This window comes from Nicotiana tabacum, chromosome 19 (assembly GCF_000715075.1).
Source record: "Nicotiana tabacum cultivar K326 chromosome 19, ASM71507v2, whole genome shotgun sequence".
Classification (NCBI taxonomy): Eukaryota; Viridiplantae; Streptophyta; class Magnoliopsida; order Solanales; family Solanaceae; genus Nicotiana; species Nicotiana tabacum.
In genome coordinates this window covers 136,262,317-136,334,405 of record NC_134098.1, presented here as the reverse complement: position 1 = coordinate 136,334,405, position 72,089 = coordinate 136,262,317, and the positions used below count along the sequence as shown (strand labels likewise).

The following is a 72,089-nucleotide window of genomic DNA, read 5'->3' as shown; positions in this document are numbered from 1 at the left end:
TGATCAAGAGGGAGAACAGTCAATTGTCCCTGGTGAAGTCATTGGCATGGCAAATGGAAAAACTGACATGATGAGTCAGGTCAAGTATTCAAATGACAATGGCACAGCTGAATCTCCAGCTGATATAGAGGAACCCGGTTCCTCAATCACAACAACTGAAGCTAAAAAAAGAGTTGCTGATGCAGATCAAGGGCCCCCACTTGTAGAGAGAGAATCACATTCAAAAATACATGGACCATCCCATAACAAGGAATTCAAACCAGATCAAAGGCAAGAAACGCGCTTGCCTTCTCAGCTTTTCTCTCTCAAAATGAGCCCAAGAATATCAAGGAAGCATTAAAAGATGTTGATTAGATTACAGCTATGCAAGAAGAACTCAATCAATTTGAGAGAAACAATGTATGGCACCTTCACGACATACTGACAGAACTGTTATAGGAACCAGGGGATATTCAGAAACAAACTTGATGAGTTTGGAAACACAACCAGAAACAAGGTAACGCTGGTAGTTCAAGGTTACAATCAGGAAGAAGGGATTGACTATGATGAAACATTTGCTCCAGTTGCTCGAAAGGAGGCAATCAGAATCCTCATTGTCTTTACGTCTCATATGGAATTTAAATTATTCCAAATGGATGCCAAAAGTGCATTTCTGAATGGCTTTCTAAAATAAGAAGTCTTTGTCAAGCAACCTCCTGGATTTGAGAATCATGAATATCCTGGGCATGTTTTTAAAGTTGACAAGGCACTATATGGGCTAAAGCAGGCTCCTTGTACTTGGTATGAAAGGTTGTCCAAATTTCTTCTAGAAAATGAATTTACAAGAGAAAAAATTAACAACACCTTATTTCTGAAGAAACGATGGAGGAACCTGCTCATTGTACAAGTCTATGTTGATGACATCATCTTCGGAGCAATAAACGATTCATTGTGTGGGGAATTTGCAAAACTCATGGGAAGTGAGTTTGAGATGAGCATGAAGGGGGAATTGAATTTCTTCTTGGGTTTACAAGTCAATCAAACTCCTAGGGGCACAATGATAAGTCTGCAAAAGTACATCAAAGAGCCTCTGAAGAGATTTGAAATGGAGAGTTCAAAGATTATTGATACACCTATTGCCACTGTCACTCACCTGAATATGGATGAACCTGGTTCTCCTGTAAACGTGACTATATATAGAGGCACTATTGGGTCACTTCTGTATCTCATAGCAAGTAGACCAGACATTGTTTTCAGTGTAGAACTCTGTGCCAAGTTTCAATCCAATCCAAAGGAGACTCATCTGAAGGCTGCAAAGAGAATTATGAGGTATCTCAAAGGAACGCAGGACCTGGTTCTCTACTATCCCTCGGGAGATAACTTTGACTTGATAGGGTATGATGATGCTGACTATGCTGGTTATCTGGTGGATAGGAAAAACACTTCTGGTATGGCACATTTTCTGGGTTCGTGTTTATTCTCATGGGGCACAAGAAAACAAAATCCAGTGGCCCTTTCAACTGTTGAAGCTGAGTATGTGGCAGTTGCCTCTTGCTGTGCTCAATTGCTGTGGATCAAGCAACAACTAGAAGATTTCGAGACAATGTTGAGAAATGGCTCATATGCGTGAAGTTTTGTAGCACAGAAGATCAAATTGCAGATATCTTCACCAAAGCACTGAGCAGAGAGCACTTTGAAAAGAATTGCATGGCACTAGAATTGATAAAATCAAGCTGAGGACCCGGTCTCTCGATGATTGGCTACGAAAGAAATGTACAGGTAAAATAGCTAAAAAGTATTTTATGGCGCAGTCTAACTCACCTTTATACCGTTACAGGTAGACACGCATGACGATTACAGAGCGGACAAGTAGCTAATACATTGCACGCTGGTCAAATGATAAGGCTTACATTTTCAAACTCTATCAGGGAACATGGTTCCTTTGACACAAGTTAGTAGTTCCTCTGTACTCTCATGCACAAATTTTTAAACAGCTGAAACGGTGCCACGTCATTAAATTGTCAGTTTGCTATTTTTTTTGCTTCTTGAATCAAAGAGTCTCGCCCTTTTATAAAGCGACCCGACTACCCAAAATTGATACGCAACCGGTCTCTCACTCCTCTTAAATAAATCCATTTACAATCACTTTCAGAACTGTTCACAACAATAATCTAAAATTCCCCTTTTCCTTCTTCAAACTTTTTTTTTCAACTAACTACACTCCACCATGTGTGACAATCACGAAACACAAAATGTTCCAAGCATCGTCTCCACTGTGTCCTCATCCGTTGAGACACCAGTGATAGAGCCCACACTCCCTATTCCGACTAGTCCAAACCCTAAGCTAGAGTCACGACCACCATGTGCTTCCTCTCCAACCCAGTCGAGTTCTGGTTCTCATCGGAGTCGCAAAACATCGACTCCCAAGAAATTTGTGACTGTGACCTCTACTTAAGGCTGGCAAGTGGGCCGGTCCAGGCCCGGGATCGGCCCGGGACCGCAGTCCAAACGGGCTAAACGGACCAGGACTGTTAGATTCGGTTTTAGTGGGCTTGGGCCGGTCTCGTGGGCCGATCCCATGCTTTAGGCCCGTGACTATTTGGCCCGTCAGGGACTGGGACCGGACCGGTCCCTTAGCGGGCCAAACGGTCCCAACGGCTATATTTAAAAAAATATTTTTTTCCAAAATATAGCCGTTGGGATGTCAAATTGGCTATTTATAAAATAGCTATTTAACCCCCCCTCCCAACTTTCTTTTAACCCCAAACCTTTTATAATTACATTTTCCCCTATTTTCAACTATAAATACCCCTTCATTCTTTCATTTTTCTTACAAAACCATCAATCTATTATAATCTCTCTCTAATTTTCTTCTATAATTGCTAATTATAGCTTACTTTATTGTTACTAAGTGTATAATATATAAGCTATATTCGATATATATATATATATATATATATATATATATATATATATATATACACACACTATACTATATATACATCTTATATAGAATTGAGCTAAAACTTGATCTTCTATCATTCCATATTTATACTAACTAAAAAGTATCATACTTTGGTCATTTCATATTACTAAAATTTGATCTTCTATCATTCCATATATATATATATATATATATACTATACTATACTATACTATACTATACTATATATATATATATATATATATATATATATATATATATATATATATATATATATATATATAAGCTATATTCAATATTAAATATTGAATATTAAAATTTAGGATGTTAAATAAAATTTAGGTCACAATTCTATAATAAAATTCACAAAGCATTGCTTTAGATATTTTTTTAACATCCTTTTGTCTCTAATATCTATTTAATTTTTTTTTTTTAAATCTGTTGGGCCCATTTAGCCCACGGGCCGGGACCATTTAACCCGGGACCAAACGGTCCCGGTCCCGATCCTGGGCCGGTCCCTACAAAAAGACCGTTTGGCCCGTTTAATTTAGGACCGACCCACTTGGCCCGTTTAGGTCCGGGACCGACCCACTTGTCACCCTTACCTCTACTTCTGCCTCGCCGAAAAATATGGCTGACGAAGATACAATGGATGAAGAAGAAAATCAAGAAATTTCTAGTCTGCCAGTAGAAGAAAGTTATGAGATACAATACGGCGTGAGTCTTAATAATGATGAATCAGTAAAAACCACCTCAGGGGTTAATTTGAATGTTGCCGATTCTACAGGTAATGCTCTTCCTATGTCTTCTGAGTTCACTTTGGGTTTGCAAGAACAAGAGGCCATAGAGAATATGTTGTCAATCTGTCACGACCCAAAACCTAACACGTCGTGATGGCGCCTATCGTGGTACTAGGCAAGCCGACCTTTCCAAAACACTTTCAAAATTTAACAGAAGTGAATTAAGACATTTAAAATAATCAGAGTTTCTCATAAATACGGGGTAAAACCCAAATAAAATATAAGTGTGGAAAAATAAGTCGACATCGGGGTGTCACTAAGTCATGAGCATCTAAGTATTTAAAATTATTACAGTCAATGTCTACATATCAGTACAAAACAGAAAGAAATGTGGAAGGAGTAACAAGGTCATGCAGACGCTGACAGCTACCTTGCAGTCTCTGGAACTCAGCAGGCTTGGACTCAACAATCTCCGCGCTCAAACACGCCTGGATCTGCACATGTAGTGCATGGTGTAGTATGAGTACAACAAACTCATCAAGTAACAGAAATAATTAAGGAATCGAGAAGTAGTGACGAGCTATACAGAACAATTCAGTTGATAATTTTCACAATTAAGAGTAAACATGAGTAAAAGATCAGTTGCATAATTACCAATTCTGGCCAGACAATTATCAGCTAAATGCAGCAACAAGTGAAATAGATGAAACCTCACAGATATTGTCACTCAAAACCCTCAATAACTCGACACTCAACTCTCAGCCCTCAATGCACACGCTCAATAGGTACTTGCGCTCACTGGGGGTGTTCAGACTCATGAGGGGCTCCTACAGCCCAAGCACTATAATCCGCACGGACAACTCCCGTGCTATAATATCATATCTGGATCCGCACGGACAACTCACGTGCTGCACGGACAACTCATGTGCCATAGTATAAACATAAGGATCCGCACAGACAACTCACGTGCCATATAGCAATACCTCACAACCAGGCCCTCAGCCTTACTCATTCATGAATCTCTCTAGTCTCGTAGCTCTCAATAAATAAAGGAAAAATAGCCCAAATCAAAGTGTTACAGTATATGATCAGGGAAAATAGCATAGATTAAGGTAAACATATACATGAATCACTATGACCAGGAGCAGGAATATAGCATAAGCATGATTTCTAACATGAAAGGCAGTCAAGTTCTAGTAGACAGGAAAGCATATAGACACAAATAAAGGCTATTAGACTTCACAGTCTCCCGGGACGGACCAAGTCTCAATCCCTCACGGCGTACATCCACACGCCCATCACCTAGCATGGGTGCCACCTACAAACAGTCACATTATACCAAACTCTGTGTTTCATACCCTCAAGACCAGATTTAAAACTGTTATTTACCTCAACAGTGTAGACCTCCTACTCCGAAATGCTCTTTCCTCTCGAACCGGCCTCCAAATGACTTTAATTTAGCCACAGGCAATAAATAAGATCAATATGAGCTAAAGAATGAATCCCACAAGGAAAATACCAAATTATGGTCCAAATCCCGAAATTCACTCAAAATCGCCCCCCGGGCCCACGTCTCTAAATCCGACAAAAGTCACAAAATCCGAAAGCCCATTCACTCCCGAGTCTACCCATACTAAATTTATCAAAATCTAACCTCATTTGGTCCCTTAATCCCCCAAATTACTCCCTAAAATCCCAAGCCCTAACCCTCTATTTTCACCCATAAATTCAACTAATTAGATGATAATACAATGGGAAAACATCATAGATAGGAGTATTAGAGCCCAAGCAACTTACCTCACTGAAAACCCTCGAATCTCCCTTCAAAATCACTCCAAAAGCTCCAAAACCCGACTTGAAAATCGTGGAAATGAACCAAAATTCGCGAAGTGTTCTATTTATAATTTCTGCCAAGGTCTTTCGCACCTACGGCTAAATATGCGCACCTGCACAAGAACCTCTGCATCTACGGAAAATTATTAAAAACCCCAACTTCGCATATGCGCTCCATATCCGCATCTGTGACCACGCATGTGCGGTAAAGACCTCGCACCTGCGACCACTGCCTGACCTCCTCACTTCCGCTCCTGCGGATACCTATACGCATCTGCGGACATATGCGACCTCTCCTACGCACCTGTGGACCCAGCCTATCTCAACACTGTCCGCACCTACGAATTCCACGCGCGCCTGCGACCTCGCACCTACAGCTCCCCCTCCGCAGGTGCGGAAATACCAGTAGCAGCAGTTTCAACTACATTGTTTCCAACTTCAAGCAATCCGTTAACCACCCGGACTCACCCCGAGCCCCTCAGAACCTCAACCAAACACACCAACGAGTTATATATCAATATACAAACTTAGACAAATCATCGAATCACTCAAAAACAACATCAAAACACCAAAATACCCTCGGATTCAAGCCTTAGAACTTCTAACTTTCCAAATTCTGCAAATGACGTCGAAACCTACCAAACCACGTCTGAATGACCTCAAATTTCACAAACACATCACAAATTACACCACGAACCTACTCCAACTTTCGTAAATCCATTCCGACTTTGATATCAAATTTTCCACTGCCACCCCAAATCGTCAAATTTCCAACTTTTGCCAATTCAAGCCTAATTCCACTACGGACCTCCAAATCACATTTCGGGCACACTTCTAAGTCCAAAATCAACTAACGAAGCTAACAGAACCATAAAAATTCAAAACCGATATCATTTACACATAAGTTAACATCAAGTTGACTTTTCCAACTTAAACTTTTACTTTAGAGACTAAGTGTCTCAATCCACTCTGAAACCCCTCTGGACCCGAACCAACTAACCCGGTATATCATAATATAGCTAAAAAGCACAAAAGAAAGTAGAAAATGGAGGAAACGGGGATATAACTCTCGAAACAATTGGCCGGGTCGTTACACAATCGCTATTGAGGGTTGTGTAGATAGTGGTTATGAAGGTGTGCCTAAAATGAATGGGTCTCAGGGGGAAGGTAACTGTCTACTGAAAAAGGAAGGGAATTGGGGAACCTACTGAAAGACCTGATCCCTTCACACAAGAAGAGCCATATGCTCCTACTTGGGATGAAACTCCATATTCTTCTAAAGAACCCCAGGTCAGTACTGATCCCGCTCCCTCTCCTCACTTATATGCAGAGCCATTGACCATTGTTGCTCCCGAGATGAGATCTCTGTCTGAGGAGGAGAATGACGGTAGTGAAGAAGACTATGATAATGTGGCTATTGCAAGCTTTATTAGTGCTAAGAGTAGCAGGACAACTCCCAAAATACCCACTCCTAAAAGACCTACTACTAGGCTGCAACAGAAGGAGGCTCTTGAGTCAGCTCTGAAGAAAAGTAAGAAAGAGAAGAAGAGGAGAATGTTGGTGAAGGGTGGAAAGTTTGTACATGAAGAGGTGGTGCCTACAACTCTTGTTTTGGACATTGATGATGAGGTGAATGAGGAACCCAGTCCCTTAATCCGTAAATCCTCCAAGAAACATGCGGTTCAAAATTCTGGAATAGAGTTATCTGTGAAAGTGATGAAAGTTCGTAATGTTGAAGTGAATGAGTCTGGAGAAAAAGTAGCTGAGGGGTCTGGTAAGAACGTGTCTGAGAAACATGCTGAGAAAAGAAACAATGTAAAGAAATTTGTGAAGAGGAAGGCTAGTGCAAGTGAGGGACCTGGTTTCTTGAAAAAGGCCAAGGTCAGTGTGACCAAGGATGTTGGAAGGGAAAATCTGAGGAAACAGAAGGTGCTTTGGGGTAGAACCTTTGCCTCTGATATTCTTGACATAACGGGAATGCGACAAATAGTTGAAATTTGTGAATTTCAACAGTGGACCCATGTGTTCACACATGAGAGCCCTAAAGTGTATGAGACCGAGGTACGTAGTTTCTATGTAGATTTGTTCACTATTGAGAATGATAACATCTGCTTGAAGGTAATTGGGGTTGACTTTGTGATTGATGAGGCTATGTTGGGAACCATATTGGGAGTGCCTACTGATGGTATATCTTTCATTGAAGGGACTTGCTCTTCAAACTTCAGAAATGTCATTCTGAAGGATGATGTAGTTCAACAGGGGGAACGAGTACATAAGAAAGCCCTCCTTCCAGTGTACCAACTGCTATTCAAAATGGTGAACAAGGTGTTGCTCCCTCGTGCAGAAAGGCGCTTTATTACATCACGAGCAGACTTGTTCCTCGTGGAAGCTCTAGATGCATACTCCACTATAAATCTATCGGGAATCATGATTGAGCACATGAAAAAGGTACGGAATTTCAAGGGTGGTAATCATGGACTGCCATATGGGTTTCTTCTCACCAAAGTATTTGAGTTCTTCAAAGTTCCCCTGGGAAAGGCCACCATGGTTACTCGCAAGCAGAGTTTCTCCAAAACCACCTTGGAAGAGTGTGAGTGCATCGATAAGAAATGAGGGGTTGGCAGCAATTTCACTATCTCTCAATTGATTGAAGCTCGGAATATCGCTAATGAAGAGATAAGGAAGTTGAAGGCAAGGAATGTTATCCTTGAGGTTCAGCTTAGTCAGATCTAGGAGGCACCTGGTTCTAGTAGCTCACAAAGTGCAGAGGTTGTTCGCCTGACCAAAGAAAATATTGATCTCAAAAAACAGGTCGAGTACCTGAAGGAGAGGCTGCTCAATGAGCAAGGGTCTGCAAATGCTCGAATGGATATCATCCTTATAAGTCTTGCCTCTTCCTCTCTGCCTCCCCCTTCCAGTGCTCCTTAAAGTCATTCCCTTCCAGTGTCAAGTTCAAGTTCAAGTTGTTTTGTTTCATGTGTTTGGATATGTTTGATGACAGGTACCTTTTTGTTATTTTTATTTTGTGGTAATTGTATAACAATGGTACTGCTCCTTGTTTATTTCCAAAATTAATGCATTTCTCATCCTTTTGTTGTGTATGCCTTGCTCTTATGTTATGTTTTTAATCATGTTTATGTGCACATTTATGGCATGAGTTAACCTAGCTAGACTTATTTTTGCCTATTGCTTGTTGCTGCTCTTTTTATGATGCCAAAAGGGGGAAAGAATATTTGAGGGGGAATAGATTCAGGGGGAATACAGGAAACTAGTCTACTATTCTGGCTCTTAGGGGAAACTTCAATTATAAGTTTGTCATCATCAAAAAGGGGAAAATTGATAGGTTATATATGTATCCCTGTTATATTTTGATGATCTAACAAACTTAATGATAAGAACCAGATAAGGAACCTGTTACACATCCTCAAGTACTTAAAGAACAACAAGTCTCAGTTCAGGGACGTGGTTCAACTCTTCAGAGTCAAAGGAACAACAGAGGAAACAGATGGCCACTAGTTCCTATGGTGACTGTACAAGTCAACTCCCCACAACAGTAAAGTTGCTGCCTGCATACGCAACAATGCAAAAACAGTACAACAATCATCTTTATGGGGAATGCCCTTTACCTAACTTGCTTGCATCATTCAAGTGATGTCACAAATGAGTTATTAACATCAAGCAAAGGTAAAACAAAATGCTTGCACATTAAAGAATCGATCAAGCATTCTCTCAAGTTTGTGTCAACTCTTGCAAGTGATTCTCAGGGGCATCAAGAACAAAGAACAACTTAACGAAATACCAGCTTCCTGTATTGAGTCATTACATGTCCTTAGTTGTGTTGCACCTTTGTTAAAGTTCTTTACTTGTAATTCCTACTTAGCTTAGTTAGAAGTATTGTGTAGGAAACCTTTGTAAATCATAAACCCTTATGTTTGTGTCTTGGCTAGAGTTAGTCGAGTTGTAAGTCTTTGTAATAGAGCTATTACAGAGTGGCTTGTAATATAGTTGTTACAAGTTAGTGAGGGGTTATGAGGTTAATTCCTAAGTTACAATGGGTTGTAATCTAAAGTTCGCTCGGTAATGAAGTTGAAATCCTACAAGGGTAGGTCGTGATTTTTAATCCCGTGAGCTGAGAGTTTTTCACGTAAAACTTCTTTGTGTCATTTACTTACTGCAGTGTGCGTGTGTTCTGTGGGAACTTATAGAGAACCTGATTCTCTATACAGTTTGGTGGACCGTTAGTTTCTATCAATAAGCTTCCAAAGTCAGCTCTGCGTATCATAAATTTCGCACACTGCTGCCAAAAACCAGCAGCTAAAAATGACCTAAAAATCATCTGAAACCACTATGAAACTCACTCGATCCCCTCGGGACCCCGTCCGAACACACCAAAAAGTCTCAAAACATATCATGGGCCTACTCAAGGTCTCTAATCACACATAACAATGACGAAACTACAAATCGCACGTCGATTCAGACTTATGAGTTTATGAAATTTTCAATTCTATAACTCGCGCCGAAACATGCCAAATCAATTCAGAATGAACTCAAATTGTGTATACAAGTTATAAATGACATAATAGAGTTGTTCCAATTTCCAGAATCGAATTCCAATCTAGTGCGGATGTTCCTTCTATGGACTCAGTACCAATTGTTCGTGAATTTCCATAAGTATTTCCTGCAGATTTGCCGGGGATGCCACCCCGATAGAGATATTGAATTCTGTATTAATTTGGCTCTGGGCACTCAGCCCATTTCTATTCCACCATACTGTATGGCCCTGTCTGAGTTGAAAGAATTGAAGGAGCAGTTACGAGACTTGCTTGATCAGGGATTTATTAGACCTAGTGTCTCGCCTTGGGGTGCACCAGTGTTGTTTGTGAAGAAGAAATATGGTTAAATACGGATGTGTATAGATTATCAACAGTTGAACAAGTCTATTATCAAGAACAAGTATCTGTTTCCAATAATTGATGATTTATTCGATCAGCTTTAGGGTGCCAAGGTATTTTCGAAGATTGATTTGAGGTCTTGTTATCATCAGTTGAAGATTAGGGTATCTGATGTCCCTAAGATAGCTTTTCGGACTCGGTATGAGCATTGTGAATTTCTAGTGATGTCATTTGGGCTAACAAATGCCCCAACAATATTTATGGATTTGATGAACCGGGTGTTCAAGCCCTATCTGGATTCCTTTGTGGTTGTATTCATTGATGATATCTTGATTTACTCCAGCAGTCGAGAGGAGTATGAGCAACATATTCAGATTGTGCTTCAGACTTTGAGGGATAATCAATTATATGCCATTTTTTCAAATGCGAGTTTTGGTTAGACTCAGTTGCCTTTTGGGGGCATGTTGTATCGCTAGAAGGCATAAAAGTGGACCCTAAGAAGATCGAGGAAGTTCAGAACTGGCCTAGACCTACTTCAGCTACTGAGATTTGGAGTTTTTTTGGGTCTAACAGGTTATTATCGCCGGTTCGTGGAAGGGTTTTCATCTATAGCAAAATCATTGACCAGACTGACCCAGAAGGGTGCTCCATTTAGATGGTTAGACGAGTGTGAGTTGAGCTTTCAGAAGCTCAAGACTTCTTTTGACTATGGCGCATGTGTTGGTATTGCCCACAAGTTCAGGATCGTACACGGTGTATTGTGATGCATCTCGTATTGGACTCAGTGCAATATTGATGCAAGTTGGCAGGGTGATTGCATATGCGTCGACACTTGAAAGTTCACGAGAAGAATTATCGTGTTCATGACTTAGAATTGGCAGCCATTGTTCATGCGCTGAAGATTTGGAGGCACTACCTTTACGGCGTGTCATGTGAAGTATTCATAGATCATTATAGTCTATAGTATATATTCAAACAAAAATATCTCAATTTGAGGCAGAGAATATGGTTGGAGCTATTGAAGGACTGTGATATCACCATTTTGTATCACCCGAAAAAGGCCAATGTGGTGGCCGATGCTTTGAGTAGAAAGGTTGTGAGTATGGGCAACCCTGTGTATATTCCAGTTGGTGAGAGGCCGCTAGCTGCAGATGTTCAGACTTTGGCCAATCAGCTTGTGAGGTTAGATATTTCGGAGCCCAGTCGGGTTCTAGCTTGCACAATCGCTCGGTTTTCTTTATATGAGTGCATCAGAGAGTGACAATATGATGATCCTTATTTGCCTATCCTTAAAGACACGGTGCGACACGGTGGTGCCAAGCAGGTTGCTGTGGGAGATGATGGAGTTCTGCGGATGCATGGTCATATTTGTGTTCCTAATGTTGATGTGCTTCGTGAATTAATTATTGAAGAGACCCACAGTACCCGGTATTCTATTTATCCAGGTGCCGCCAAAATGTATCAAGATTTGCGGCAACATTATTGGTGGAGAATAATAAAAAAGGATATAGTTGCATATGTAGCTTGGTGTTTGAATTGTGAGCAAGTTAAGTACGAGCATCAGATACCCGATGGTTTGCTTCAGAAATTAGAATTTCTTGAGTGGAAGCGGAAGCGTATCACTATGGATTTTGTTATTGGACTCCCACGGACTCAGAAGAAGTTCGACGCAGTATGGGTCATTGTGGACAGGTTGACCAAGTCAACAAATTTCATTCCAGTGGCAATTACCTATTCTTCAAAGCGGCTAGCTGAAATTTACATTCGTGAGATTGTCCGCCTTCACGGTGTGCTCGTGTCTATTATTCAGATTGAGGTACGCAGTTCACCTCGCACTTCTTGAGGGTTGTACAACATGAGTTAGGCACGCGGATTGAGTTGAGTACAATATTTCATCCACAAACAGACGGACAATCAGAGCACACTATTCAGATATTGGAAGATATGCTTCGCGCTTTTATTATAGATTTTGGAGGTTCTTGGGATCAGTTCTTGCCACTTGCAGAGTTTGCCTATAATAACAGCTACCAGTTGAGCATTCAGATGGCTCCGTATGAAGCATTATACATGATTCTCCTGAATTTCCCTATTTCATTTAACTCCCTCAAATTTCTAATATTTATTATTTACAAACAAACTATAACAGGAAAATCATGCGGATACAGAGATCAAACAAAACAAACAATTATGCAAATTAACCTAACAAACAATTTAACAAATAATTTGTTTCAACATCTAAATTCAAAATTAATTATCCTAACACATCATGCAATTAAACTAACTACAGTGTAATTAAATATTAACCAAAGCATGCAAAACCATAAGATCAATTAATCTTGAATCCTAACTGGTCTAAATCATTTTTAACATTTGAGAAGAGTGGTACATTTGAGAAAAGCTATAAAAAGGAAAAATTACTCAATCAGAAAGAAAGAATTTACCCTCTCATCTTTAAACAAGGAGTTTCGACTGAAACTTGACCAGTCACAGTGGCCTCGACCAAAATGTGACCTCCGAGATATGGCGTGAAACTTACATCAACGGATAGCTCTCATCAAAAACTTTCGAATGATGTAAATTTTGACCATACACGGGGTGGAATCCATCAAGCAATAAAAAAGGAGGAAGGCGACGAACAAGGTTTAGTTTCGAGATCTAAAAACCGACAAAGACAAAGAGGCTTTAAAAGGGAAAGTTGAGGTATTTGGAGAGAGGAGAGGGTGGAGATTATTTGGTGAACGTTTGAGGGTGTTTGGGGGTGGCGCCGCCAGAGATGATTTTGTGTGTGGGCAGCTAGGGTTGAACGAGAGATGGAGGAGGTGATGAAACAGGGGCGGCTCAAGGGCATTTGAGGCCTAATGCTAAAGTCAAATGTGAGGCCTAAGTATTTAAATTTTAAAAAAATACTTAAATGATATATATGGAGTCAAATTAATGAAATACCAAATGCCAAATAAAAATAATACTAGAAAGATATTACCTGATTACTGATTCATGAAGTTTGAAGAATAAAGACTTTGAGTCCAAAATATCTAGTTGTTGCTTGTCTACTTCAAAATTCTTGCTGTAAATCTTGAAAACTATACTATATTTTTTATAAAGTAATAGAAGTATAAAACTATTGGAATCTTAAAAATATGATTGAACACTTTAACTAATAAATTTTTAGAGAAAGAAGGTGAAAAATAAAATTTTGGAGAAAGAAAAAAAATTTGGAGAAAGAATTCAAGAAGGTGAGAAAGAATAAATAGAAAGGAAGAAGATATGTAGGTTTTGAAATATGAAGAGTAAGATTGAAACATTGGAAAAGAAGGAGTAAAACATGGAATTATTAAATCAACTCAAATTGAAAATTATTCATCTATCATTTTTAAGTAAGTCAAAATTTTACTTTATTTACTCTAAAATCTATATGAAAAACACAAAATACTACTACATATAATTTTTTTAAATACCTATAAAATATATATTATTTCTGAAAAATGGGGCCCCTCGAAATTGGGGCCCTAAGGCACATGCCTTACCCACTATACTGTTATAGCCGGCCTTGTGTTGAAACGAGAGCTTCTTTAGGGTTTTGGGGGAGAGGGGGTATTCAGACAGTTAAAAGGGGATGGGGTAGGGAGTTCCTAGTCGTTGGATGAAAAGTGATGAAGGGACATGATTAAAACGCCTGGAATGACGTTAGTTTGGTACTTATGGGAGCTGGATTGAGTAATGGGGCGAAGGTGAGCGGATTTTCGCAAGAAATTGAGCTTCTTTGCTAGCCCAAATTCGATTTGAACCCAATAGCTCCTCTCTTTTCTCCTTTTTCTTTTATTATATTTTCCAAAGCCAACCACTTCACTCGATATTCCAAATTAAACCTATTTTTGCAAAATTAGCCTATTAACTCTCATCTAACCAATTATTTATCTAAAAATGCATGTAAAATGACTAATGTATTTTTTGTTATAATTTTCATGTATTAACTATACAATTAATATGTAGTTAATTCCTAAAAATGCAATTAAAACCTAAAATGGTATGAAATGAAGATTTAAATATTTTTATAATTTTTCTATGATTTTACGATATTAAATATGCACCCAAAAGCAAATAAATGCAGATAAAGATAAATTCTTAGAAATTCTATAACAACCAAAAAACAATCAGAAAACTGTTTTAGTGTATTTTGTAGTAGTATTTTTGTAGGGCAAAAATTACGTGCTCACATAAAGTATCGAATAAGACATGATGGATCCTCTTTGTTTGGTATTATTTGACTAAATTGGTGATTGTGGGTCACTGATATTGGTATTTGAGGAATTCATTGTAAGTATGAGATCATTTGAAGAAGATTTAGTGTGTTTTGATCAAAATTAGAATTGCAAATTTGAAGAATACGTTATTAAACAACATAGATAAATTATATCAATCGGGTAGATTTTGATGAATAATTTAACATGTAAGTTGAATGCCTGTAACACAAAATCATCCCAATCGGGTAGTCTTTGGTGAACAATTGAACAAGTACAGAGTCATACTAATCTTGTAGAGTTTACGAACAATCTAACAAATACGTCGAATGCAGATAAAACAAAGTTATACCAATAGGGTAGAGTTTGGTGACCAATTAAACAATTATGAAGCGATGCCAGTCGAATAGAGTTTGTGGGAAACTAACAATATAGATAGAAAAAATATATCATAAAATCTATTAATCCGATAGAAAAATATCCAACAAGCAATAAATGTGCGTGACTCCAAAGGTTATTTTTTAAATACATTAAAAAACGGGGCTATTATTTAAGGACCAACACCTTATAGGCCATTCCTGTAACTCACCCATCCAATTGGACGACGGTCCAATAACACTTTCTTCTATTATCCAACCTACCAGTTAACTGGGCTTATAAACTCAAGGCCCAGTATCGACCAAACCCGTACAAAGACATAAAACTAAACGCGCGGCCAGATTATACTTTGTGAAAGGAAAACAAGAAGTAGGGTTTTAGCTTTCAACACACAAACCGAAGAAACAATGCCGAAGTCGAAGCGTAATAGAGCCGGTATAGTACAACCCTTGAAATTTCAGTATCTGATTGCTGACTTGTTACTACTTAAGCATTTCAATTGATAAGGTGTTATAGTATTTTTTTTTAAAGTAAATTTCTGAATTATGAAGCTGATGTGTTGTGGTTTCTAATTGTAGTGACCTTGTCGAAGACGAAGAAGAAGGGGAAGGAGCACAAAGAAAATATAGTAAATACAATAAGGGAATGTGCGGAAAAGTATAGTTCAGCTTACGTCTTTAGTTTCGAGAACATGAGAAATCTCAAGTTCAAGGAGTTTAGAGATCAGCTCAAATCCTCTAGCAGGCAAGTTTTTTATTTATTTTTCGTCTGACAAATTTCCTTGAAAAATTATTAATCTTTATCTTAGTTGCTTAAAAAGATTGTAATATCCTGATATGAAGGATTTTGATATCAAAAGCATACATGTTGGGACATTTTCGAGTTAAGGCATCAATTTTGCTTTGATTTTAGGAAGGTTAGTTATGACTAATAATGTAGGATCCTATTAGCTTATATTTTCTTTATAGAGTTCAGAAAATAGCAAATTTTAATTAGGATTGTATGGAGGTACTCTCTACTTTCGCATGCCCATGTTTAGAATTTACATGTTGCGGATACCTTGTGCCTAAAATTTTAAATCCGACACATCTAGCTGCTCTGGCTTGCAAGAGGATAATATATGCACTATATTTTACTGAACCTAGAATTGGCTCGTTTGGCTATTACAGCCAGTTTCAAGAGTACGTTGTGTACATACAGTGAATGTGTTATCATTAAACAATTACATTTTCTCATACAAATCATTTTGGGAGGATTATTGATTGGAAGTTAGTATTGAGTTGGGAAGTCTCGAGGGGGATTTTTGTTGGTCTTTCGTATTAATTAGCAGCATGGATCGTGTATTAAGCATTATTTCTTTTTATTTCAGATTTTTCCTTGGATCGAACAAAGTCATGCAGGTAGCACTTGGGCGGTCAGTCTCCGATGAGATTAGACCTGGTCTCCATAAGATTTCTAAGGTAGGGCATGCCGACGTACACTATATTATCTGTCAAATGTCCAGTTGATTTTTTATTAGATTCTCTTCAATTATTGTAATTGATATCATGTCTGTACAGCTCGTACGTGGAGATTCAGGCATTTGCTTTACTAATTTATTAAAGGAAGAGGTCCAAAGGTAAATTCACAGATTTAATGATGCATTTGAGATACTGAAACTCTACACCTTATAACTCTGCTTTTGTTGTGAAAGGAAAGCATTACTTCTATTAGTGAGATTGCGTTAATAGTTTGTTGTCACTTGTCATCCTTGTCCATTGTGCTATATCCAAATTATTTATGCTGATTGTGGTGACAGCTTAACATTTTGTTGTTGCAAAAAATATCTAGCCAATAATTCCAAGTCAAATGCTCGTGGTTTTTCTTCTTCCGCTTCTCTTTTACGTTGCAATTTCATTCCTTGCCTGAAAGTTACGCCTGTATCCTGTAGCACTAGCTGTTTGTGTCTGCTAGAGTATAACCTCTGGTGTTTGCTTCTTGCTCCCTCCATTTCTTCCATTTTTCTTTTGGCTCATCATTTTAAATGTTGTCAGGTTGTTTAACGAGTTTGAAGAATACGACTTTGCAAGGACTGGCAGTGCTGCAACAGAAAAGGTATTGCAAAACTTTTTTTGTTAATACAAGTTGTTTATTTACTTTTATGGCGGTGTGCGCGGGCCAGATTACTAGCACCCCGGTTAAATCACCCAGTATGTGCTATTTCCCGGTTCCCACTAGCATAGGTACCGGTTAATTTTGTCCATCAAAACTTAGACAGAACTTCTATTCCTTCTTTATCCAACCTTGTATTTAAATTTAAGAATCAGCTCACTTCCGCACATTCCATGATAAAGCCGTTCTCCTTAATTGCGGTGTAAGGTCCAGAAAAGAATAATCTTTTCTGCTTGTATACAACAAAAATACTCAAGCTTGAACTTAAGTGATGTTATTTGTTTCTGTGGAGATTTAGTGTTTCTGTTTTAGGTTTTACTGCTGCAAAAAAAGAAGCTTTTGCCACTATGTTTTGGATGGTGAATTTATTTCTGATAATTTTGAAGCAACTGCATGCTAGCTTCGTTTATATTTACCTGTTTCCAATTCTAAGTATGTTCTGACTCTTGTTGCCATATTAGCTATATGTCAACTTATTTTTTATAAATCTAATTGCCATTTTGACTACTATAATAAGGACGATTTTACTCGAGAGCTCCTTCAGAAGATGCTTTCTCTTGGCTCAGTTGATGCCTCCTGCTACCCCTGTGCTGTTTGGTCTATAATAATTAAACCATATCGATTATCATATCCATTAAAGATTTGTTCTATTAGATAATTTGGGGATATTTTTATTTGATCTGAGCATGTATCTAAGGTATCTTCAACAAGTACCTTGCCTCAAATTTATATTCCAGTTACTTACCGGGTTCTTATTTTTGGTCCTTATTTGATCTGAGCATTTACATAAGGTATCTTCACCAAGTACCTTGCCTCAATTTATATTTCAGTTACATACAGGGCTCTTAGTTTTGGTTCAATCTCTCAGGTGGAGCTACAAGAAGGCCCTCTTGATCAGTTCACTCATGAGATGGAGCCATTCCTACGAAAGCAGGGGATGCCAGTTCGATTGAACAAAGGTATTAATCTTCTGCTCCTCTGCTGTTTTTGTTGTTTGCTGATTGATGATTGTAACATAATTTTAGTGTCTAATCTGTCAATAGTTATCTGTAAAAATCTCTGATTCATCTACCTATGTCGCACGGTGAGCAGGTATTGTGGAGCTTGTATCTGACTTTGTTGTATGTGAAGAAGGGAAGCCATTGTCACCGGAGGCAGCTCGCATACTGGTTTGTATATATTTCCATCTATCAAATTTCTGAGGATAGTTCCATTCTGTCTATTTCGTGTGTCATACTGGAGGTGCCTTATAAAAGTGCAAAAAGATCAAAACAGCATATGTTGAAATTCTTGAGAAATGAAAGCAATTGCCTTGTTACTGTGCAGCGTCTGCTTGGTATCAAGATGGCTACTTTCCGGCTCAATTTAATATGCAGGTGGACTCCTGATGAATTTGAAATCTACAGAGAAGGATTGGAAGAGTCAGATATTGAATCCTCATAGACAATTCTCTCACCTCTGGGATGACACATGTTTTACAAGATTAAAGTTGCACGGTATGGGTTGATCCTTTGATACTCCTAGAACCTCTTGCCAGCTGAAGTCACAGAGGGGGTGTTTTTTACTTGGTCTCAAGATATTAATTGACCAGTCATCAATTTTGGCAATATTATAGCTTCGGTATTCAGACTTCAGTATGTGTGTGCGTGGAAGGTGTTTGAACTATTTTGACTCTTCAATGTAACGGATTTATACTTATTCAAAAGGAAAAAAAATGTAACAGATTTTATGTGAAATTTCCTACTAAAATGTTCGACTTCGAATTTGGTTCTCAACATTCGTTGATGGTTGGCCTGATGTCTGGGCTTTCTGCGAGCTCATCTGATTGGTTTAAGATCTCTCTTGGTATATCCTTTCTTTGAAGAGATGGAAAAAACATCTAAATAAGAGATTTCTTCAATCGAATAATGTCACCTTTAGACCGACTTGATGTACTAGGAATAGTTTTGACACCTTAGTGTGTATATACAAAGTACTGAAATTTTGTTACTACCAATAATCAAATGGGCGATGATGCATTTTCATCCTCTCTCGTAGTAAAAGTGAACTTTTATCTCAAGTGCATCTAAATAGAAAAATGCATCATTCTTTTTTGCCAAACCAAAAAAAAAGAGTATCAGATAAAATGGGACAGAAATTTTGAATAATGAGTTGTCTATCTTCTCGGTTTTTATTGACGACACTGATATATTGCCTCTTTTTGTTTTCTTGAGCCGAGAGTTTTTCGGAAACAACTTCCCTACCTCTCGGGGTAGGAGTAAGTTCTGCTTACATACTACCTTCCCCAGACCCCACTAATGAGATTTCACTGGGTCGTTGTTGTAAGTTTTAATCTTCTTGCAAATAGCAATGATCAGCATGAATCCAGGAAATTGGAAATCAATTTAGCCAAAGGCATTAGTTTGTGAAGTTCATTCGCAAAATAAGTTAGGACGTTGATGAAACACTCAATCTAGAGGTTTAATATGTAAAGATGATTGAAGCGCTTCAGAGTTTTGACGTCTTTGGAAATCAAGGACCAATCAGAACAAGCAGCAGCTATGTCCTCTAAAATTGGAGCACTACCTGAAAATTAACACAAATTAGGGGTGTGTTTGGTACGAACGAAAATGTTTTCCATGAAAGATGTTTTCCTAGAAAATGTTTTCATGAAAAATGAGTGGTTTTATACCTTATTTTTCATTGTTTGGTTGGTGAGTGAAAAAATTTTCCGGAAAATATTTTCTAGTATTTAGTTAGAGAGTATAAAATATTTTTTTATGCTACTCTCCTCACTCACCCCTTTCCCCCAAGTCCCCATGTTTCATGTGTTCTCCTCCCCTCCTCTCCCCTCCTCTCCTTTCAAATACCCAACGTTTTCAGAACTCTATTTTTTTCAAGAATTTAGTTATTCTTTAAAAATTCACACAAACCTAAAAGAACTAATGAGATGCATTACTTTTTTATGCAAAAATAACGTTGAAATTTGTGTTCCATAACAAAAAAGAATACTCTTTTTTTGGTTAAAAAAGAAAGTACTTTTTCTACAACATGAAAATAAAGTACTTATTTTGTTGAAATGAAAGAAAATATTTTTTCTACATCTGAAAAGAAAATACTCATTTTGTTGAAATGAAAAAATATATTTTTTCTACATAATGAAAAGAAAATACTTTTTACTACATCATTTTGTTGAAATGAAAGAAAATATATTTTTTACATTATGAAAAGAAAGTACTTTTTTTGTTAAAATGAAAAAAAATTACTTTTTTTATATAATGAAAAGAAAAATACTCATTTGTTGAAATGAAAAAAAAAAATTACTCTATCCATAACATAAAAAAAAAGTACCGTTAATAATATTTCTATTTATGATGGGGTTTGGGGGCGAGGGTAGGGTAGGGGGTTGGGGCGAGGGTGGGGTGAGTTGGTGGGTGGTGGGGATGAGAAATAGAATGGGAAGGTTAAAAAAGAATTTTGAAAAATGTTTTCCGTTCTCGAAAACATTTTCCTCCAATTAGAGGAAAATGAGTTCATGAGGAAAATGTTTTACAAAACATTCAAGCCAACCAAACATGGGAAAATTGAAAAACATTTTACTTCGTACCAAACACGCCCTAGATCCTGTGTTGTTTTGCCCTAACTAGTGCACAAATTACAAGATAAACACACATTTCCCTTAACATCTTGGGCGTTGAGTATATTGATGCAGTGGTAAAATTCCACCAGGCTACCGTAACTTAAACTACGAGTTTCTTCAGCCTAAAATTAAATTCATGATGTCATGCTTCCAGTTCAGCCTTTTTATCCTCCAAAACCTTTAACTCTTTTCGCCAGCTTTCCAACTTAGCCACTTTTTCCAGCTGTTCTGACTTCATATCCTTCTCCTCAGTCTTCTGCTGTTGAGCTTCTGTCAGCCGAATCTGCACCAAATAAAGCAGCGTTTAATTTAGTGAGCTCAACAAAAATTTAAAGCTCCAATGGAGACCTTTAAGTGCATCTTGCCGCCCTCCCCCTGAGAACGTAGTACAGATAAATCACCAGCGATTAAAAGATTGTTTTTTTTCTCAGATTGATAGTACAAATAAACTACCAATAAAAACCCAACGCTTTCCAAAACTACCCAATGACCAGATTCTAATATATGTAGTATTTGAAAGATGAACCATTAGTAGAAATCAAAGGAAGTCCTCATGTCACAGTTCGACAGTTCCAAGAGGTCATTCTCAAAAAAGAAGTTCCAAAGGTGATATTCCCATCTATGTGACATTTGACCAAAGTGTTGAGATGGGAGCACCTTGGACTGAAAATACAACATAGAGGTGAACCAGCACATGTATGCAGTTGTTATGGATTCAAAAAGAATGCACAAACATGTCATTACCTTGAAACAAAACCGAATCATCCATTTTGATGTACAAAATGGAAACAACAATTTTTTCCACCATCTAATTGTGAAGTAGAATAATAAATTCCACCAAGGCATGGAAAACAAAGATGATAGCCGAGCATCTCTAAAATGCAGTAAGAAGCATCTGAGTTATGTTAAAGAACTTGAATGATGGCATGCCTTTGGAGAACTGGAAGCACTGGAGGACATACCTTTTTCTTCAGAGCTCGGATCTTTTTGTCAATGTCCTGCACACTATCTCCCACGGCAGAAGACTCGATTGAATTTGAAGGGGGGACAACAGGATTTGCAGATATCGCAAGACTGTTTATCTGGGACATAACTGACTCAACCTGCTCTGGAACGCCAACTGAATTTTCAGCAGATGAGACTTCACCACTCTCTGGATTCTTACCCTTCTCAACTGCAGCCTGCCACAAGTTGTGTTAATTATAGCAGCATTTGGTTCACAACATTTGTGACAGAAAAGCAATGCAGTTTTTAAGTCATCAAAGCTCAATATATTTATTTATTTATTTGTGATTAATCAAAAAGCCTCTCACTAATATCGCAACATGATCGTCCCAGAAACTACATCCTGTATACAGTGTTGATCTTCATAACTGAAGGCCTAAGTTTGAGGATGTAAGATTGGATGAAAGTGAAGGTCATTTGGGAAGAGGTGAGATTAGAATTTCTTCATTAATTTACTTGTATTTTGGTATTAAGAGGACATACCCTTTGTATAGATAGTTTGAAAGATCTTTCGGGAGATTAACATTTGTATATGAGTTGTAATTTCTGATCTCACCTATGCAAATGGTAGCTGGATTTGGATTAGACATAAGGTTGACTTATCAACTAGAAAAGGTAACAGTACAGGGAAATTCACTCTAGAACATGTTATTACAATATGCTTAATCTTGCAAGGACACTAAGCCTAAGTCATCGCCTTGGAAATTGCCAGTCAAAGCAGAGCCCCAATAAAAGTTTCCCATTTTGGTTGGATAGCAGTACATGAAGCTGCCTAACTCAGTATAACCTGAGGAAAATGCGCTCATTTCGTGCAATAGGTACTTCGTGTAAAAGGTACATCGAGGAACCTAATAATCTTTTCCCATTATGTGGGTTGGCAAGGTAGAAGTGAGATATTTTCCAAATCTATTGGTGATTCAAAGGGTAATGCCTAGATACCCCATGGCAAATACCTCAGCTCAGTTGATAGAAAGCCACAGAAATATATTCAAAAGATAGTACGTCATCCAGCTTGCATTTTGTGGGCTTTCGTGGAGGGAGAGGGACAAGAGATGCTAAAACCTAGTCATACTCTGAAGTCCAGGTGATTGCCATTTGTGGTAATTTTAAATATATAAATTTACTGCACCTTCATGGTGCTATTTCATTGATAAGATATCTGCTCGTTATAAAAACATACATCCGATAACAAGGTGTCTAACTTTAGTTGTTCGTTTGCTGTCGCATATTACACTGTGACTGAACTACAATAGCCTGGGAATGCATCCTTGCTCTTGCTCGCCAGCTTTGGTGAAGGAATTTTCTGCTAATCCAGGTTTTTATCGAGCAAGTTAGAATTAGAAGAATTTGGGGAACTGATAACTATTAGCTTTTCTGGTGCATCCACAATTAGAGAGACCTACGAGCCATTGGGGGTACTACAACTGAAACCACGTTATAAGAAACCAGCTTAGGTCAAATATGGTTGTATGGCCAACTTTGAAGCCCGATGAAATGCCATTTAATTCGATAATCTTTCATCATGAACTGCAGCTACTGCCCACTTGCATAAGCTAGCAATATAATTGCATTACATTAAGAATAATGCACATGAAATGCAGTTCATTATTATATTACCTTATATCTTACAGCAGTATCATATACATCACTCATGCCATCAAGATTTTCAGTGCATTTATATTATTATGCCATAAGATATCTGTCTATGTCGTTTCATAGTTGAAGAAAATGAATAATTTGGTCGAAAATAATATTGATTAAAGATCTGCAACACTGCAACTAATGCAATACCAACTATGACAGTTGACCAAACAAATTGGGGAAAAAACTTAACTGGACTAGGTGACGAATTGAGCGAATAATACATAGTATTAATTAACCATGGTTATACTAAACCTTATGTAAAAGCATATGTCATGGCCTTCAAAGACGGATCCAGGATTTGAATTTTATGGGTTCAACTTCGGGATTCTACCACAGTCCATTTGATTTACTGAGTACGGAATCTATTAATTATACTTACTTAGTGAATTTTAAACACATATACATAGTTTGAGTGAAGCTATTGGGTTCGGATGAACCCATAACAATAACACTACATCCGCCCCTGATGCCCTTTTACCTTTGGTGGATGCACGGGTACACAGATAAGTATCTTCCCGACAAACTGTTCAGGCCATGTAAACTAATCCTCTGGTAACTAGAACAAAGCTGACTAAAGAATAGGGTAATAAACAAGAAATAATGAGAGGAGTAACAAATTTGAACCTGTTGACGCTTTTCCTTCTTCCTTTCATTCCGCTTGGCAGCTTTAGACTTAGGTTTAGCCTCCATCACCGGATCATACCCCGGCGGAACATCCTGCAATGACTCCATTTCCTTCTTCCACTGCCATTTCCCAAAGCACCAATTAATCAACACAAGTACACACAGAATAAACCAAAAACAACATGTACCACAAATGTATACTTACAAGAGCGCCTTTAGATTGGTAAACGGCAACTTCATCTTGAGGCACATAACCAGCCCTAATACGAATGGGTTTACGGAGGGTTCCGTCGGGGCGTCGGGTTGGCGCGAGAAGTCTTTCTCCTTCTTTTAGGGTTTTGCTTAGCTCAGCTGCCATTTGTTTCGCTTCGTCCTCTCCTCCTCTGGTCGCCATAGCTAGCTATCTCTCTGCTGATTCTGACGTTTTTACTGAGGGGACGTTAGAAATCGCTTTCATCAACTCATCACTGGTTATTTTACATTAATTTGTTGGCTTCTAATCATCACAATTAGTAGCAATTAGCTGTCTTATGTTCAGTGTCAGATCATTTAATCGAGTCCCTTGAAGTGGTGAATCACGGGCCGGGTTTATATTTGTTAGGGGGTGGTTTGGCGGTGGTTATTAGAAAAAATAATGTAAGCATTAGCTCTATCCATTATTAATATCTTATTTGGTATATTTTTTTTAACTTGTGTATAACTAAAATCATATTTGGTATTATATTATGTATAAGTAATGCATAGAAAATTATGGCATTAGTAATACCAAGGCTATTAATGCATGTATTAGTATGGTTAAAGACAAAATTGTCTTTAAAGTCTCTTAAAGCTTTAGAATATGGAGGGCATTTTTATAAACAACTATTTTTCTTAAAAATTATGCAATTTATTATAATTTTAATACATCACACCAAACAATAGATAAGGAGTAATATATGCATAACTAATGCTTACATTACTAATACACCTTATTCCGCACTATTCTTATATTCCCTGCCAAACGACCTCTTAGTGTGTTGGGCTCTCTGTTTTAAAAGGCATAATTGGGACTGGCCTGGGGCTCGCCCAAGGGCGGAGCACTCGTAAAACGCCCTTGGGCTTATGTGTGAATCTTAGTTCTGTGAGACTTACGTCCCGGACACGCCCAACGCCCAGCGTACTGGGCTCGCCTAATAGAACTTTATGCAATTGTGTATAACTAATCTTGTAAATCCTCAAATTTTCTTAATAAATCGTTGACTTTAAAATTATTTTTTTCTTAATCATAAATCATTAAGTTGAGAGTATTTTATGTCATAATTAAAATAAAAATTATTGCACGTTATCCACTAAGACTGCTATAATATTAAATTTTAAATAAATCTTTCATTTAAAAGGTATTTATTTATTAACTTTTGTTATGTCTTTATTATATAATAGTCCAGAATTTTTTTTATAATTATTTTCCTAATTTTTTTTTTTGCGTTTATGAGATACAATACTTTTTAAATTTAATAGCTCAGTATTAACTATTAACTATTTACAAATAATTAGTTATCATGGTATTGTATGATGAATTATGTGTCACTTTATTGACTTGTTGAAACTTAAATATAAATTATGCTAGAGAATTATATTTAAATTATGAATTATGTTTTTATATAAACTCTCTTTCAAATAGAAAGCATATTAAATAAAGGGAGTATTTTAAGAGAAATATCAAATTATAATATCGAAATTCTTTCAAGATTTATGACTCCTTAAGAGATATATATAAGATTTCGTATCGAATACATTACTTTTGATGTTTGAGTTGTAACGACGTTGCAGCTAATTTGCATATTATGATATATGTCATACTTTTCGTATTATTCATAGTTGAATTATAATTTATAAATATTTTAAATAAATTATTTGTTATGATTTTGTGATTTTAATGTAATTTTTATAATTATTTTTTATTTTATACTATCTTAAAATTCTTTAAATTAGTAAAATTTAAAGATCCATGAGACTTACGACTCATGTCTCAGGGCTTATGCCTCGCCTCGTCAAAGGTAAAACACCTCGCCTCATGCCCCTCCTTTTAAGCCTCATGCCCCTCCTTTTAAAACATAGGTTGGGCCTTGTATGTAATTTTGCAAATTTTAGAAAATTTGCAAATATAACCAATTTTTATTTTAAGCGGCTGATGCCCGCTTGCTTTCTTCTATTTGCTTCCCTCTTTGTTGGCTATGGCTGCCGAGGCCGTATGGAGGAGAGATGTGTGGATGAAGATGGGAAGTCAGCTGTAGAACAAAAGTGTCTGGGAATTTATGAAAAATATCTAACTTAATCGTAAAAATTAGAAAGATGTATGCTGATTGGATTTAATGTAGGTATGTCTAATTCAACTTTCAATTTTATTTCAATCACTTTTGAATAAATATATGAGTACTAATTAAAATGCAAACACAATAATCTATCATGATTAATGAATTAATTTAATAGGGAAAAGGCTCATGTGGCAATATAAAAGTGGGTCAAATTACCACTTTTAATGAAATATTTATAGTGTAATCATAAAATGGCTAAAGGTGCATTCATTTTTAATTTATAGCTATGTTTTAAAAAGTAGCTTTAATAATGGTATTTTTTTTGTTCCTATACAATATTTGAAATTTATTTTCCAAAATTGTTCTAATTTTGTATATTAATTCCCTAAACAATGATTACTTACAAATTATATGCATTTCACCTTAAAAGGCTCATAATCCATTATTAGTGCCTTTAATCAAGGGATTTAGTTACATCATTTTCCTTTTTTATCTCCTCTCTCCCCTCTTCTCTCCAAATCGAACTTATATTTAGGGATTTCTGTCCGTCAAAGCCATGAGATACTGCTTAAGTTACCTTTTTTTTTTTTTGGGTCAAATAGCAGAATCTTCAAATGTAAATAACACAAGTAATAAGTCTCAATTTTGAACATCAACGCCTATGTATCTAATGATCTCGACATCCAAGTAGTCAACATACCCTTGGACAACCACACGAGGCTTTCCAACTTGAACGCAAACAACATATATCTAGGAATACCCGGTGAGGATTGTCGATGAAATGAGTTGAGCCACAAATTCTAGCAGATTTGTAGAGGGCCCTTCCATCACCTCTTTATTTCGTATATATCATAGTAGCTTAGAGTACCTGATAAGCAGTCAGATTTACCAATAGCTCGAAGATCCATCCAAGCATCGATCCACCATGAACTTTTGACCTGACTCCCTTTCTTTTCGCTTCACTCCACCCAAATCGTTAAGTTTCCATGAATATTCAAGTTTTACCGTTCAAACAAATATGAATCAGTGTACATGTGTCGATTCAGAATTCATTCTCTACTTTTCTTTTCTTAATAAATCAACCGAGAAAAGAACAGTATACGGTACATCAACATACAAATTAAAAACAAATTTCGTACAAATTTAATGCAAATTTGAATATCTACAACAACATATATAGTAAAAACAAATACTATACAACTAATTATACATTATATATAGTATACAACTTATCTACAACTTTCATACATGATTTCTACACAGTTAAATACAACTACAATATTATACAACTTAAATATAATTTTTATACAATATGTCTTTTGTATATTTTTTGTATATGATTTGTATATATTTTGTAAGTGGTATGTTCTTCTTCTAATTATATATTATACAACTTATTTACAACTTTCATATATTATTTCTACCCAGTTAACTACAACTTCAATAACATACAACTTAAATATATTTTTTATACAATATGTCTTTTGTATATTTTTGTATCTGATTTGTATATATTTTGTATGTGGTGTGTGTTTCTTCCTCTCTAAAATTCCTATAAAAACTTACTCTCTTAATACAATTTTGATACATATCAACAACTTTACGTAAAAAGGTAGTATTGATAACTTCAATACAAATTTTATACAACGATTCATACACTATATAACTATTTTTCAACTTTCATACAACATTCAAATAAAAAAAAAAATATAGCTACAACAGAGTATAATTTACATATAATTATAATACAACCTTACTATAATTTCGTAAGTATATTGTATGCCATATTTTTTTTCCGAGTTTCAATCTGAAATTCGGCCAAAATCAAGTCTAATCTTCACCAAAACACTCTCAAAATTGAGATATAAATTTCAAACAATATTCCCAATTGTTTGCAACAACACCCAATCCAAATAAATAATGATTTTTGAAAATCCAAATTCAATTTCAAAGCTTCAAAACTTTTTAATGACTGTCAATGGTGGAAAGTCAAACACTTTCAAAATTTATTGATTGATAATTTAAATTTGAACACCAATTGTGCAACATGAAAGGAAATTGTTAAGTCAAAACGATTGAAATTCATTGATACAATACGAAAACATAAAAAAATAGAGAACACAAATGAAGAAAAAATGAAAAAAACAAAAGAGAGGAGGAGAGTAGGGAGAGAGAGTGGTCAGGTATAAAAGTATAAAAAAATAAGTGATATTAAATGTCTATTATCACTATCCCTTAATAATGACCATTCTGCAAATGGCCCAAAAAACAAGCAAATGGACCCAAATTCGATCTGCTATCTTCTTTTACTTTATTTATTTTTAAATTCGAACTGATTTCAGCTTTGGAATTTTGCTAGTCGCTCCTCTCTGTCGCCTTCTGCAACGATCTCATCACGTTTTATTTATCTGACGCAATTAAATTGTACGTTTCTCTTTTTACCTCGCATGATTCTCCCTCTAAATATGTTTTCATTTCTTTCTATAATCAGACAAAAAAATCCTTTATTTTTGCGCTGATATCAATGGTAAAACACTAATGATAGTGTATTGATTATAATGCCGTGTTTGCAATGATTATTTAGTTGTAAAACACGGAATTTAGGAATTTCTCCTTGTAATCCTTGTAACTTTACATGTTAAATGCACGTTTATATATGCCTTTTTAGCTGGAAGTAGTATTGCAATGGGTTATTTATTCGCGTTTTAAGCAGTAAGCATAGTTTTTTCTGAAAATCTAATTGATTATTTGGTCTCTTGGGTGTTCGGAGAGATGCATAAAATTGGAACAAAATAATTAACTAATTAAAAATCATTTTCTTGAGATATCCAGTGGTTCTGGGAGCACAGTTGAGTGCAATGAATATATCAGATGTATCCTTATTGCAGATTCAGAAATCAGAAGCTAGTCATATTAAAGTTGTTTAAGCTGGTAAGTCTTTGTCTGAAGTACTAGACTTCCAGCAATAGGAAGAAATATAAAATGAGTACTAAGACCAATTAGATTTTGTCGAGATAGAAATTTCAGTTCTATTTGAAAACTCAGTAGTGCAGGAAATCACGAAGAGCGGACTGCATCCAATCAAGAGTACTAATTTTATCAGGCAATTTACACATATGCGTCTTAGGTACTGACGCAGAACGTAAGAAAATTTGAAAGTGTTGCAAAATAGAATGAAGTAGCTTAGGAGACATCATTATTGGAATGACTTAGAAAATGTACCACCAGTAAGGTTCAATTATGTTCTTAAGATTTATCTCTCCTCGTTCCATCATCAGTCAGGTCAGAGGAGTAATAGTTCTAAAACGTTCTTTCATTATGCCCATTCCTTGTCTGGTTATCTGAAAAATGCAGTTTCTTACCATGTTTCCCATCTTAGGTCCTCTAAAACAAAATTTCTGTGGTTCAAGCCTTTGAGCATGTCTTTGTTCTTCCACCATATGTTAATTCAGATTGTTATCCATAGTGACTGTAACTGTGTCGACTTCCGTTCCTTTGATGGGCAGCTTATCTGGAATCTCATTCAGATCAACTGATGATATGGGTACATCTATTAGAGAGGAGCTCCAGACTTGCAGATTGTCATCTGCTGTCCCAGAATGACCAGATCGTCTATCCTTGTCGGGACATCTGCCTGGAAAATTCACGAGAGGCAAGTGACAATTTTTGTGTGAGAACTCTCTCTGTGGGTGGTTACTCACTTCTGAACTCATGTGAATTAGTGGACAAAGATATACAGAGATAAAAAAACATGTTATATGTAAATATCAATGCACATACAATCTATTTTTTGATAAGGTATGCACATACAATCTATTTCAAGTAATGTGTTCCCCCCCGCTCTCCCTTACCGCAGGTTGATTAGATTCCTTTGTGTTTGTAGAGCTGATGGACACATTCTCTTCCCTCTTTCACTCTATATGCTACTCACGCCATATGTTATGAACGTGGCTGCAAAGAATCTGTTGTTTCAGGAATCTTCTTTGTAAATGTCAAAGATCACGCTTGAACAATTATCATGACTTTGCTACAATGTTGAGAAACATCTCTAAATCTCTTTCAACTTTTGTAACCGACCCCTTGCTCCCTATAGATTGTATTGTTCCCTTTCGGTGTGTTGCAAAATGTATTCCGCTTTCTAAATTGAAAATATTATTCCTTAATTTAAAATTATTCCAATTGTATTTAAAAAATGCTTTCCATTTAACTTAAAATCAAAATCTTGCTTATTTCCCTATTTATCAACTTTTGAAAATTACACTATTTTAAAAGTTGTATCCACATAAGTCTAGCACCTCTGTAGAGCCTTTGTCAGAGTGTCAATACAACTCTCCTTGATTAAAAAGAGAGTTATATGGAGATCATTTTATTATTATACCATCTCAACTTATGAGAAAAATTACTTCCAACTCCATACTTGGCTTCAGTTTCTCTATAACACTACATGATTTCACCTTTTCTCCCTGCATAGCAGAAGTCAGTAGAATTTGGACAATTGGAGTATGATTCAAAGCCCTTTAGGAGGGGGAAAGTAAGCTGCGCACTCTATACCATCGTAAGTTATTTCAAATTTCCAATTGGCTAACAAAAAAATTTATCGGGATGATAGAGGTTCAGGCTCATTATCCGCTGAGTTTCGAACCATACGGCTCTGGCCCTTGGGGATTTCACTTATCAATAAATGAATTTTTTTTATTAGGATGTGGCTGTGCCTGCATAAGTTTGTTGATGCTGGTAGATATACCAGAACTTGTCTTTCAAATATGTGATGTTTGTTTGGTTTCAATTTCGTATAGCTTTACAGAGGGAAATTTATTAACCAAAACAAACTAAAGAAGATATGTACCTTGGGTTGTGGAGAGCCGTGGTCGTCCTCTAGGCCTCTTAACTGAGTGTCCCATTTTTTCTCCACAACAAGCACTTTGAGAATATAATTTCTGGATGGAGACCTTAAACAAGCAATGAATGTCAAGCAGTAATCAAATAAGGAACTTCCGTAGTTATGATATATGAGGAAGTATCAAAATCCAAATCACAAAAGAGGTTTAATATATGTTACTGTATTACATAACTGTAACGACCCGGCCAGTCGTTCCGAGAGTTATAGCCCTGTTTTCCCCATTCCTGCTTCTTTATGTGTTGGTCGGCGGTGGAAAATTAGGTATCGGGGTCGGAATGGAATTCCGGAAGTTGGAGTAGGTTCATAGTGTCATTTGTGACGTGTGTGCAAAATTTGAGGTCATTTGGACGTGGTTTGATAGGTTTCGGCGTCGTTGGCGAATTTTGGAAGTTTAGAAGTTCTTAGGCTTGAATTCGAGGTTGATTTGGTGTTGTTTTGGGTATTCCGGAGGTTCAACTAAGTTCAGGTAGTGATATATGACTTGTTGAAATTATTGTTTGAGGTCCCGAGGGCCTCGGTTGAGTTTCGGATAGGGTTGGGTTGTGTTGCGCTCGTTTTTCTTATGTTTCGACGCCGTTTCTTCAAGCATAAATGATATCATATTGAACAAATGAGCTCCGATTTCTTTTTTGATTGAAGCATTAGATCCGTATCGTAATTACGGACCTGTAGCAAAAAGAATCGTCGAATTTGGACATCGTATGAGGATTTTATGGTCATTTTACTAAGGATTAGGTTGCCAGATGTTTCAGATTAATTACGAAATTGCCACTGACGGTGTATTTAAAAATCTGCACGATTTGCAAATATTAAAACCTACATATCTCCTTCATTATAAGGTCAAATTGAGTGATTCAAAAGCCTAACTTGACTAAAATTTCACAAGGAATCCATTGGAGTCATAAAAAGCAAGTTTCGGGATCGTTTGGCACGAGAAACGAGGCAGAATAGCTGGCAGAAAATATATAAAACGAGGGTTTGTTCATTCGGTCATATTTTGAGTTGGGGAGCTCGGATTTGGACGATTTTGGGGGCGATTTTCACCATAAGGATTGGGACAAGTGTTCTCTACTCAGTTTTGGTTATATTTCATGAATCCGTCTTCGTTTTTGGGATTTGATTGATGATTTCAAAGTGAAATTGAGGGAGTTAGGGCTTGAGTTTTGGAGAGTTTTAGGTAGGGATTTGAGGGACCAAACGGAGTCTTATTTTGATAAATTTTATATGGTTAAACTCGGGAGAGGATGGCGATTTCGATTCTGCCATTGTTGATTGGTTTGGAGACGTGGACCCGGGGGCCAGGTTTTGGCCGGTTTCGGCTTTTTGGCATATTTTGTAGTTTTTATTGTGAAATTCGATTCGTTAGCCTATGTTGATGGTATTAATCTGATTATGGTTAGATTTGGAGCTTTTGGAGACCGAGTCCAGAGACGAGTGCATCCCGGAGTAGGATTTTATGCTGTTAAGGTAAGCAACAGTTTTAACTCTGGGTTTGAGGGTATAAACCCGGAGAATTTGATATCGTGTGATTGTTTGGAGGTGATACCCATGCTAGGTGACAGGCGCATGGGTGTATACCTCGAGGCATTGAGACTTGTTCCGTCCCGTGAGGCCTCATAGCCATCATCTGTGTTTACGTAGTTACTTGTTGTTGAACTTGTCTGCCTTCATGTTAGAGATCATGCTTAGGCTTTATTTATGCTCACATTATTTGTACTCAGTCATAGAAATTATTGTACATGTTTACTTCAGTCTCTATTATTTGTTAATATGCTGTGATACTTGATGTGGGCTGTGTTCCCTTATTTGTTGATGATGGTGAGGCAAGTGAGGTACATGATTGAGTGAGGCCGAGGGCCTGGTTGTGAGGATATTAATACCATAGCGCGTGAGTTGTCCGCGTAGCACGTGAGTTGACCGTGCGGGTTCAGGTATTGATACCATAGCGCGTGAGTTGTCCGCGTAGCACGTGAGTTGACCGTGCGGATCCAGGTATTGATATGGTGGCACGTGAGTTGTCTGTGCTTAGCGCTTGGGCTTTGGGAGCCCCTCCGGAGTCTCTGTACACACCCCCAGTGAGCGCAGAGTGTTGAGTGTTGAGTGTTTTGAGTGCTGAGTGCGAGTGCTGAGTGATGGAGTGACACTGCTGTGAGGTTGTATTTATTTGTGTTGTTGTTGCATTTATCTGTTAAACTTCTTTGTGGCATTTACTGAGTTATGAAATTTACCTGTTTATTTCTGTTTATTTTTAAATTGTGAAAATAAATAATTGGACTGTTTTACTTAGCTCGTCACTATTGCTCAGTTCCTTAGTTATTTCTGTTACTACTGAGTCGGTTGCACTCATACTACACCCTGCACTTTATGTGCAGATCCGGGTGAGTTAGAGCGCGGCGATGGTTGAGTTCAAGACGGCTATTTGTGGAGATTGCAAGGTAGCTGCTAGCGTCCGCAGGACCTTGTTACTACTTTTATCATTTCTTCTTTTGGACAGTTAGGCAGTTTATATATCTTAGTTTATAGTTTTAGACGCTCGTGACTTAGTGACACCCCGATGTTTGGGGCTCGTTTCCGTATTTTCTATATTATGTTTAGAGTTGATTTAGTTTATGAGAAATTCAAATGTTGGTATTGTTTTATAAAATTCTTATAATCGATTTAGTAGTAATATTTTGGGAAATATGCTTGCCTTGTAACACGATAGGCGCCATCACGACCATGGTTAGATTTTGGGTCGTGACAATAACCTATCTGTGTACTGTAATCCATACATTAGCAAGTATGTTTAGTATTAATGCTGAAGGTTATATTGAAGAATTAGCTGATATTTTGGGATGTGGGGTGGACAATTCGCTACAGTATAACTGGGATTGCCACTAGAGGTGAAGAAGAAAGAGAAAAGTATTTGGCAAGGAGTAATTGATAGATGTACAAATAAGTTAACCCCATGAAAGAAACATCTACCGTTTGGGGGTAGACTTATTCTAATTAGTACTGTGCTGGACGGAATGCCAACATATACCATATGTCTGTTTTATATGCTTGTAGCAGTTGAGAAAAAGCTGAACTCCATATGAATTGACTTCTTATGGAAAGGTAATGCAAATAAAAGGAAGATTCACTTAGTTAAATGGCAAATGGTTACAAATGATAAGAAAGAGGGAGGTTTGGGAGTGAAGAATTTGAGATTGCACAATAAAAGCTTATTGTTTAAATGGTTGTGGAGATACAACAAGGGTGGTGATGAAATCTAGAAAAAGGCTCATTGGTACTATCTATCACAAGATGGTTGATTGGAGTAGGGCGGCTCAATGATATTTGTGGCCTAAAGCAAAACTTCAATGAGGGGCCCTAAGATTTTTGTTGTAGAAGAAAACTCATAATATTATTTGAAATTTATTTTGTTAGCTTTTTGAGATGCGAAATTATTAATAATTTGTTTATTAAAACTCGGATTCATATTTTCTAGTTGACATATTAAAACGCTAATAAATAACTAAAAAGACAATATATACTTACAAAGAAAATATATCAAAAAAAATTAAAAAATAGATGCAAATAATAAGATATAGAACAATCAAACCTGATTCAACAAATACATAACTTGATAAACTTTTGCTACTTTACTATTCTTGATGTAACGCCAAAAAACTTGAGAATAAATAAAAAAGATGGTACTTGTGTTTCTGCTCTTTTATTTTGTGATAGTGACTCAATGAGATTGGAATGTTGAGAAGGCCAAAGGAACAATAGAAGAGTAAAAGTTAATACACTTTTGGCAGAGAAAGATAAAAAAAGATAAAAAAAAATGTGGGCCCATTTATAATAATGATGGTGCATAAATGAGGCAAGATTGTGGGATGTTCACACGTAAATAAGGAGTGGATCCCAAAAATATATTCGTTTTCAAGTTGTTCTCCAACGGCCCCCTTTCCTTAAAACTTGCATTTTTTTTAAAATACTTAATATTCTTTAAAAAAAGACCCTGGATTGGAGACAAAGTCCCATACAGCTGAGGGTTGCAGGGGGAGCCTGGAAGGGTATTAGTGAGGTTGTGGGAAGAATTCTTGCAACATACTAAGTTATGGGAAATGGGCTAGAATTAAGTTTTGGATACTTGGATTAGGAATTATAGTTTGAGAAGCAGATTTATTCAGTTGTTCTGTGAATATGGATGGCTTTGTATCTGATTTTCACTCAGTCAGGATGACAAATACAATTCAGGAGAAACTTAAATGATTGGGAGATAGAAGGTTACTGTCAACTCATTCAACAGTTGGAGTCAATTTCAGTGGATCAAAATAAGCAGGATGGTTTGATTTGGGTGAATAATAAGGACAATTTGTTCTCTGTTAATACTTGCTATAAGCTGCTACAAAATCTTTCTGGTCAGGGGGTTCCAAATTGGCCTTGGAAGAGTATTCAGAGAACTAAGGCCCCTGTTAAAGTTGCCTATTTTGGATGGATTGTCACCCGAGAGGCTTGCTTAACTCAGAATAATTTATAGAAGATGGGTTTTGCTCTTAGTAGTATAGGGGTCTGAGTGTTTAGTTTCCTAGTAGTAGTAAAAATGAAAATACATATTTTGCTCATTTAGGATTGTAGGTGCTGATCGTTCAGATGGGAAATTCTCAGTTGTGCAGTTTCAAGTGTCAATATGTCTATACTTGAAGATTCATAAATATAGCCTCTTAATTACATTTTTTGGTGGATGGATAATTTACCCTAGAGATTAAGCAGAAAAAGGGACAGAAGAAAATGTGTTATTTCTGTGATAGATGCAATGGAATGGAAACATAGTCTCATTTACTTGGAAAAAAAGAAAAGGGAAATAAAGTGGAACCAACATAAATGCGGAGGAGTTATGGATAAAAGTCGAATTTTTCCTTGGGCTTGTTTAGGTTTCTAAAATAGAATAGCAGGTACCGGTGCTTTGATTTGTCCTCATTCACCCCGAGCTTTGAAATGCTTTTTAGGATTCTTTTTTAGCCTTAATTTCAAGTTTCTGTGTTAACCCGATATTCGACTATGGGGATTATATGACCACTATTGTCTTTTGGAAATGAGGTATGATTGGAGCATGGAACCTGAATACTAAACGTTAATGTATAACTCCTAAAAGCTATTCCTATAAGTAGTATATAGATGTGATAAGGGAGGGAGGTAAGATCCTCCACCTCCAAAGATAATATTGTAATAACCCGAAATATTTTTATATAATTATTAATTGTGAGATTTAAGAATTAATTTTATTTGTAGCTATTAAGTCAAATACTAAGCTAGTATACAAGATAAGATAGTGTATTAACAAGTGGCTAGTTTACAAATTAAGAATTTAAAGTAAATGACTTTGGTTAATTTTTTTGTAAAGATATAAAGTGTGTCAGGCCCACAATTTACTAGTGGGTCATGTAAACTTACTCTAGGGTATATAGATGGAAATTCAAGTTCCCTACTATGAGAAAAAAAAAAGAAAAAGAAAAAAGAAAGAGCACACGTTGGCTTGGAAAACGACGGCCAAGGATCCTCTATGGAATCCACAGCAAATTAAGAAGAAACCAAAGTTCAGGTAATACTAAACTTTGTTATGTCTTTTGAATTGATTCTTTTGGTTATAATAAAGTGTATAAGCCAATGATTAGGGTGATAATTACATGACCAAATGTTATAGCAATAATTTGTAAGCTTGTAAAATTACGTAGCGTGGGATTGCAAACTAAACTGGTGTATGAAGGAATTATTTGGACTTTACTGTCTTAGAACATTGGTGGCTAAAGTATGATTAAGTGTTGTTGTTGACATAGCAAGGTTAATATGGTATATTCTAATGTAATATAATTAAGCTAATTTGACTTGAGAAACTAGGGGCAATAACAATTAATTGTCTTTAACTATGGTAGAAAGAATCTAAGTAATCAAGTAATTTATATATACTCCTACGCTTCAGCAGTGTAGTGAACTAATATGAGTAATATTGTTACCATGTATATGTTAACAATAATTAAGACAAGGGTGTGGAGAAATTATTATAGTAATGAACAAGTAATGATGAGAACAATGATTGAGAATTTAGCTATTATATGAAAGTTATGGGATTTTGCATGGTAGAAAGAAAACAATGGTACAAGCACGTGAAGTTCTTCTGGGACGTTACCACTGCAGCGTTACAGTCCCTCGTTTGGCATTTAATTACGTAATTTTTTTTATTAATTACGCCGAGGGTTGACTTTAATTTTGGCTTGTTCTAAAATTGTGAGATATTTTCACGTAGAGGACGTGTTATTCAATATTTTGAATAGATTGAAACCATTGGAGGCCGTTTGTTTGGTGTTTTAGACGTTGCAAGGTTGGGACACTCCCGTTAGCGAGGTAAGTGAGACTTAAGCTTTGATGCTTGCTTTTCCAAAACCTGTTTTGAAAATATGTTGTCTGCCTGGTCCATGTGTTGGGACGAGCGTGCGCTTGGCAGAATCGGTGGTCTTAGACCAGCCGCAAATATGTATTATTTTGTGAAAAAGCTGAAATTATTTAATAAGTGATTTGTGGCGTGGCGTAGCCTCGTGCTATGGCGTTGGGGCGTTAGAAATTATGTCTTTGCTGCCGTAATATATTTGGGGCATTGCGTATGCCGCCGTGGTAGAGTTGGAGCATTGTGTATGCTGCCGTGGACTCGTTGGGGTGTTCGGTTAATTTCCTTTACTGTTGTTTATGACAAGTCCTTAGTATAGATTGTGCTGAGATATATATATTGTTGTTACTGAATAATTGTTTGGACCTTATGGAGTAATTATATGATGAAAGACTTTCTGTGCATATTATTTCTCTGCTCGTTGTGTATTTGTATTTTCTAACACTTGTTCCAGGAGTATTTAAAGTGGCGGGTCGAAGATCTTACTTGGTTATATTTACGTATAACTCATTCCTTACCTGCATGTCCATGCATATACTGTTGCTGAGGACGAGGCTAGTGGCTAACGAGTTCGTTGAGTGGATTCTATTGCTGAGGTGAGCTGCCGCACTATTCGTGTAGGCCGCTATTTCAGCTCTACCTATCTTATGTCTATTATTTTGTTCGGGTTTGCATGCCCGTCAATTAAACTTCTATTACTCTGTTAGATGATCCATGGTCTTAATATGAAATTTGGGTTAGAGATTTATTATTTGAGTGCTCATTAGAATTTATAAATAAATTATGGTTTTAGTTGGATAATTATTTCGTATTTTGTAATATTTAATGCGTTTGGATTGGTACGTGTTTCTCTCAATGCCTATATAAAAGGTTAAGAGTACATGAATTGGTTCGCCTAGTGGATAGTGTTAGCTGGATGCCAGTCACGTCTAGGGGGTAGCTTGGGACGTGACAAATATTGGGTTCGATGCACCAATGGAGAAACCTGAGAAAAGAGCCACTATCGGGCTCCGGGTACGAGGTTTGGGGTTAGGTTTACCATATCAAAGAAATAGTACCACCTCCGGACCATTTTAAATGTCGTTGTAGCTTTTCAAAATTTTGCCAAAGTGTCATTTTAGGACACCAAGAAGACAAAAGGGATGGCCTAACAGTGGCAGAAATGACCAAGCCTCTTCCATCTCTTCTTCTTCCTAAATTTCCACCACACCACTCAAGAGCCAAGCTCCCCGCGACCAAACCCCAGTAACTTTCTCCGGCAATCGATACCTCACGCGCGCCCACGCGCCTCCCACGCGCCTGACTTTCCGGCGAGTCTCAGCCACGCGCCGGCGCGTGTGGCCTTTTCCGGCGACTTTTCAAGTTTTGTCCTTCAGACAGCCTCGACGCGAGGTATTTCCGAGCCATCCCGTGCCAGTTTCACCAAATTCCGATGACTTTCTTTTTCCGGCCTTTAAACCCCAGTTCTTTTTCTCTTTCAGACAGTAGTGCGAGGAAACATTCCTCCCTTCTGTCTCCACCCACTGTGATTACTGTTTTTCCAACAATTGAGGTTTTTCCGGCCAGTTTTTCTGGGACAGCCGCATTTAGAATATGATGGATTATACAGAAAGAAACTCTTTTTTCTCTCTAGAATCCAGAAAAATGGAAAACATGTCGTTTATGAAAGCTGTCTCTTGGCCATCCCTAGAACTTGGGGGAAGATGCCATCGAAAGCACGACGTAGGACAGGAGCCGCACTTCACCCTGTCCGAGGAGCACACTCTCAGACGCAAGGGTTTTTTGGAATCTAGTCTCATTGGTTCTTTCTCCAAATGGGTTGGTTCTCCGGAGGCTGTTAGAAACTGGGCAGCAGAGGCTTGGAACGTCAAGGACGGGCTGAAAATTTCGCAATTGGGGGACACTCAATATCTCTTTCGTTTTGTTGACAAGTCTCAAGCTTCGGAAATTCTTGTCAGAGGAAATATGTGGTTCGATGGGAACTTTTTAAATCTAGACAGAAGGGTGGAGCATGATGGGTGTCTTGACCCTCGCTTCACTGGCGAAACATTGGTGGTCAACATGGTGGGTCTCCCGGTGCATCTTTGGTGTCTTGACCTATTCAAGAAGATAGGGGAAATCTGTGGGGTTTTTATTGATGTCACTTGCAGTTTACACGATCTCTCGCGAGTGAGGATTGTGGTGAGGAAAGGGGGCAGAATCCCTGTCTCCACTGTGGTGGAAGATGGCTACTTGAGTTATAGGGTTTGGCTGAGCCCTGAATTTCGCCCTATCTTTATGCCTGTGATAGGGACAGAAGAAAAGGGAAGGTCAAACAGAAGAGAAGGGAGGGGAAATCAGTCTCTGAGGGGAGGGGAGGGTTCACCGGATCACTGGATTAAGCCGAAATCAGACGTAAGATCGAGAAGAGACGGGAGGTTTGAAATTGGGGGAGGAAGACAAAATCATAACAGGAGAAGACGTGAATGGGTCAGTGATGCGGGCGGGAAAGGCAAAATGGGACGGTCCGCTTCTACTTATCATAGGGCCGGGCATGCTTTCAGCAAGCATAGGCCTGGGCCTCCTCACATGGGCCAAGCAACTTTCCCCAATTCCATTAGAATTGATCCTAAGGGGCCCAATTTATTTCAAGCTGCGCATGATAAGGCTTCTAAGCATATGGGAACAGTGGTTCCTCCTTCCTCTGGCCATGGTGCTTCACACAGTGACATGTGCCCCTCTACGATGGCCGCCGCTGCAGGGGCAAAACCGGCAGAGGATGGTGCTGTTAATCCACGCCCCCCCCTCTGTGGGTCCCGGTCCCATCAACCACTCAACTGCTCTTGGGCTTAGTTGTGCTGAGGACACACTCAAAGCTTCTTCTTTTTCTGGGGAGATTGGTGAGCATGTCCCAATTGATGTTAGTGTCAGACCAGTATCTTCAGTTAATATGCCACCAAGGGTTCCATGCTCTCTTCCGCCATGCTACCCTACTGATGGTTCTGGACATTCCTATAGCAGCGGGGTGTTATTTTCAGAGGTTGTTGACCCCCAAGGAAATGGTGAGACCATTTCGAAGGTTAAAACTCCTAGTGCTAGCAATGCTATGGTCTTGTATTCCTCTGGTAGTAGCAAGGAAAGGGCACATACAGAAGAAGCCTGCCCAATTTCGTCAAGGACTGGAGGAGGGGATATGTCTTTTTGGATGGAGGACAAACTCTTAAACTTTTGGGAAGTTTCTAGGTGTATCTGTTACAGGGAAGGAAGATAGGGTGTTAGAACTGTTGAGGGAGATTGAGCAACAATCTCTTTACGATGGTGCAGGGAGGGAGTTGGGTAAAGGTGTTAAGCAAAATAACTTAGGGGATGTAGTGGTGTATCAGAGAAGGGGGCGAGGGTGTGACAAAGAGAAAGGGACCTCGGCTAGGGGAGGTGGGGAAATGGGGGATATTGTCGCTTATGGAAGTTAAGATCCTTTCATGGAATGTGAGGGGGATGAATGACCCAAACAAAAGGGCCATCATCAAAGTGGGAGTTAGGGAGTGGGGTACCAACCTAGTTTGTTTTCAGGAGACCAAAATGGAAGTTTTGTCGGATGCGATCGTGAGAAGTGTCTGGGGAGTTAGTTGGGTGAAATATGACTGGGTCCCAGCAGCGGGAAGTGCGGGGGGCATCCTATTTATGTGGGATGATAGAAGCTTGGAGGTAAAGGAGATCAGGAAGGGAGTTTTCTCTTTGGCAGCTCTCGTCAAAGATAGAGTAAGTGGGGTGGAGTGGGGATTTGGGGGAGTGTATGGGCCGGTAGGGGAAGGGTCCAAGGTGTCTTTCTGGGAGGAACTGGTCAATATTATGGGGGAATGGGACATTCCATGGGTTCTAGGGGGAGACTTTAACACTATTAGATTCCCGGAGGAGAGATTAGGGTGTAGTGTGCTTTCGAGGGCCATGGAGGAGTTTTCTGACTTCATCAATGATCACCTTCTCATTGACCTTCCTCTGTCAGGGGAAAGGTTTACTTGGGCCAGGGCGGAGGATTCCAACTCAAGGTCTAGAATTGATAGATTCCTGACATCTCCCTCATGGGATGAGCTGGTGCCGAATGCGCTGCAGATTCCTTTACCTAGGTTGACTTCAGATCATTTGCCTATTTTGCTAAATGGATGCAGAGGGAGGGGGGTGCGTGCTCCCTTCCGATTCGAAAACATGTGGTTGAAGGTGCCAGGATTCGGTGACAAGGTGAAAGAATGGTGGACAAGCTATGGGGTATCAGGGACACCTTCATACCGGCTTTCGAAGAAACTCAAATTGCTTAAGGGAGATATTATTAGGTGGAATAAGGAGGTTTTTGGGAGGGTAGAGGTTAAAATGAGGGAGTTTATGCATGAATTGGGGGATCTAGAAAGAGGGGAAGGGGCGAGGGAGTTAGACGAATATGAGAAAGAGAGATTGGGGGAGGTTAAGAGTGAAATAGTCGAGTTAGCAATAGCTCAGGAGACTAGTTAGCGGCAAAAATCGAGGGCGCTCTGGCTAAAGGAGGGGGATTCGAATACCAAGTTTTTTCAGAGGGTGGCGGTCGCAAATCGAAGGAGAAACTTCATAGAGTCCTTAGTTGTGGATGGGGTGAGGATTGAGGGAGAAGAGGAAGTAAAAGGGGCGATAGTGGGGTTTTATGAGAACTTATATAAAGAAGAAGTTAGTTGGAGGCCGACTTTGGGGGGAATAGAGTTCAACCATACAGGGGAGGGAGACAACGAGTGGCTAGAAAGGGTTTTCGAGGAGAAGGAGGTGCACGAGGCTGTGTCGTCTTGTGCTGGTGATAAGGCCCCCGGGCCTGATGGTTTCTCCTTGGCTTTCTTTCAGATCTTTTGGGACACCATCAAGGGAGAGTTGATGGAAGCCATTGAATACTTCCATGCGAATGGTGTTTTCGAGAGAAGTATCAATGCTTCCTTTATTACTATTGTGCCTAAGAAAGAAGGTGCATCTTGTATCAGAGACTACAGGCCTATTAGTCTCGTGGGGAGCATTTACAAGATTATTTCTAAAGTGCTTTCCAACAGACTTAAGAAGGTTCTTGACATGACTGTTTCGTCCTCCCAGAATGCGTTTGTGGAAGGTAGGCAGATCCTGGATGCTGCCTTGGTGGCAAATGAACTTGTAGACTCCAGAAGGAAAAATAGAGAACCCGGCTTACTATGCAAGTTAGATCTTGAGAAGGCTTTCGACCATGTCAATTGGGAGTTCCTGGACTTCATTATGATGCAGATGGGTTTTGGGGAAAGATGATGGATAAAGTTCTGCATTTCCTCAGTCAGATTCTCTGTACTGGTTAATGGTAGCCCGTGTGGTTTCTTTGGCAGCTCCAGGGGTCTCAGGCAAGGTGACCCCCTATCCCCCATGTTATTCATTCTAGTTATTCATACTAACTGCAGTGGTTTCAGTTAGTATCAGGACTCAAAATCAACATCGGCAAGTGTGAGATTTTTCCGGTAGGTGAGGTTACTAATTTTGATGCCTTGTCTGGTGTTCTCAGATGCAAGGTGGGCTCCCTTCCCACTACTTACCTGGGCCTCCCTTTGGGCGCTTCATATAAGGATACTACGGTTTGGAATCCAGTGATCGAGCGGGTTGAAAAAAGATTAGCAGGGTGGCAGAAACGGTATTTGTCAAAAGGAGGTAAGGAAGTGCTTGTCAAAAGCACTTTATCGAGTATGCCAACCTATTACTTATCCCTGTTGCAAGCACCGGTGAGCATCACAGAAAAACTGGAGAGACTTCAAAGGAACTTTCTATGGGATGCGGCGGATGGAACTAGAAAGTTTCATCTAGTGAATTGGCAAACAGTCACTTCCCCAAAGAAGTGGGGTGGACTTGGAGTGAAAGACCTTAGGGTATTTAATAGAGCTTTAATGGGAAAGTGGCTGTGGAGATTCGGGGTAGAAGAGCATGCTCTATGGAGGGAGGTCATAGTAGAAAAGTATGATTCAACGGGAGGGGGGTGGAGGACCAAGGCGATCACAACACCTTTCGGGTGTGGCATGTGGAGGAGTATCATGAAGAATTGGGAAGCATTCAGTGGCAACATCACTTACAGGGTGGGAGATGGAAGGAGAATCAGCTTTTGGAATCATAGGTGGTGTGGAGAGGATTCTTTGAGGGTCTCCTTCCCCCACGTCTTCAGAGTTTCAAACCAGAAGGAACTGATGGTCCAACAGATTCGCAAGGAGCATGAAGGGAGGGTAGTATGGGACCTCTCATTCAGGAGGAACATGCAAGATTGGGAGATTGCGGAGCTTCAAGTTTTGTTGGCACTGCTATACGGGCAAGACATGCTCCAGCCATCCTGCGACTCTTGGAGATGGGGCTTGCGTGGCGATGGTTTGTTCACCGTAAAGTCCTTTTACCAGAGTATGTTGGTGAGAGAGGAGACCACTTTTCCATACTCCTCGATCTGGATTCCTAGGGCGCCCACGAAGGTGTGCTTTTTTGCATGGCTAGCGGCAAAGGGAGTGATCTTGACTGCTGAAAATCTCCGAAAAAGGGGAATTACACTTGTTAGTTGGTGCTACATGTGTAAAAGCTCAAGAGAAGAAGTTGATCACCTTATGTTGCATTGCCCTGTGTCCTCAGCTTTGTGGAGGGCAATCCTGAATCTCTTTGGTGTTCAACGGGTGATGCCAAGTACCGTAAAGGAAATGTTATATAGCTGAGGCGGTTTTCGTAGAAGAAGAAAGCAAAAGGCATGGAAATTCGCTCCGTTAGCTCTCATGTGGGTAGTATGGGGGGAGAGAAATAGGAGACCTTTTGAGGAGATTGAGTCTCCTTTTTCACATCTTAAGAATAGTCTTTTATCTTTGATCGCTTTTTGGTGCACTCACTTTAGCCCCTACTTGTATAGAAGATTGGGCGTCCTTTGTAGAGAATCATGTTCTGATGTAAATTCTCTACGTCTTTGGTATACTTTGTGTACACGGGAGTTCTCTCCCTTTTGATTAATACAATTTATCTTATCAAAAAAAAAAGGACACCAAGAAGACATTAATTATTTTTTTCCAAATCTAGCCTTGCTCTAATAATATTGACATAAAAAGTCTGAGGAGCGATAAAGGGTAACTTGAAGAGATATAAAGGGTAACATTGTCAAATAACCCTTATAATTATTGTTATTAAATGGTTTTCTTAATGGGTGTGCCATAACCTTAATAGACATTTAAACTGGATTAGAGGTAGTAGTATATAAATGCCTTATGTCTCTGATCGTTTTGGCTAAGAGGAACTTGATATGATTAAATTTTTTCTACAAGATTAATATTGTAAACGAATTTTTAAATGTAGGAGGCGATCCCTTTCAGGATTAGGGAGCACACTCTTGTAAGAGACTTTAATACTAATTTCTTGTTTGACCTATTGTAGTTTAGCACAAGACTGTGTTTTCAAAATAATTTGTTTTGCTGATAATGATAATAATTATTTTGATAAGTACAGGATCTTTATATGGTGTGTGGAACAACAATATTAGTGAAACTACATGTCCATTAGCTATGTGCTATACCATTGGCTCTGGATGTAGTTGTAATGTCACAAACATGCCCGTGAAGCAAAAGTACAATAAATAAGCTTGCCTGGAAAGAAGGAAAGTTATTCCGAAAGACAGCAAGCAGGTATACTTTCTGACTTTGAAATCCTCAGTTGCAAGTTTAGTTTAAGCTATCATGTTATGTTAGGAAATATAGCCATCAAGATTCATTTTTTTGCTTGAGATATAGTTGAATATCTTCACTCGACCATTGTCCTTTTCCTTTTTGGCATAAAATTTATCTCTTCCGCCATTTCTACTTCCTTTTTGGACCAAGTAATTAATTTAGTAGATCAAGCATCCTAAGATTCAAACGAAACTTAGGATACAAAAGTACAACCCAAAAGTAGACTTTTTCAGTTGTATTATGCTCCTGAGCCTAAGATATGCTTATACAGTCCCATGAATCGCTTTGTTTCCTTATTTTTTTCAGTTATCATCATTTGCATTGGTCTGCCACTGTTCAAAAGAATGACAGATTTTGATGTTCTCAGTTCTTCCGCGTCCCATTTCCCTTTTTATGGAGTAATATATTTTACTTTCTGACACTTTAAGAAGTTTTTTTGGTTGTGAATAGGCGATCCATTTTCTACGGTTTCTGCAATGCTGGTTGCTAGAGTAGCAGGTACACGTAGTTGCATGCCTCCAAGGAGTGGTGTCTTTTTGCTTTTACTATGTCTACTTCATAATTTATTCAAGGTCTACCTACTAATATAAGAGTATAAATCTTTTTTGAAGAGTGCCATGTTGCTACTCTAGGGCATTTTGTGAATCAGAGTCTTAATTGCTCCTCGATTGTTCGTACCTTCTTGGCTTAGGCTTCCAACTGAACAACATGGCCTTGCCGCCCCGCCACTAGCAGAAGCTAAGCGCTTGAAAAGCGCGCCAAGAAAGGTTGCTTCTGTTGCCCTTTCTGTGCAACAGTCCACCAATAGCGGAAGAGAGGGTTACCGTACGTACAAGAGTCTTCCATTTCTTACGGAAGCTCTTTCTTACCGATCAATCAAGTAGTACAAGAACTGTATCTTAGCTTATAGCCTGGGGCGGCGGGTCGCCTTTTAAATTAAGTAGATAGAAGAAAGTATTAAATAGATAAGGAATAGGTGAGTGAGTGAGTCCTCACTGACCCGGGCGATTCGATCACCTAGCAGGCCTTTTATTTGGTAGGTAACATCGCCAAAGCGTATCATCAGATTTGACTACGAAGGAAGGAACTCAAAGTGAAAGGGCACCGTCTTGTGCAAGGCAACGATAGTTAGCCCTCTATCATCTTCTATATGGTAGAGTTGGTAAAAGGGCCCCGACTTATTTCCAGAATAAGAGTTCGACCGCGACTTCCCCCTTTTTTGGGGGGGATCAAGTTCCTTTCCAACTGCCACCTATCGACCCCGACCTCTTTTCATTTGTTTTGGATATTACCAAACCTAGCCTAGCCTTCGTAAATCACACTAAAACGGACACCCATCTATGGAAAAACCTCCTTAAGGGTGGGTTAGGTTAGTCAATCCGGCCCGAGACGCGTTTGTTGACATAACCGCCGTAGGAATTCCTACTTTTCAATAGAGCGGAGGCGAACTGATCAACGAGAAAGAGGCCCTACTCACTACAAACGAATACACCACAAGATCGAACTGCACTCATGCCTCTCCCGCATCAAGTTGACCGCCCCCCTACGTAGTGATTCTATCAATCATGTACGCAGGTAGGACCCTCCGTTCTGATTGGTATATCATGAAAAAAGAAAGCCATTTGCACTAGGCGCACTGCGCTTTCCCTTGCCCAGATGTTCACCTTTCTAAGTCAAGTAATGGTGACCCACCGAAGACCGGAGCTTCGTAACATGTTGACGAAGGCCCCCGAACTGAGGGTTCGGCCAGTAGAAGGGACGATTTTGTCTCCCAGGAAGAAGAATAGCCCCGCTCTCTAGCCGACTGATCCCGTTGATCATATAACTGGGAGGGAATGTGTTGATGGGTCTCTAGCTTCTCTTTAGTGTAAATTCATTGAAAGGTGTAGTGGCTTATCGACTTGTTTTTATAACATAAAAGGAGATTGAAGAGACTTTTTAGTCAACTTAATTTTGAAACATCTTGTGGTTCAGCATGCTTTATCCTAAAGCCGACATACCTATTTCTTCGATAATCAGACTTTTATCTCCCTATACAGAAGAAGATTCAATAGCAGCATTATCGTAGAGAACAATATATTGACATACCCTTGATGTAGTATCCATATGATGTGGAGCGAGTCTATTTTCACGTGCTTTTGCTTTTCCACCCTCGTTTGCAGTAGTTTCATTTTGCATAGCCACATGATCTAGTACATTATTGTTTATCCTGAAACAAAGTATAAAGCAAGCCATTACAGTTGTAATGACAAGCATCTGTAAGTCAAATGCCCTTTGAGATGTTACACTGCAAGTCTACCATCGAGTCCACACAAACTAACAAACTAGTAGATAAGGAAGTGCTGACAGACATGGGAATTGACATATTAAATGCATCCGAAAAACAGAATTGACATGTTGAAAAAATGTATGCACGACATCTGGCAAATTAGATGGTCTCAAAATACCCAAGTTGTTGTGCATTGCCCGTTTGGGACATCAAGTAAAGCTGGAACAGCCCCTTTTTTTAACCAACATTGCACTAGCTATGACAATAAGAGTTGGCTTCACATACCACTTGAACCTTATGCATGCATCCCAAAATTCACTTACAGATATGAATTTTCTATAGGAACATTCATTGAGGAAGAGGCATTATCTTCTGCCGTTGTTGATAGAGATGTCGAGCGTTCTGTAGTAGTAGTTAGTGATACGAGCAACATAGCTCCAATACCAATCTCATTACGAGGAATATTTTTGTTCCTGTCATAAATTAGAATATTTTCATCATCGGCTGATATATTCTCAAAGTCTGGTTCCTGTAGAATATAATAAAGTTGCCTCTGGAGTCTTTCAACAGGTGACAAAATGTGTTGTCTAAGCTCTGATCTCTTTCTTCTAGGGACACTATCAGGATTCCAGAGAGGATCTTTGTCTGCTTCTCCTAATAAAATGTGAACGTTAGCGCATGCAAAACAATTAGGTATCAGTTTATTAGACCTTTTTTTTTATGGGTTAAGCTTTTATTATTTGTATGGTTAAGGTATAGTTGGACTGATCAGTTCATATCTTAATTATTGAGAATCCAAATTACCTGAAGTTTGGCAATGTCAGTTTATTGTGTAAAAAAAAGTAAGTTTTTGAAGCTTAGGGAGACACTATAATTAATGGCCTATGAGCAAGAAAGAAACCCAATATTTAGTTTATAGAGTATCATATGGTGATTGCACCCCTACTGCTTATTTGGTAAGACCTCAGATGTGATTAGACATTGCATAATTTGATAAACACATCACAATAATCGAAAATGAAAAGACTTTCCTGCATAAGAATAAATCAGACTGTCATTCAAGGTGAATTTGATATATGCATGTCGTGTTGGCTTAAAGCTCATGATGTAGCGATCCTTTTGAGTATTAGGTACTGATGAAATCCTAACATAAAACAACCACTTGGAAAGTGGGAGTATACTGATGAAAATTCTGTTTAATTGGTAAATTTGTTGTGTAGGGTCTGAAGACTCTTCCTCTGTTTTCGCTTCTTCTTTTGTTTTACTTTTTGGGGGTTTGGGGGGAATCAAATGTAACCATTGGAAGAAGAAAAGTTCTTAGTTGGATTCAATAATAATATTGGGGGAAAATGTCTCTGTCCTTTTATTTTGAATCAGAAGAAGATGCACTGCATGATTATTTTTTGGGAAGGCGAATCTCCAGAGATTTGGTTGCCTGATTGCATCTCTCTCTCATAATGTTTTTCGAACTATGCTGAGAGTTTTGGGCTTATTATCAACCAGAAGAAAATCATTCGCCTGAAATTGAATAGGAAGCTAAATAGCTTCCTACCTTTTTCATAACCCTTGTGCTTAAGAAAGGATTTAATTCAGAATGTGTGTCATATTTTCCGAGAGAAGTGCTCTATGTATAAATGAAATTATTTTACCATTTGTTTCTTCCATCTGTATGCAGTTGTCCGAAGATGATCCTGCTGATCCTAAGCTTGATATGTTATTCATTTCCTCTTCAAGACAAGCTGAAGAGCCATCCTTTCCAGCAACCTCTGGTTCAACTTCTAGCTTTTGGTCTTCACGAGCTAAGACATGCGGCTTCATCTCAGAAGGTAATTGATAGCTTTGAGTTTCTCTGTTTGCAAGTTTGGGAAAATAATCATCTAGAGTCCCCCTAATTCGCCATCTTGATCCACATGCATTGCAGAGCACTGGTCTTTCAGGTGGTCCTGTTCTCCAAAGGGGGGTTTCTGTATGAGTTTACAATTCCTTAGTGTTGAAACTTGGTAAAAAATATGAATATGTTCATACAGGTCAGAAACTTATCTCAGAAACTAAAGCACGATGATCATTGACAATTAAGATTACCTGTAAAAAAGCTATAGAATATATGACACAAGAATGAAAAGTGCTATGATCTAAAAGTATCTAAAGCGAGGAGCAAAGGAAATTTTTGGGTAAAACAAGGGGAAATATCTCTCCGTAAAACATGCATCAACATTTAGGATGTGTCAACTGTTTTGGTATTTGCAGTTTCACACCATGTTAAGGAACCATATAAAATTAGTTTAATTCTTGTCAAACTGCATTTAATTGCATTTTATTTATAAGGAGTTTGTAGATAACCATAGATACAGTCTCAAGCCTATTCACTTCAGTTTACTCATATGTCCTCTAGCTGAATGGCACCTGCTTGCTTTTATTTTTATCAGACGTAACCTTCAGTACTTCAAGTCTGTTAATGGTTTGAGGGCTTGCAGGATTTTAAAGGATACCTTACTATTGGAAGACCTCATGTCAAATAGAAATATGTAAACGATGTCAATATCTTTTATTTTGGTTTCATCACTCCCTCGTTGAAGGAAAAGAGTTGTCCAGATTCATGGCTTGTCATAGTATTGAAAGCGCTGGACCATAGCCATGACAAGTATACAATTAAAGACTTATTACATGGTGTGAACATTAATAACTGGATAGATTGGGAACGACCTGCCCGTTCTTTGAGCACTCTGAGCAAATATAAACTTCTTAGTTTATGGTCTTTAAGTTTCTAGAAAGTGTGGACTCTGGACAATTGTGTGAATGAAGTTTTGCAAGTGTGTGACCATCTCATCTAAAAGGTTAAGTTGTTAGAGAGAGAGCATACTTTATTTACTTAATTATGTCTTTAACACGCCCGCTCACGTGCGGGCTTGATTCTTTTTGATGAGCCAAACACGTGGAAATTCTTTTTTGGTTATTGGGTAGCGGTGAGACTCGAACCCAGGACCTCTGCCTGCTCTGATACCACGGTGAAGTGTGTAACCATCTCATCTAAAAGCTTAAGCTATTAGAGAGAGCGCACTTTTATTTACTTAATTAAGTTGTATCTCGATTTAAAGTAGCTCAAGAATAGCATACATTCATTCAGGACCTTTCCCCTCCATGTTGCTTGCTGTTCTAAATCGATCTGTCTATGAACAACTTTTGCTCAAAAAAAAGTTCGGAATATACATCATCTAGAAATTAAGGACCACGGTTGCCAAAATATTAAATAAAGGTGGACTAACTGTGAATGAATGCCAGGGATTGGGGGACCAAATCTGCAATTTATCCTAGATGACCTTTGCTCCTGTTTGACTAATGGCTGCTGTACTGGAAATCAATTAACATTTGGCTCGAGAGGTGAGAGAGATAAAGTACTCTATGTTTTATGTTTAGCAGATAGGCAATTTAGGGAAATTTGGGTACTTAGTGTTTCATGCATGTGAGCCTTCAAATTTTATTTGCTGAAGATCAGGAACGAAAATTCGAAGCATCATTTAATGAAGTACCCTTTTAAAGCATGATATTATTGATAAATACAAAAGGTGGGATATAGGTGGTTAATAGAACTTACGCTCGATGCCACAATGGAAACATGGCCCTTCTCTAACCATGAAATCTGGTTTTGAATGATTCCAGTTCAAATCAGGTTGAATGTGCTGCTGTTAAAATGTCTTAGTGAGGTGACAAATCACAAGATATGTAAACAGATAAGAAATCGGTAGACTACAGCTGGTTATTTTCATGGCAAGATGAATCAGTATAGAGTTGTCATTAACTTCGATCTATTATGAACTATTCTGTTTAATTACTATAATTTTCTCAACTATTTCCACCATTACCCCCAATGAGAGAAGTCTTAGATTCTCTTGGAAAAGGGTTGGGGGTGGGGTGTGAAAGCTGGATTTGGTGAATCTTCATAGTTTTAGGCTTTTTGTGTAGTGGTCAAGGCTTGTTAAGCAACGAATCTTAAGGCAAGAGAGCTTTAAATAGTTTCAAGATGATAATTCAAATATAACAGGGAGCAAATAAAAGAGTTGCCAAATTACAAGGATGTATATGCAGTAATAGTCTGCAATTGTGGGAATCATATTTTGTATTGAAAAATTAGAAGGTCCTCAGATTACACTACTGAGCATATACAGAAAATAAAGACTGCATTCAGTTTCTTTCCAATTCTGTTTTTTACACTTGTTTCCCCTTGCACTAGTACAATAATCAAATAAACCGTTTTGCCTAAATTCAAGATGGTGTGATTGACAGTCTGCAGGTGGGAGTTCAAGTACATACACAGGTGGCTGATAATTGGATACATTTTTCCTATTTGGCATGCATGCCTTATCTTGTGAAGCTAACTGAGAAGGTATAGATATTAACATAGAGCTGGCAATTTCCTTGCAAATTTTCGTTTAGCCTTTGGCTCCTTGATTCTGACATTTGGCGCAGCCAAAAACTTCACCACTATGTTGTGCGCCTTGCAAAAGCTCAAGTGTCTTAAGGCAATGTTTGGCCCTGAAAAAAGGATCTCTAAAAGAAGAAATTATGTCCGTTTGCTTATTAGGACAACATTGTAGAGAACAAACAAAAAACAAAAACAAAAGAAAACAAAAAAACAACCTTTGGTGGTTTTGTTTGACTCAAACCAAAATTGAACCAACTTCTACAACAGCCCTCAAATTCTGAATGTTATCACTTTAACCCTCTTTTATAAGTTAATCTACTTTTTAATTACCTGCTTTTCCCAAAAGAAGATTAAAAGAAAAGCAGTTTCCAAGAAATTCCCGTAAGACTTTCTGAACACCATCATTCTTATCTTCTGCTTGGCACTTTTATTGTCAATTTATGAGGTCCTTATCTCAATGTTATTCCTGAAAACTCGACTTTCAATTTTTTTGTAAGATGATGTTGTCTCATCTAAACAAGATTCCCTTTCTCTTGAAATGCAGATATGCTGTATTAGCAACTGTTATTTGTTTATTGGACTCAGTTATGAACGTTCCTTTTTCAGGCGAGAGCTCCCCTGCTAGTGAGATGCAGCAACTACTCACTTATGTTTTCTATCTTACTCTGCTTACGCATTTATCTGTCTCATCGACAAAATTTCGTGCATCTAGGCATATGTTTTTTCCTTTATATCATGCTTACTGACTTACAAACAACTATTATGCCTCAGTCCCAGGCAAGTTGAGGTGACTATATGAATCTTCATCGTCCCATGTCGCTCCATTTAAGCTCATCTCATTGTGCTTACTGACGTAAAAATACTTATTTCGTATTAAAGATTACTATGACATTACACATGTATAATAATATATTATATCGCTGGCTTTATGTACTTCACTATCTACTTCTCTGTGATGCCGATTTTTTTTTGTTTGACATGGGAAGAGGAGAAGAATGCTGATCTTAGTTGTGTGCATATTCCTCCTGTATCCATTTAGTGGCATGATACTGTAGGGGTTCTTTCTTATGATACTCTAGCATAATTGGATATAGAATTTGATTATAAACTTCACCACTGCAGATGGGAAATATAACACGTGTGCTGCGAGACTTAGTTTTTGTGGTTCTTAATGGTTAAGTAAAGCTAGCGTTTCATCTAAATAATAAAGAATTTTATAAAAGTATCTCAGTGGCTCATGCTTAGCAGCAGCTATGAGTTTGTTCTTGTTTGCCTAACAAGATTGGGAAAATCCAATCTAAAGATGATCCTATTATGAAGCATTTGCTGTAGTGCTAATAAGATATTCAAATCCAAAATACCTTAAGTTTATAACTACAACTCAATTTTGTTCGCATGACAATTTTTAGAGGGAGGGTCTTTTCTTAATTGAGGTATGATTTAAACCAACTCCAATTGCAAGGTGGTGTAGATGCTCGGCACTAACGCATGCCTTGGCTTGTCTTAATTTTTAGATCTATCAGCTAATTAGTGTTCCAGCTCTGTGACATATCAGGTGTCTACCTTTTGGTGTTTTCTCTATGTCTTCTCTAATGTAACCAAATCTCGGTTATAACATGGATTCACAGCTATTATGCAAGGAATGTTTCTTGCCAGATCTACTTCCTATCCAACATAACTTGGAGAAGTTTGAATATACTAGTAACGATGTGTTTGGCAAATTGATTCTTGTAATACTGGTATTTCCCTTGCTTGTTAGAATCATTAACTCCACAATCTCAGGGGATGTACATCAGTATGAAAGAAATTTGCTTCTGTTGCCATGATTCAAGTGCTTGTTGGTTGTTTTTTACTGTTCCCGTCTCTTGCAAAAATCAATGTTGATAACATAAAATCTAAGCTCTCCTTGTTTCAATCAGCTTAATCTTGTGAAAACATTCTTGATTGCACTTGTGATGTTTTCAGTTCATATGTCAAACTTGTTCTACGTAGCGCATTATTGTTATTGCTGCTTTTGAGGGTTTACACACACACACACACACACTGTCGTGTTTTTTATTGGCTAGTATAGCATGTTTGAAGCTTATAGTGGCTAAATGCTAAACTTCTGTCTGTCTTCAGATGCAGGTACAAAGCAGATGTTTTGACTTAGCCTCTGCATTTTCGTGATGACTTAACTAGGTAGACTTGAACATAGACCTTTCGTTTTGTAATTGGAGAATCTTTGAGTAGGTTTTGGAAAATCTGCAGTGTTTAGAGCTAGGACATGCTTTGCTAATGTAGTAATTAATAAATTGCACAGTTGCATTATTAATTGCTATTAATAGACTCAAACGACAAAAGGCAAGAGAAACGGAGAAATCCAAGTATATATGGCAAAATGCAGCTTAACCATTGCGAAAGTTGATATTAGGATTCTCTCTTTTTTATTTTATAACTTTATAGTTGTAAATAACTTGTTTTGATGCAATGAATAATTTTGGAACGTGTAACATTCTTTCTCGAAAGGAACGCTGGAGATAATAAGTAATCAATTATGTTTCTCTAGAATCAATCCTCTAATATTTTAATTCTACGCCAATATTTTCAAAGGCTTGCAAGACCAGAAAACTAAATGTTGCAATAATTACAGAGAATAAATCAAGAACAGTGTCATAAAGGAAATTTAATCTGGGATCTTTGCCAATTGTTGTATCATTTACATCTAATATGATCAAATTGCATGAACATGCACTGTCATAAAGGAGATTAAATCAACGATCTTTCAATTCCAATACTACTTATATAAATAATAACAATTCAATCCGCCAACACAACGGCAGAATGACATCCCCAAATAATAATATCCCGACTACTTCCAGGAGCAGTCCTAGACTTGGACAAGAAAAAAAAACTATCAGAGAAATTGGACATTTTTGTGCTGCTCCAAGATTAAGTCAAAGCGAGAGGGCAACAACAAGAAGGAGAACACAGGAGCAACTGACTCACAAAATGGCAGGAAAACAAAAGATCTTTTCAACCATATTTTTGGAATTAATTCCTATGATTCGTATTGAGTATATCGAATTGTTTGTGAATAAATTTGAAGCTTTTGGAGTCAAATTTAAAAGGAAAAGTTGTGGTCGAGTAATTGATTGAAATTGCAAGGTGAGGTAAGTGTCGTGGTTAACCTTGACTTGAGGGAATAGAACCCTTAAATTATTTGTTATGTGAAATGCATGTGAACGACATATAGGCGAGGTGACGAGTGCCTATACGTCGTCAAATTAATTGTTTGCATAATTATTTGAAAATCCTAAATTTGTTTTAATACACGAATTAATTGTTATGATAATTGTTTCTCTTCTATTATTTGTCAAATATTAGTTCTTGAATTCCTGCAATAATTGCTACATGCTTATTTGATTTATGTGCATTAGTTTCTACTTGACATTTAGCATATTAAATATTAAACTGCCTATTTTCTCCATGATTTCCATAATAAATTATTATTTGTCATTGTTTGTTTCATAATTATTGTATGTTTGTTGTCTTAAAATTTTATATTAATTATTGTATTTATTGGGGCAATTTTTTCTATCAGAATTGGTAAATGAATATATTGGGGGGATCAGGTTGCACGCCGCAACAGACTTTATTAAAAGTCCATATTGGGGGATCGGGTTGTATGCCGCAACAAAATTTATTAAAAGTCCATATTGGGGATCGGGTTGCACGCCGCAACAGACTTATTTAAAAGTTTATATATACTTGATTGAAAGAAATATATGGGAGGATTGAAAATAAATATGTTGTGGGAGCGGGTTGCACGCTGCAACGAAAATTGATTGAAATAATAATTGGTTATGACTGCTGAGTTGGCTTCAACCATTAGAAATGAGTTACCTGATTTAATTATATTGTTTTGGTTATTACTATTATTGCGTATAGGTTAATGTAAGTGACCTGCCTTAGCCTCGTCACTACTTCATCGAGATTAGGCCCGGCACTTACCAGTACATTGGGTCGGTTGTACTGATACTACACTCTGCACTTCTTGTGCAGATTTCGGAGTTGGTCCCAGCGGCGTACCATAGACTTGCTCGGATTTCAGCTACCAGAGGAGACTTGAGGTATAACTACATGGCGTCCGCAGTTATGAAGTACCCGTCTACTTTACTTTAGTTGTGTGTTTGTTTTCAGACAGTTTTATTTTATTCAGACCTTTGTTGGTATTATTCTAGGAGTTCATGCACTTGTGACACCAATTATGGGATGGTATTTAGACACCGTTATTTTTATGGATTATTCATTACATTTCAGATCTTACTTCCGCATTTGTTTCCTTGTTATTAATAAATTTAAAAATTATTTTAAAATAGATAATATTATTCTAACGTTGGCTTGCCTAGCAAGTGGAATGTTAGGCGCAATCACGGTCCCGAAGGTGGGAATTTCGGGTCGTGACAATCCATCCAAGCATCGACATCCACCAGGAACTTCTGACCTAACTCCCTTTCTTTTCGCTTCACTCCACCCAAATCATTCGGTTCCCATGAATATTCAAGTTTTTCCGTTCAAACAAATATGAATCTGTGTACATGTGTCGATTTGGAATTCATTCTCTACTTTTCTTTCGTTAATAAATCAACTTAGAAAAGAACAATATATGGTACATCAACATACAAATTAAAAATAAATTTCATACAAATTTCATGCAAATTTGAATATCTACAACAACATACATAGTAAAAATAAATTTCATACAACTAATTATACATTATACAACTTATTTGCAACTTATCTACAACTTTCATACATTATTTCTACCTAGTTAAATACAACTACAATATCATACAGCTTAAATACAATTTTTATATAAATTTTATACAATATGTCTTATGTATATTTTATATCTGATTTATACATAATAAAAAAAAATTATACAACTAATTATATATTTTACAACTGATCTACGATTTTCATTTATTATTTCTACCAAATTAAATACAACTTCAATAACATACAATTTAAATATATTTTTTATACAAATTTTATATAATATGTCTTTTGTATATTTTTGTATCTGATTTGTATATATTTTGTATGTGGTGCGTGTTCATTCCTCTCTAAAATTCCAATAAAAACTTACTCTCTTAATATAATTTTGATACATATCAACAACTTTACGTAAAAAGATAGTATTGATAACTTAAATACAAATTTTATACAATGATTCATATATTATACGACTAAAATATAATTTACATACAATTATAATGCAACTTTACTACAATTTCGTAAGTATATTGTATGCCATTTTTTTTTTCGAGTTTCAATCTGAAATTCGGCCAAAATCAAGTCTAATCTTCACCAAAATACTCTCAAAATTGAGATATAAACTCCAAAAAATATTCTCAATTGTTTGCAACAACACCCAATCCAAAGAAATAATGGTTTTTGAAAACCCAAGTTCGATTTCAAAGCTTCAAAACTTTTTAATGGCTGTCAATGGTGGAAAGTCAAACAACTTCAAACTTTATTGATTGACAATTTCAATTTGAACACTAATTGTGCAACATGAAAGAAAATTGCTAAGTTAAAACGATTGAAATCATGAATTCCATTAAAACTCTGTACAACAAGAAAACATAAGAAAATAGAGAATACAAATGAAGAAAAATTGAAAAAAAAAACAGAGAAGGAGAATAGAGAGAGAGAGAGAAAGAGAGAAAGAGAGAGAGTGAGAAAGTATAAAAGTATAAAAAATTAAATGATATTATTTATTATTGGGACAATGTCCAAATATGCCCTTGTATTATAGAAAATTGAGCACATTTGCCCTTCGTTAATACTTTAGCTCAAATATGCCCTTACCGTCACATAGTTGGTCCATATATGCCCTTAAAGTTACACAGTTGACCCATATATGCCCTTTTCGAAACGGCATACACCCAAACTAATTAGCTTTTTCGTTAATTGTATTAAAGTGTATTACAAATACTATTTTCTTTTTATTAGTATTTTTTTCTTACCTTTCTCTTTTCTTTCTTCTTTTTTATTTTCTTCTCTCTCTTTTTTCCTTTTTCTTTCTCCCTTATCCGTTTCCTCAATTACTGATGTCTTTTCTATTTTCGTCACCAATTTCACTTGACAAAACTCATGGATTCCAATTACTAAGAAAATTCTCCTACAAAGTAATCAAGTTCCAATTTCACTGGCCCTCTAAATAAATAAAATTAAATTGTTCCAAAAATCATGATTTAAACTTTAAAATAATAAAAATATCTCAACCTTTAACAATACTCAAAAGGCTAAAATATTTAAATTATTTCCAAAAAGATAATTTAATGATTAAAAGCCTAGAGTTCAAGTTGTAGTGTTATAAATTTGAGTTGTTAGTCTTTTTTCAGCTGGACATTTTCTATTTTTTTTATTAACTATGTAAATTAGGGGTGTACATGGAATGAGCTGGTTTGATTTTTATCAAAATCAAATCAAATCAATTATATCGGTTTGGATTGTTCGGTTTTGTTGGATTTTCGGATTTTTTGTTACATAAATATTATTTCAATCTTACTTTATTAAATGTTTTAGAACTAAATATATGTTCAGTAAAAATTAAAAAAATGAAAAGCATATGATCTATAAAAATATTCTTATGGGAGAATTTTCTTAGTAATTAAAATTTTTGAGTTTTGTCAAGTGAAATTGGTGATGAAAATGGAGAAGACGTCAGTAATGGAGGAAATCAGATAAGGCAGAAAGAAAAAGGAAAAAAAAAAGAAAAAAATAAAAAAGAAGAAAGAAAAGAGAAATGTAAAGATTAAAAAGTACTAATAAAAAAAAAATAGTATTTGTAATACACTTTAATACAATTAACGAAAGAGCTAATTAGTTTGGGTGGATTCCGTTTCGAAAAGGGCATATATGGGCCAATTGTGTAACTCTAAGGGTATATATGTACCAACTATGTGACGGTAAGGGCATATTTGAGCTAAACTATTAACGAAGGGCAAATGTGCTCAATTTCGTATAGTATAAGAACATATTTGGATATTTTCTGTTTATTCAATTCCTAATATAAATGTATAGTCGTTTAAAATTTATTTGTATATAATTGTTAAATTGTCTATTATAACCCAATTGTGCATCCCTTAATAATGACCATTCTGCAAATGGCCCAAAAAACAAGCAAATGGACTCAAATTCGATCTGCTATCTTCTTTTACTTTATTTATTTTTAAATTCGAACTGATTTCAGCTTTGGAATTTTGCTAGTCGCTCCTCTCTGTCGCCTTCTGCAACGATCTCATCACGTTTTATTTATCTGACGCAATTAAATTGTACGTTTCTCTTTTTACCTCGCATGATTCTCCCTCTAAATATGTTTTCATTTCTTTCTATAATCAGACAAAAAAATCCTTTATTTTTGCGCTGATATCAATGGTAAAACACTAATGATAGTGTATTGATTATAATGCCGTGTTTGCAATGATTATTTAGTTGTAAAACACGGAATTTAGGAATTTCTCCTTGTAATCCTTGTAACTTTACATGTTAAATGCACGTTTATATATGCCTTTTTAGCTGGAAGTAGTATTGCAATGGGTTATTTATTCGCGTTTTAAGCAGTAAGCATAGTTTTTTCTGAAAATCTAATTGATTATTTGGTCTCTTGGGTGTTCGGAGAGATGCATAAAATTGGAACAAAATAATTAACTAATTAAAAATCATTTTCTTGAGATATCCAGTGGTTCTGGGAGCACAGTTGAGTGCAATGAATATATCAGATGTATCCTTATTGCAGATTCAGAAATCAGAAGCTAGTCATATTAAAGTTGTTTAAGCTGGTAAGTCTTTGTCTGAAGTACTAGACTTCCAGCAATAGGAAGAAATATAAAATGAGTACTAAGACCAATTAGATTTTGTCGAGATAGAAATTTCAGTTCTATTTGAAAACTCAGTAGTGCAGGAAATCACGAAGAGCGGACTGCATCCAATCAAGAGTACTAATTTTATCAGGCAATTTACACATATGCGTCTTAGGTACTGACGCAGAACGTAAGAAAATTTGAAAGTGTTGCAAAATAGAATGAAGTAGCTTAGGAGACATCATTATTGGAATGACTTAGAAAATGTACCACCAGTAAGGTTCAATTATGTTCTTAAGATTTATCTCTCCTCGTTCCATCATCAGTCAGGTCAGAGGAGTAATAGTTCTAAAACGTTCTTTCATTATGCCCATTCCTTGTCTGGTTATCTGAAAAATGCAGTTTCTTACCATGTTTCCCATCTTAGGTCCTCTAAAACAAAATTTCTGTGGTTCAAGCCTTTGAGCATGTCTTTGTTCTTCCACCATATGTTAATTCAGATTGTTATCCATAGTGACTGTAACTGTGTCGACTTCCGTTCCTTTGATGGGCAGCTTATCTGGAATCTCATTCAGATCAACTGATGATATGGGTACATCTATTAGAGAGGAGCTCCAGACTTGCAGATTGTCATCTGCTGTCCCAGAATGACCAGATCGTCTATCCTTGTCGGGACATCTGCCTGGAAAATTCACGAGAGGCAAGTGACAATTTTTGTGTGAGAACTCTCTCTGTGGGTGGTTACTCACTTCTGAACTCATGTGAATTAGTGGACAAAGATATACAGAGATAAAAAAACATGTTATATGTAAATATCAATGCACATACAATCTATTTTTTGATAAGGTATGCACATACAATCTATTTCAAGTAATGTGTTCCCCCCCGCTCTCCCTTACCGCAGGTTGATTAGATTCCTTTGTGTTTGTAGAGCTGATGGACACATTCTCTTCCCTCTTTCACTCTATATGCTACTCACGCCATATGTTATGAACGTGGCTGCAAAGAATCTGTTGTTTCAGGAATCTTCTTTGTAAATGTCAAAGATCACGCTTGAACAATTATCATGACTTTGCTACAATGTTGAGAAACATCTCTAAATCTCTTTCAACTTTTGTAACCGACCCCTTGCTCCCTATAGATTGTATTGTTCCCTTTCGGTCTGTTGCAAAATGTATTCCGCTTTCTAAATTGAAAATATTGTTCCTTAATTTAAAATTATTCCAATTGAATTTAAAAAATGCTTTCCATTTAACTTAAAATCAAAATCTTGCTTATTTCCCTATTTATCAACTTTTGAAAATTACACTATTTTAAAAGTTGTATCCACATAAGTCTAGCACCTCTGTAGAGCCTTTGTCAAAGTGTCAATACAACTCTCCTTGATTAAAAAGAGAGTTATATGGAGATCATTTTATTATTATACCATTTCAACTTATGAGAAAAATTACTTCAACTCCATACTTGGCTTCAGTTTCTCTATAACACTACATGATTTCACCTTTTCTCCTTGCATAGAAGAAGTCAGTAGAATTTGGACAATTGGAGTATGATTCAAAGCCCTTTAGGAGGGGGAAAGTAAGCTGTGCACTCTATACCATCGTAAGTTATTTCAAATTTCCAATTGGCTAACAAAAATATTTACCGGGATTATAGAGGTTCGGGCTCATTATCCGCCGAGTTTCGAACCATACAGCTCTGGCCCTTGGGGATTTCACTTATCAATAAAAGAATTTTTTTTTATTAGGATGTGGCTATGCCTGCATAAGTTTGTTGATGCTGGTAGATATACCAGAACTTGTCTTTCAAATATGTGATGTTTGTTTGGTTTCAATTTCGTATAGCTTTACAGAGGGAAATTTATTAACCAAAACAAACTAAAGAAGATATGTACCTTGAGTTGTGGAGAGCCGTGGTCGTCCTCTAGGCCTCTTAACTGAGTGTCCCATTTTTTCTCCACAACAAGCACTTTGAGAATATAATTTCTGGCCGGAGACCTTAAACAAGCAATGAATGTCAAGCAGTAATCAAAAATAAGGAACTTCAGGTAGTTATGATATATGAGGAAGTACCAAAATCCAAATCACAAAAGAGGTTTAATATATGTTACTGTATTACATAACTGTAACGACCCGGCCAGTCGTTCCGAGAGTTATAGCCCTGTTTTCTCCATTCCTGCTTCTTTATGTGTTGGTCGGCAGTGGAAAATTAGGTATCGGGGTCGGAATGGAATTCCAGAAGTTGGAGTGGGTTCATAGTGTCATTTGTGACGTGTGTGCAAAATTTGAGGTCATTTGGACGTGGTTTGATAGGTTTCGGCGTCGTTGGCATATTTTGGAAGTGTAGAAGTTCTTAGGCTTGAATTCGAGGTTGATTTGGTGTTTTGGTGTTGTTTTGGGTGTTCCGGAAGTTCGACTAAGTTCAGGTAGTGATATATGACTTGTTGGATTTATTGATGAGGTCCCGAGAGCCTCGGGTGAGTTTCGGATAGGTATGGGTTGTGTTGCTCTCGTTTTTCTTATGTTTCGATGCCGTTTCTTCAAGCATAAATGATATCATATTGAACAAATGAGCTCCGATTTCTTTTTTGATTGAAGCATTAGATCCGTATCGTAAATACGGACCCGTAGCAAAAAGAATCGTCGAATTTGGACATCGTATGAGGATTTTATGGTCATTTTACTAAGAATTAGATTGCCAGATGTTTCAGATTAATTACGAAATTGCCACTGACGGTGTATTTAAAAATCTGCACGATTTGCAAATATTAAAACCTAGATATCTCCTTCATTATAAGGTCAAATTGAGTGATTGAAAAGCCTAACTTGACTAAACTTTCACAAGGAATCCATTGGAGGCATAAAAAGCAAGTTTCGGGATCGTTTGACATGAGAAACGAGGCAGAATAACTAGCAGAAAAATATATAAAACGAGGGTTTGTTCATTCGGTCAAATTTTGAGTTGGGGAGCTCGGATTTGGGCGATTTTGGGGGCGATTTTCACCATAAGGATTGGGGTAAGTGTTCTCTACTCAGTTTTGGTTATATTTCATGAATCCGTCTTCGTTTTTGGGATTTGATTGATGATTTCAAAGTGAAATTGATGGAGTTAGGGCTTGAATTTTGGAGAGTTTTAGGTAGGGATTTGAGGGACCAAACGGAGTCCGATTTTGATAAATTTTATATGATTAGACTCGGGAGAGGACGAGGGTTTTGATTCTGCCATTGTTGACTGGTTTGGAGACGTGGACCCGGGGGCCGGGTTTTGGCCGGTTTTGGATTTTTGGCATATTTTGTAGTTTTTATTGTGGAATTCGATTCGTTAGCCTATGTTGATGGTATTTATCTGATTATGGTTAGATTTGGAGCTTTTGGAGACCGAGTCCAGAGACGAGGGCATCCCAGAGTAGGATTCTGCGCTGTTAAGGTAAGCAACAGTTTTAACTCTGGCTTTGAGGGTATAAACCCGGAGAATTTGATATTGTGTGACTGTTTGGAGGTGATACCCACGCTAGGTGACGGGCGTGTGGGTGTATACCTCGAGGGATTGAGACTTGGTCAGTCCCGTGAGGCCTCATGGTCATCATCTGTGTTTACGTAGTTACTTGTTGTTGAACTTGTCTGCCTTCATGTTAGAGATCATGCTTAGGCTTTATTCATGCTCACATTATTTGTACTCAGTCATAGAAATTATTGTACATGTTTACCTTCAGTCTCTATTATTTACTAATATGCTGTGATACTTGATGCGGGTTGTGTTCCCTTATTTGTTGATGATGGTGAGGCTAGTGAGGTACATGATTGAGTGAGGTCAAGGGCCTGGTTGTGAGGATATTAATACCATAGCGCGTGAGTTGTCCGCGTAGCACGTGAGTTGACCGTGCGCGTCCAGGTATTGATACCATAGCGCGTGAGTTGTCCGTGTAGCACGTGAGTTGACCGTGCGGATCGAGGTATTGATATGATGGCACGTGAGTTGTCCGTGCTTAGCGCTTGGGCTTTGGGAGCCGCTCCGGAGTCTGTACACACCCCCAGTGAGCGCAGAGTGTTGAGTGCGAGTGATGGAGTGACACTGCTGTGAGGTTGTATTTATTTGTGTTGTTGTTGCATTTATCTGTTAAACTTCTTTGTGGAATTTACCTGTTTATTTCTGTTTATTTTTAAATTGTGAAAATAAATAATTGGACTGTTTTACTTAGCTAGTCACTATTGCTCAGTTCCTTAGTTATTTCTGTTACTACTGAGTCGGTTGTACGCATACTACACCCTGCACTTTATGTGCAGATCCATGTGAGTTAGAGCGCGACGATCGTTGAGTTCAGGCCGGTTATCTGTGGAGATTGCAAGGTAGCTGCTAGCGTCCGCAGGACCTTGTTACTCCTTTTATCATTTCTTCTTTTGGACAGTTAGATAGTTTATATATCTTAGTTTATAATTTTAGACGCTCGTGACTTAGTGACACCCCGATGTTTGGGTCTTGTTTCCGTATTTTCTATATTATATTTAGAGTTGATTTAGTTTATGAGAAATTCAAATGTTGGTATTGTTTTATTAAATTCTTATAATCGATTTAGTAGCAATATTTTGGGAAATAGGCTTGCCTTGTAACACGATAGGCGCCATCACGACCATTGTTAGATTTTGGGTCGTGACAAGTTGGTATCAGAGCCTAGGTTACCTAGGTCTCACGAGTCATGAGCGGGTTTAGTAAAGTCTTGCGGATTGGTACGGAGACGTTTGTACTTATCTTCGAGAGGCTGTAGAACCTTTAGGAAAACTTCACATTCTTGAATTCTTTTCGTGCAGTATTGATTCAGCTTGAAGTGTAACTCTTTGAATTCCTTCCACGCATTCGTATGCGCACATGGGCGCTCGGTATCAGTTGTGCATCGACGGCTTGTGATTCCCTGGATGAGGTGCGAGATGTGATTTCTGTGTGTTGATGTCGGGCCAGTCTGGAGGACATGAGGCCGGGTTTTGACTGTAGCTTGAGCACTGAGGCGTTGATTGTGTGAGCGCGTGCTTGTGGTACTTTTGGGGATATTTAAGAGATTATTCAGCGGCTTATGAGCCTTAGGGCGGTGTGGTTTTATGCTTGGGTCTCGTGTGGTGAGTCTGGGTTGAGGATTGTGGTGTTATGGCGGGGCAAAGTATCAATTTGAAGGTAATTCAGAAGGAACTCGGATAGATAGGACATCTTGGTGGTAGGTTGGATCGGAATGGTAATGGGTATGATTAGTTCTTTGGGTGTGTATGAGGTAATGAGTTCTACAAGTGTTTTGTGGCAATGTTCTTGGGTTTTTGGTGGTCTGCGTAGTTTGGTTGAGTTCGAAAGATTCAGTCTTGACGGATTGGTTTTGTGCCATTGGGGTTCGGAGAGAGTTCTTGATGGTTTTGAGAACAACTCTTAGCACGTTCGAGGACGAACGTTTGTTTAAGAGGGGGAGGATGTAACGACCCGGCCAGTCATTCCGAGAGTTATAACCCTGTTTCCCCAATTCCTGCTTCTTTATGTGTTGATCGGCGGTGCAAAATTAGGTATCGGGGTCGGAATGGAATTCCGAAAATTGGAGTAGGTTCATAGTGTCATTTGTGACGTGTGTGCAAAATTTGAGGTCATTTGGACGTGGTTTGATAGGTTTCGGCGTCGTTGGCGAATTTTGGAAGTGTAGAAGTTCTTAGGCTTGAATTCGAGGTTGATTTGGTGTTTTGGTGTTGTTTTGGGTGTTCCGGAAGTTCGACTAAGTTCAGGTAGTGATATATGACTTGTTGGATTTATTGATGAGGTCCCGAGAGCCTCGGGTGAGTTTCGGATAGGTTTGGGTTGTGTTGCTCTCGTTTTTCTTATGTTTCGACGCCGTTTCTTCAAGCATAAATGATATCATATTGAACAAATGAGCTCCGATTTCTTTTTTGATTGAAGCATTAGATCCGTATCGTAAATACGGACCCGTAGCAAAAAGAATCGTCGAATTTGGACATCGTATGAGGATTTTATGGTCATTTTACTAAGAATTAGATTGCCAGATGTTTCAGATTAATTACGAAATTGCCACTGACGGTGTATTTAAAAATCTGCACGATTTGCAAATATTAAAACCTAGATATCTCCTTCATTATAAGGTCAAATTGAGTGATTGAAAAGCCTAACTTGACTAAACTTTCACAAGGAATCCATTGGAGGCATAAAAAGCAAGTTTCGGGATCATTTGGCACGAGAAACGAGGCAGAATAACTGGCAGAAAAATATATAAAACGAGGGTTTGTTCATTCGGTCAAATTTTGAGTTGGGGAGCTCGGATTTGGGCGATTTTGGGGGCGATTTTCACCATAAGGATTGGGGTAAGTGTTCTCTACTCAGTTTTGGTTATATTTCATGAATCCGTCTTCGTTTTTGGGATTTGATTGATGATTTCAAAGTGAAATTGATGGAGTTAGGGCTTGAACTTTGGAGAGTTTTAGGTAGGGATTTGAGGGACCAAACGGAGTCCGATTTTGATAAATTTTATATGATTAGACTCGGGAGAGGACGAGGGTTTTGATTCTGCCATTGTTGACTGGTTTGGAGACGTGGACCCGGGGGCCGGGTTTTGGCCGGTTTTGGATTTTTGGCATATTTTGTAGTTTTTATTGTGGAATTCGATTCGTTAGCCTATGTTGATGGTATTAATCTGATTATGGTTAGATTTGGAGCTTTTGGAGACCGAGTCCAGAGACGAGGGCATCCCAGAGTAGGATTCTGCGCTGTTAAGGTAAGCAACAGTTTTAACTCTGGCTTTGAGGGTATAAACCCGGAGAATTTGATATTGTGTGACTGTTTGGAGGTGATACCCACGCTAGGTGACGGGCGTGTGGGTGTATACCTCGAGGGATTGAGACTTGGTCAGTCCCGTGAGGCCTCATGGTCATCATCTGTGTTTACGTAGTTACTTGTTGTTGAACTTGTCTGCCTTCATGTTAGAGATCATGCTTAGGCTTTATTCATGCTCACATTATTTGTACTCAGTCATAGAAATTATTGTACATGTTTACCTTCAGTCTCTATTATTTACTAATATGCTGTGATACTTGATGCGGGTTGTGTTCCCTTATTTGTTGATGATGGTGAGGCTAGTGAGGTACATGATTGAGTGAGGTCAAGGGCCTGGTTGTGAGGATATTAATACCATAGCGCGTGAGTTGTCCGCGTAGCACGTGAGTTGACCGTGCGGATCCAGGTATTGATATGATGGCACGTGAGTTGTCCGTGCTTAGCGCTTGGGCTTTGGGAGCCGCTCCGGAATCTGTACACACCCCCAGTGAGCGCAGAGTGTTGAGTGCGAGTGATGGAGTGACACTGCTGTGAGGTTGTATTTATTTGTGTTGTTGTTGCATTTATCTGTTAAACTTCTTTGTGGAATTTACCTGTTTATTTCTGTTTATTTTTAAATTGTGAAAATAAATAATTGGACTGTTTTACTTAGCTCGTCACTATTGCTCAGTTCCTTAGTTATTTCTGTTACTACTGAGTCGGTTGCACTCATACTACACCCTGCACTTTATGTGCAGATCCGGGTGAGTTAGAGCGCGGCGATGGTTGAGTTCAAGACGGCTATTTGTGGAGATTGCAAGGTAGCTGCTAGCGTCCGCAGGACCTTGTTACTACTTTTATCATTTCTTCTTTTGGACAGTTAGGCAGTTTATATATCTTAGTTTATAGTTTTAGACGCTCGTGACTTAGTGACACCCCGATGTTTGGGGCTCGTTTCCGTATTTTCTATATTATGTTTAGAGTTGATTTAGTTTATGAGAAATTCAAATGTTGGTATTGTTTTATAAAATTCTTATAATCGATTTAGTAGTAATATTTTGGGAAATATGCTTGCCTTGTAACACGATAGGCGCCATCACGACCATGGTTAGATTTTGGGTCGTGACAATAACCTATCTGTGTACTGTAATCCATACATTAGCAAGTATGTTTAGTATTAATGCTGAAGGTTATATTGAAGAATTAGCTGATATTTTGGGATGTGGGGTGGACAATTCGCTACAGTATAACTGGGATTGCCACTAGAGGTGAAGAAGAAAGAGAAAAGTATTTGGCAAGGAGTAATTGATAGATGTACAAATAAGTTAACCCCATGAAAGAAACATCTACCGTTTGGGGGTAGACTTATTCTAATTAGTACTGTGCTGGACGGAATGCCAACATATACCATATGTCTGTTTTATATGCTTGTAGCAGTTGAGAAAAAGCTGAACTCCATATGAATTGACTTCTTATGGAAAGGTAATGCAAATAAAAGGAAGATTCACTTAGTTAAATGGCAAATGGTTACAAATGATAAGAAAGAGGGAGGTTTGGGAGTGAAGAATTTGAGATTGCACAATAAAAGCTTATTGTTTAAATGGTTGTGGAGATACAACAAGGGTGGTGATGAAATCTAGAAAAAGGCTCATTGGTACTATCTATCACAAGATGGTTGATTGGAGTAGGGCGGCTCAATGATATTTGTGGCCTAAAGCAAAACTTCAATGAGGGGCCCTAAGATTTTTGTTGTAGAAGAAAACTTATAATTTTATTTGAAATTTATTTTGTTAGCTTTTTGAGATGCGAAATTATTAATAATTTGTTTATTAAAACTCGGATTCATATTTTCTAGTTGACATATTAAAACTCTAATAAATAACTAAAAAGACAATATATACTTACAAAGAAAATATATAAAAAAAATTTAAAAATATATGCAAATAATAAGATATAGAACAATCAAACCTGATTCAACAAATACATAACTTGATAAACTTTTGCTACTTCAATATTCTTGATGTAACGCCAAAAAACTTGAGAACAAATAAAAAAGATGGTACTTGTGTTTCTGCTCTTTTATTTTGTGATAGTGACTCAATGAGATTGGAATTTAGAGAAGGCCAAAGGAACAATAGAAAAGTAAAAGTTAATAGACTTTTAGCAGAGAAAGATAAAAAGAGATAAAAAAAATGTGGGCCCATTTATAATAATGATGGTGCATAAATGAGGCAAGATTGTGGGATGTTCACACGCAAATAAGGAGTGGATCCCAAAAATATATTCGTTTTCTAATTGTTCTCCAACGGGCCCCTTTCCTTAAAACTTGTATTTTTTTTTCAAATAATTAATATTCTTTAAAAAAAGACCCTGGATTGGAGACAAAGTCCCATACAGCTGAGGGTTGCAGGGGGAGCCTGGAAGGGTATTAGTGGGGTTGTGGGAAGAATTCTTGCAACATACTAAGTTATGGGAAATGGGATAGAATTAAGATTTGGATACTTGGATTGGGAATTATAGTTTGAGAAGCAGATTTATTCAGTTGTTCTGTGAATATGGATGGCTTTGTATCTGATTTTCACTCAGTCAGGATGACAAATATAATTCAGGAGAAACTTAAATGATTGGGAGATAGAAGGTTACCGTCAACTCATTCAACAGTTGGAGTCAATTTCAGTGGATCAAAATAAGCAGGATGGTTTGATTTGGGTGAATAATAAGGACAATTTGTTCTTTGTTAATACTTGCTATAAGCTGCTACAAAATCTTTCTGGTCAGGGGGTTCCAAATTGGCCTTGGAAGAGTATCCGGAGAACTAAGGCCCCTGTCAAAGTTGCCTATTTTGGATGGATTGTCACCCGAGAGGCTCGCTTAACTCAGAATAATTTACAGAAGATGAGTTTTGCCCTTAGTAGTATAGGGGTCTGAGTGTTTAGTTTTCTAGCAGTAGTAAAAATGAAAATACATATTTTGCTCATTTAGGATTGTAGGTGCTGATCGTTCAGATGGGAAATTCTCGGTTGTGCAGTTTCAAGTGTCAATATGTCTTTACTTGAAGATTCATAAATATAGCCTCTTAATTACATTTTTTGGTGGATGGATAATTTACCCTAGAGATTAAGCAGAAAAAGGGACAGAAGAAAATGTGTTATTTCTGTGATAGATGCAATGGAATGGAAACATAGTCTCATTTACTTGGAAAAAAAGAAAAGGGAAATAGAGTGGAACCAACATAAATGCGGAGGAGTTAAGGATAAAAGTCGAATTTTTCCTTGGGCTTGTAGTTCTTATTGACATAATGGTTAGGTTTCTAAAATAGAATAGCAGGTACCGGTGCTTTGATTTGTCCTTATTCACCCAGAGCTTTGAAATGCTTTTTAGGATTCTCTTTTAGCCTTAATTTCAAGTTTCTGTGTTAACCCGATATTCGACTATGGGGATTATATGACTACTATTGTCTTTTGGAAATGAGGTATGATTGGAGCATGGTACCTGAATACTCAACGTTAATGTATAACTCCTAAAAGCTCTTCCTATAAGTAGTATATAGATGTGATAAGGGAGGGAGGTAAGATCCTCCACCTCCAAAGATAATATTGTAATAACCCGAAATATTTTTATATAATTATTAATTGTGAGATTTAAGAATTAATTTTATTTGTAGCTATTAAGTCAAATACTAAGCTAGTATACAAGATAAGATAGTGTATTAACAAGTGGCTAGTTTACAAATTAAGAATTTAAAGAAAGTGACTGGTTAATTTTTTTGTAAAGATGTAAGTGTGTCAGGCCCACAATTTACTAGTGGGTCATGTAAACTTACTCTAGGGTATATAGATGGAAATTCAAGTTCCCTACTATGAGAAAAAGAAAGAAAAAGAAAAAAGAAAGAGCACACGTTGGCTTGGAGAACGACGGCCAAGGATCCTCTATGGAATCCACACCAAATTAAGAAGAAACCAAAGTTCAGGTAATACTAAACTTTGTTATGCCTTTTGAATTGATTTTTTTGGTTATAATAAAGTGTATAAGCCAATGATTAGGGTGATAATTACATGACCAATTGTTATAGCAATAATTTGTAAGCTTGTAAAATTATGTAGCGTGGGATTGCAAACTGAACTGGTGTATGGAGGAATTATTTGGACTTTACTGTCTTAGAACATTGGTGGCTAAAGGATGATTAAGTGTTGTTGTTGACATAGCAAGGCTAATATGGTATATTCTAATGTAATATAATTAAGCTAATTTGACTTGAGAAACTAGGGGCAATAACAATTAATTGTCTTTAACTATGGTAGAAAGAATCTAAGTAATCAAGTAATTTATATATACTCCTACGCTTCAGCAGTGTAGTGAACTAATATGAGTAATATTGTTACCATGTATATGTTAACAATAATTAAGACAAGGGTGTGGAGAAATTATTATAGTAATGAACAAGTAATGATGAGAACAATGATTGGGAATTTAGCTATTATATGAAAGTTATGGGATTTTGCATGGTAGAAAGAAAACAATGGTACAAGCACGTGAAGTTCTTCTTGGACTGCAGCGTTACAGTCCCCTCGTTTGGCATTTAATTGCGTAAAAGTTTTTATTAATTACGCCGAGGGTTTACTTTAATTTTGGCTTGTTCTAAAATTGTTAGATTTTTTCACGTAGAGGACGTGTTATTCAATTTTTTGAATAGATTGAAACCATTGGAGGCCGTTTGTTTGGTGTTTTAGACATTGCAAGGTTGGGGCACTCCCGTTAGCGAGGTAAGTGATACTTTAAGCTTTGATGCTTGCTTTTCCAAAACCTGTTTTGAAAATATGTTTTGTCTGCCTGGTCCATGTGTTGGGATGAGCGTGTGCTTGGCAGAATCGGTGGTCTTAGACCAGGCGCAAATATGTATTATTTTGTGAAAAAGCTGAAATTATTTAATAAGTGATTTTTGGCGTGGCGTAGCCTCGTGCTATGGCGTTGGGGCGTTAGAAATTATGTCTTTGCTGCCGTAATATATTTGGGTGTGTATGCTGCCGTGGACTCGTTGGGGTGTTCGGTTAATTTCCTTTACTGTCGTTTATGACAAGTCCTTAGTATAGATTGTGCTGAGATATATATATTGTTGTTACTGAATAATTGGTTGGACCTTATGGAGTAATTATATGATGAAAGATTTTCTATGCATATTATTTCTCTGCTCGTTGTGTATTTGTATTTTCTAACACTTGTTCCAGGAGTATTTAAAGTGGCGGGTCGAAGATCTTACTTGGTTATATTTACGTATAACTCATTCCTTACCTGCATGTCCATGCAGATACTGTTGCTGAGGACGAGGCTAGTGGCTAACGAGTTCGTTGAGTGGATTCTATTGCTGAGGTGAGCCGCCGCACTATTCGTGTAGGCCGCTATTTCAGCTCTACCTATCTTATGTCTAT

At 37.5% G+C, this 72,089-nt stretch overlaps 2 protein-coding genes and 1 long non-coding RNA gene across 25 annotated transcripts; 2 read left to right on the top strand and 1 right to left on the bottom strand.

Moving 5' to 3' along the window:
* The first annotated feature begins 15,303 nt into the window (after positions 1-15,303).
* On the top strand, positions 15,304-18,918 carry LOC107807980 (uncharacterized). Its single transcript, XM_016632458.2, has 8 exons — positions 15,304-15,439; positions 15,583-15,748; positions 16,374-16,464; positions 16,564-16,622; positions 17,038-17,098; positions 18,024-18,114; positions 18,248-18,324; positions 18,482-18,918. The coding sequence occupies exons 1-8, from the start codon at positions 15,412-15,414 to the stop codon at positions 18,596-18,598; spliced, it is 690 nt and encodes a 229-aa protein (XP_016487944.1). The 5' UTR covers positions 15,304-15,411; the 3' UTR covers positions 18,599-18,918.
* Positions 18,919-20,598: 1,680 nt separating this feature from the next.
* Positions 20,599-24,602, bottom strand: LOC107807981 (partner of Y14 and mago). The gene is made up of 4 exons (XM_016632459.2): positions 24,253-24,602; positions 24,048-24,167; positions 21,737-21,955; positions 20,599-21,057 (listed from the first exon to the last, which is right to left on the bottom strand). Exons 1-4 carry the CDS (start codon positions 24,439-24,441, stop codon positions 20,917-20,919), a joined length of 669 nt encoding a protein of 222 aa, XP_016487945.1. The 5' UTR covers positions 24,442-24,602; the 3' UTR covers positions 20,599-20,916.
* A 3,968-nt stretch (positions 24,603-28,570) lies between these two features.
* On the top strand, positions 28,571-54,415 carry LOC107759815 (uncharacterized). Of its 23 annotated transcripts, none has more exons than XR_012703001.1 (11): positions 28,571-28,765; positions 29,848-29,993; positions 30,816-30,896; positions 32,642-32,708; positions 33,614-38,246; positions 45,115-45,290; positions 49,277-49,427; positions 49,523-49,628; positions 50,881-50,979; positions 51,883-51,982; positions 52,628-54,415. It is a non-coding gene; the product is annotated as an uncharacterized LOC107759815 (long non-coding RNA). The 23 variants fall into 23 exon arrangements; XR_012702987.1 differs by having other exon boundaries at positions 52,566-54,415; XR_012702999.1 differs by lacking the exons at positions 49,523-49,628; positions 50,881-50,979 and adding an exon at positions 52,566-52,627 and having other exon boundaries at positions 54,143-54,415.
* The last annotated feature ends 17,674 nt before the right edge of the window (positions 54,416-72,089 follow it).

What these genes read in the sequence shown, in the direction of transcription:
- LOC107807980 (XM_016632458.2), top strand. Translation starts at nt 15,412, where the DNA reads ATGCCGAAGTCGAAGCGTAATAGAGCCG. An exon ending in GTCGAAGCGTAATAGAGCCG is followed by an intron (nt 15,440 to 15,582) that starts GTATAGTACAAC and finishes TTCTAATTGTAG; the next exon opens with TGACCTTGTCGAAGACGAAG. An exon ending in GTCTCCATAAGATTTCTAAG is followed by an intron (nt 16,465 to 16,563) that starts GTAGGGCATGCC and finishes ATGTCTGTACAG; the next exon opens with CTCGTACGTGGAGATTCAGG.
- LOC107807981 (XM_016632459.2), bottom strand. Translation starts at nt 24,441, where the DNA reads ATGGCGACCAGAGGAGGAGAGGACGAAGCGAAACAAATGGCAGCTGAG. An exon ending in ACCAATCTAAAGGCGCTCTT is followed by an intron (nt 24,168 to 24,252) that starts GTAAGTATACAT and finishes GGGAAATGGCAG; the next exon opens with TGGAAGAAGGAAATGGAGTC. An exon ending in TCCGAGCTCTGAAGAAAAAG is followed by an intron (nt 21,058 to 21,736) that starts GTATGTCCTCCA and finishes TATTTGGTGCAG; the next exon opens with ATTCGGCTGACAGAAGCTCA.